General features: G+C 43.1%; 2 protein-coding genes across 5 annotated transcripts; one reads left to right on the top strand and one right to left on the bottom strand.

The window, feature by feature from the left end:
* Positions 1-8632: 8632 nt before the first annotated feature.
* On the top strand, positions 8633-29715 carry ATP6V1C2 (ATPase H+ transporting V1 subunit C2). 4 transcript variants are annotated; one of them, XM_068937180.1, is made up of 14 exons: positions 8651-8847; positions 9276-9415; positions 9878-10036; positions 11535-11602; positions 16907-16992; positions 21948-22042; positions 22777-22868; positions 24737-24835; positions 25953-26021; positions 26995-27087; positions 27521-27614; positions 27907-28004; positions 28432-28561; positions 29307-29715. In XM_068937180.1, exons 3-14 carry the CDS (start codon positions 9908-9910, stop codon positions 29400-29402), a joined length of 1149 nt encoding a protein of 382 aa, XP_068793281.1. In that variant the 5' UTR covers positions 8651-8847; positions 9276-9415; positions 9878-9907; the 3' UTR covers positions 29403-29715. The 4 variants fall into 4 exon arrangements, with proteins under 4 accessions (XP_068793280.1, XP_068793282.1, XP_068793281.1 ...); XM_068937179.1 differs by lacking the exon at positions 9276-9415 and having other exon boundaries at positions 8633-8847; XM_068937181.1 differs by lacking the exons at positions 9276-9415; positions 28432-28561 and having other exon boundaries at positions 8633-8847.
* Positions 29631-47169, bottom strand: PDIA6 (protein disulfide isomerase family A member 6). Its single transcript, XM_068937178.1, has 13 exons — positions 47022-47169; positions 43762-43903; positions 41962-42019; positions 41117-41243; positions 40505-40611; positions 38385-38518; positions 37826-37940; positions 36717-36857; positions 35669-35753; positions 35504-35576; positions 34139-34297; positions 31970-32066; positions 29631-31180 (listed from the first exon to the last, which is right to left on the bottom strand). Exons 1-13 carry the CDS (start codon positions 47053-47055, stop codon positions 31112-31114), a joined length of 1341 nt encoding a protein of 446 aa, XP_068793279.1. The 5' UTR covers positions 47056-47169; the 3' UTR covers positions 29631-31111.
* Between the last annotated feature and the right edge of the window lie 20785 nt (positions 47170-67954).

The following is a 67954-nucleotide window of genomic DNA, read 5'->3' as shown; positions in this document are numbered from 1 at the left end:
AAAGTTGAGTGGGGTGCAGCTCCACAGGAAACCAGGCTTTGTTAATTCCATGGGTTATAGACAAGCTGTTTGCTCTTAGCTACTGCCACTTTCCCGAAACATTAGTAAATCATTTCTAACATTCAAAAATACCTATGCAAGATGCTGCTGGGCAAAACAGCAGACACATGTTTCTGGTCAAGGCTGGCAAAAGGTGACTCTTTGTGTTGCACAGTCTGTGACTTTCTGCATTGTTAGGTAAAGTGCCAGTTTGTAACCTGAAAACATTGTCTGTCGACAAGGTATTGTGTTCTAAAGGCATTGTTCTAAAGAGTCTGAAATCACCAAGGCAGGTGTATTGTTCCTAATACAAACTTTGTTGAGGAGGTTAATTTTCTTGCCCTAAGAGCAAATCACATTACTTACCTTTGGAAAACAATGAATCCAGAGTTTGGTTCCTCAGAATCTTACCAGTAAACATAGCGAACAAGACATATTTTTACTGCTTTGCATCGCAGTTTAAACAAGATACAGAAATGCAAAAATCAGAACATTTGAATTTTAACTTATAAGACCTCTAACTTATAAGAGGGCAAGGACAAGGACAACAAAAATGTTTATCAGACTGTATACATCTTAGAAAAACAATGAGTATCACAATTGAATTTCTAATCACCACAATATGCAACTCTGGTACAAGATGCAAACTGAAGCTGTGTGAAATAAGTCTTATGTCAGTATGGTATTTCATAGATTATGTTTTTCAGCAATGATGATACCAATACTATGGCTAGAAAGCACTCTGTTTTCACAGAGACATATGAAAACTCTCTTTTTCACAGTACAAGAGAGACATGGCACTACTGGAAGGAGTCCAGCAGAGGGCTACAAAGATGATTAGGGGACTGGAGCACCTCTCCTCTGAAGAAAGGCTGCGAGAGCTGGGCCGTTTCAGCCTGGGGAAGAGAAGACTGAGGGGAGATCTCATCAATGTGTACAAGTATCTGAAGGGAGGGTATTAAAGAGGATGTGGCCAGACTCTTCTCCGTGGTGCCCAGTGACAGGACGAGGCAGTGGGCATATACTGAACCACAGGAAGTTCCCTCTGAACGTGAGGAAAAACTTCTTCACTGTGAGGGTGACAGAGCATTGGAACAGGTTGCCCAGAGAGGTAGTGGAGTCTCCTTCCCTGGAGATATTCAAAAGCTGTCTGGACACGATCCTGGGCAATGTGCTCTAGGTGAGCCTGCTTGAGCAGGGAGGGGTTGGACTAGATGACCTTGCAGAGGTCCCTTCTAACCTCAACCATTCTGTGTGATTCTGTGATCTTCGTAGCCCTCTGCTGGACTTCCTCCAGGAGCTCCATGTCTCTCTTGTAGTGGGGAGCCCAGAATTGCACACAGTACTCCAGGGGAGGCCTCCCCAGGGCTGAGGAAAGGGGCAGGATCACCTCCCTCCACCTGCTGGCAACACTCTGCCTAATGCACCCCAGGATCCCAGTGGCCTTGTTGGCCACAAGGGCACACTGCTGGCTCGTGGTTAACTTGTTGTCCACCGGGACTCCCAGGTCCTTCTCGGCAGAGCTGCTTTCCAGCAGGTCAGCCCCCAGCCTGTCCTGGTGCCTGGGGTTATTCCTCCCCAGGTGCAGGACCCTGCACTTGCCGTGGTTGAACTTCAGGAGGTTCCTCTCCGCCCAGCCTGTCCAGGTCCCTCTGAATGGCAGCACAGCCTTCTGCTGTCAGCCACTCCCCCCAGTTTAGTCTCATCAGCAGACTTGCTGAGGGGGCACTCTGTCCCTTCCTCCAGGTCATTGATGAATAAGTCGAATAAGTATTGATTCCTGGGGGACACTGCCGGCTACAGGAGTCCAGCTAGACTTTGAGCCACTGATCACAACCGTCTGAGCTCTGCCATCCAGCCAGTTCTCAATCCACCTCACCACCCACTCATCCAGCCCGCGCTTCCCGAGCTTGCCTATGAAGATGTTTTATTTCATATTAGAGGATTTTATAGCTGAGATTCAAGTAAGATCAACATACCTAACTGTGGGTGTCTAAATAGGTGCTAGATGTCTAAGCTGCCATTCAGAGATCAAAGGCTTAGTTCACCTAATTAAATATAGGTCGTCTAGTGGCATTTGAGATGCCTTAAAGTATCCAGGACACGTAGGTGGGGTTGACATCAGACCTATGGAAAACCCATTCCTTTCTGGAGCATGAGCTGGAGCCCAGGCAGGATATGCAAGGAGATCTCAAATGGCACTAGAAACTCAGGCAGCTGAATCTCATCCCTAGTAAATACAGTTAATGAAGCCTGAGCAATGTAGCTCATTAGCCACTAGATGTCTTCTTCAGGGAGAGCTGAATCTTTGTTTAGAGCCACTAGATGTCTACTTCAGGGAGAGCTGAATCTTTGTTTAGAGCCACTAGATGTCTACTTCAGGGAGAGATGAATCTTTGTTTAGGTTCCACTGTCTACTTACCTATGATATGTATGGTGCAGCCATCACTAGCTATTAATAAAATTTTACTGGCTATTAATACACATTTAAACCTGAATTTACTTGCCCACACATATGTCTCTTGTCCCATTTGCAATGCCCCAAGATATCCAAGACATCTATATGGGGTTGGTTGGTGTAGCACAAGATCTGTAAAACACTTAGCACCCCTCTGCAACTGCAGCTGAAGGCCAGGCAGGATGCTCCAGAACACCTCAAAAGGCATTACACAGGGCCAGGAGGCCTGAACCTACAAAGAATTCCTGAAATTCCCACAGGCAGAACCGCTAGAGATTCTGACGTATTAGAGCTATGTGACTTTCTTTGGATGAGACTGCCCGAAGACTCTGGCTCCTCTTGTCCATTCTCCAGATTCATTTCAATTACCACTGTGCAGAAGAAGAGGGGCAGAATCCAGAGGTTCTGGCTGGACAGCAGGAAGCAACATTTTATTTCAAGTTACTTGAAACCAAAATTTCTTTTTTTCTTTTATCAAATTCGGTTCTCATGCAAAATTGATAAATCCAAGCCTTGTCATTCACACATGCACGACTTCTTAGAAAATTGTAAGAGAAAAGATCAGCTAGGATGCAGAATGTTCAAGTTGCAGTCTAGATAACTTGAGATGCTAAATCTGCCTGTTAGACTTAACAGCAGATGAGTTCAAAAATCAGTATCTGAATGATGCACAAGCTTTCTGCTTCATGTATAATATGATTCTTAGTTGCAAGTAGTAACCATATACTTTTAGATTTTCCATTGGAATGAATATAGATAAGTTAGGTGTACTGATTATAAAAAGGTGTGATATAGAATGCTTTCAAGTAAGACCAAATTATTTTGCATACTTTTTCTGACTTTCACTAGTGTCAGAATCTGCTGTGTGCATTACCTTGTGACATACATAACTCAGTGTTGTGAAACAATGTAGTGACAAGCAAACTGAAAATAATCCTTACTGGCTTTGAAGACAACAGGTGTACAGAGTTCCCCTTCAGTATAGAGCAGTTTTGAATTTCCCAACTTTTCTACACAAATTTCTCCTGCTGCTGCTGTGACATTATCAAATCTGTAGAACTATAAATGCTGTGCAGCTGTTTATTTACTGTTTAAGATTATCTGATTGTTTCCCGCCAAAAGACAACAGGCCACCTACTTCTTAAAAAAGTAATTAAGAAATGTGACATACAACTGATGGTTCACAATGTTAAATGAACTTAGACACTATAAAATAGACATTTGGACTTTTCCTATTATTGATCTGATTGATTTATTCATGATATGTGTTACCTGTATTCCAAGTGGGACCTTTGCTTATGTAGGAAACATCTATTAGTATGGCATTATTACCACAGATGTAATCCATACATAGTTTGCTTTTTGATGACTATTTTCTATTGTACTTGGATATGCAATCACGAGTCTCTCTCTTTTGTTAAGAAAATGCCCAGTGATGTCACTGCATAAACAATAGATGCTTATTTTTCTTCATTTCTTTTTTATTGTTAGGTTGACAGTAAATGAAGTTGCAAGGCATGCAGCAGGTTTCCAGACACCAAGCATCAGTAGAATTTAAATATTTTGTAAATGGAAACCATTTACAAAACCCAAGAGCTAACTAATAAGTGCAGTAGTTCTAAAATTAAGTTATGTAAGAAATTATGGTTACGGCATTCCAGAAGTAGGAGGCCTGAGTTCCATAGCCACTTACCTTTCATACATCTCTGAGCAGAACCTCATAGTTAGGTCATGTTTCCTAGGAGTGGAAACTGTGAGTTTAAACTCCCCTCTATAGGGTTACGAGATTTCATATATAATCATACGCTTAGCATTTCCTCTTGGCCACCTCCAGGCAGGTTTCTGTCTCAGCATGAAGGATTTATAGATCCCATCCTGACGTGCATAGTTGTACTTCTTTTGTTGATATCATGGCTTCCAAGCCCTGGAGGGGTTTTCGCACCTGTTAGGAGAGGAAGGCTCTGACGTGTATAGTAAGACAGGGAATATATTACTAAGTGGCTTTGAATATATTCAAAGTAGCCCCTACCCACCTACAAACTCCTGCAAGCCCCTACCAACACACAACTGTTCTAAACTATTATTAATGCTTTCATTTCTTTCGGGTACAGTGACAATTATTTTGTCATATTTTGTCTTCACTTACAAACAAAATACATAACTTCAGTTTGTTCAATATACCTAAGCAAGGCATCTAACCCAAAGCGGGGCGCTAGTTTACCTTATTCTGTCTATGTAGTCAATGAAGAGAGGCGGGCTTCCTCAAAGGATATGCAGCTCATCTAACAGCTTCTGTCTTCTGAGGAGCCTCTCCCTAAAGGCAATTGCTGCGAATACCCTTCTCTTTCTTATACTGCGGTATGCTTCTGCTACAAAATTATGCTGGATTATGTGTCAGTGTCATATTTTGAAAGCCACCTGCATGTTACAATTTTGCCCTCAGAACCCCAAAATTATATATTTATTTCTCAAAACTGATCAGATACTTTGAAATCATTTGAATTTCAAATGTCAAATACCTACAGGAGTTAACACTCTTTTTATTTCTGTTAATTACTCAAAAAGAAAATTTGTAAGTCCAAAGATACAACCTATCAGTCTTGCAGCTCACGTCTGAACAGTGTGAGAATGCAGACCTGATGCCCTGAGGACTGTTGGCATAGTGTAACTTTCTATATTAGCAATTTCAAGCACTGATGAGGAAGATACAATTTTGCCAAGTATAAGTTGTCAGGTGTATTTGCATTGAGACTGTTTCACATTCAGTGTACAAAAGTAAACAGATGTAATTCACCAGGAAGCTCCTGCTTTATTTGCGCAGTATGAGAAAGTGAATAACCACTGTTTCCAAAACTGCTCCAAATATAGATTCCAAATCTATATTGAAGATATAGATATACGGCTAAGGAATTGTCATAATTGTAATAACACACTAATCTTATATCTTAATAGTATACAGAAAATATTTTCATTTAAGTAGTACAATATTTTATTTCCTTGGCATAGAGCAGACTCTATTTTTAAACATATTATTACCATAATAATAAAACACCTGCAGGACCATAAGATGGTATTTTTGAAAGATTCTTTTGAATCAGAGGAAAAAATATGCATTACTGGAAGACTAAACAGGTTCTGTTTTAGAATCAAATAATTAAAACATAAGCTTTCCCATTAATATCAATGTCATTAGTGTCTAGATAATCAACTCTGATCGTCTATTATGAGAAATTTGCCTCAGGAGGTATTTCAAATAGCATGTTACACTGCTCTTAGTGACTGTTTGGAGACCAAGTTTTGCACATTACTGTGACATGTGAAGAAGTACTTATACACAGAGAGAGTTATGAGGCAAAGCCTCAGTTAGAAAGGTTGGCTGCGCTGATGGATCAAAGTGAATAGAAGAACATATGACGATCATAAGGGAATTAGACAGCCTTGAGATCACAAGGCATAACACATAGTACCAGCTAGGGGAGCGGTGGGGGCACAGGAGCTGTCATAGCTGTATTACCAGCGGCATGTGCAGCATACTTTCCCTGTCCCATGACAGGAGCCGCGTTGCTGTACGATCCTTCCCCCCTCCATCTTCGTTGCTGCTTCATCCAGGCCTTAGAGAGTGTAAAATGGAGAGAAAAGATTTAAAAGTCACAATAAAAACAGGATATGTCATAACAGAAAACATTTTATAGGACATTGCTTAGGCAATAGTGTCAGTTAGGTGTTTCCTTGACAATTTACTGTTAAAACAATAAATTAAGTAGCAATGGTAACTTGCATTTTAATTAAGGTAACCAAAGCAAATGATTCCATATGAAAAAATAAGAATCATAAAAATGGCATTGCTATAATAAAAATATTTAGGAATGAAATAGCATATGTTGTGTGATCCAGAAATCTAAGAGCCCTTCAGCTTGGATATTACCTTATTCTTTCTGATACCCATGCATACAGAAGTATCTCCAGCAGCTAGCATCAGTGCAGCAAATAACATTTCTCGTCTGTTAACACCAGTGTCAACTGACACAATTTAAATTTAAGACGCTTATGAGAATGTCACATTTCTAAAATGATTCATACAAAAAAAAAAATTATTGCTTAAGACTGCATCAAGGATCCAATGAAACTCTGTACCTGGTTTAAACTGAGGAAGAATTGCTTTATCTAGATAATGAGGTTTTTGTACCTGTCAGACCACCAGCCTGTGAGTAGCAATATATGATGTGTATTCTTTAACATCAGGTAATTCTATTTCCATTACTATTAAAAAGTATAGTCTAGAGAAACAAAAAATGGAAGATTAGACAATAATCACCATTTCTGTGAGTGCCAGGTCAAGAGTTCAGTCCTGCCCTCCATCACACACACATATATCACTATGATAGGTTCTTTGCCTAACTTCTGCAAAGTCCTTGGCTGTGTCCTAGAGGACACCACGATTCAAAAGAACTAGATTAATCACAGTTATGAACTCTTACTGTTTAATTAGTCTAGAAAGGAAAAAGAATAAACCAAAACAAACAAACGAGCAAACAACCCCCCAACATTAGTTATTTCAGCTAAAACCATCTGTATCTTTTTCTGGAGAGCTTTCAGTTGAGATCGTCCTCCTCCACATAAGCATTACATTTTTATGTATCACTGAAAAGATTAAAGAGAAGAGGAAGGTGAGTCCTGTTTCTTATCTCACCTTTTCTAAAGACTACACATTTAGAATCTAAAACCTGAACTTGTGTGCTAACTGCCTAAAGTGTGACTGAGATGGAAGAGAGGTATCCCAGTCTAATACTATGATTCAGGAGGTCGCCCATCAGCCGCTTCTGCCTCATACTGGAGATACTTCAACTTGATAGGGATCTTCCTTTAAGGTTCTCAGAAGTGTGGAGGGTTCTGACTCTGCATGGCCAAACCTGCCTGATCCAAGCAGTTCAAGCCCCACCTCTGTTTAGGACAGATCATGAGGAAAAACAAAGGTGTCCTTCTTGTGGGGTTCAGTTACAATCGGACCCACAGAAACATGACTAAGTCCAGAGCAGAATGCACTGTCTTTTGAAGAAAAAACACCAATAATAGCAGAGCTGTCCAAATGTTACATGGTAGCACAGAGATTAGAGCACTCCAGGGAAAATGAGATCTGGATGTACCACCTGCTCTGTGAGAGGGGGTTTAAGTTCCCATTTGAAGAGACGCCACTCAAAGGCAGGCAGACTAAGTGTTTAGGGAATGAACAAAGGTTTCCTTTAAAGCATCTCCCAACTAGATGTCTGGTTTAAAAGGCTCTGCAGAACATTACCCCACACGAGCTACAAAACACTCTCAATATCCTAAGCAAACTCAGGACAACTTTAAACAGACTGAAGACTTTAGTAAGGACTAAAAGCTTCAACAATATTCTACCAAGGGAGAAGGATTACCAAAGGGAGGAAATGTCACTACGTTGCCGATTCCTGCACTGCATGAGTATTTGTCAAATAAAACAGCCAGGGGAGATTTCCTAAAAGGTTCTTTAATGATTCTCAGAATTTCAGAATTGATAAAAGCAGTCCGTTTTTCATGAAAATGAATTATCTCCGCATTATTTTTGTGAGTTTAAAGCTAAAAGAAAGCATGAAGATGAAACTGCGAAAGTTACAGCTTTTAGCAGCTTTTAAGGGGTTGTCTCATCGGGTGCAATAACCTCTCTGCTCTGAAAGTATAAAGAAAAACAGTATCTTTTCCTCCCTGACCAGGGCAAGGGAGAAGCACTTTGCCTTTTGCCACGAAGTTTGAGAACGGCAGTCCAGCTTGCTTCGGGCTCCACCACGAGCGCAGCCCCCGAGACGCCTTGCACATACACGAGAAGGGCCACGAAGAGACATCCGGGCGGCCCCAGCCCCGGGGGGAGCCTGCAGCGGAGCCCAGAGCACGGAGCTGCGGCTCCCACGGCCCGCGTGGGCCGACGGCCCTTCAGGGGAGCCTTCTCCCCGCTCGCTTCTAGCCGCACCTCGGCGCTTGGGTGCCGCGGCGCAGCCTCCCGCCCGGGCGGCTCCCCGCCTCCCGCGGCACCCGCCTGCCCCGCCGCTCCTCGCCTCCGCCCGCCTCCCGTCCCCCCGGCCCGGCTCCCGCACCAGCCCTGCCCCGGGCGCCTCACCGAGCATGTCCGAGCGGGCGCGTCCGCCCCGCCGGGAGCCGCCCGCCGCCGGCCCTGCGCTGCGCTGCGCTGCGCTGCGCTGCGCTGCGCGGAGGGAGGGCGGCCGGGCTGGCAGCCGCGGGTCGGTTCGGCGCGGCACTGTTCAGCACGGCGCCGCTCGGCGCCGCTCGGCTCGGCTCGGCTCGGCTCGGCACGGAGCGGGAAGCGGCACCTCGCAGAGGTAAGGCAGCGTGGAGGCTGCTGGCCGCGGCCTCCGCGCCGCGCCGCGCTGCGCTGCGCCGCGCCTCCGGCTGCCCTGCCCGCAGAGCTGGGGCCCGCAGCCCGGCGCGCAGCCGGCCCCTCTCGCCCCCTTGGCGATGCCCCGGCCCCGCGGGGTGGCGGCAGGGCCGGCTCCCGGCAGCGGCCGGCCTCCGAAGGCACCGCTGGGGCACGTCGCGGGTGCTGAGAGGCAAGTGTCAAATCTTCTCTACCCCGCTCGCCTGTGACCGAAGACCTACAGCGCGGGAGAGACACCCGGGAGAGTCTTTGGAAAGAAGAATGGGAGAGCTGGGTGTGCCAGTTCTGCTTTTTGCTGTCCTGCCCTGTTCTCTTCAGTTAACATCAGGATAGTTGTCCCCGTGGATTTTGACCGAAGTTCTTTACGTACAGTGTTTTGCTGATACTGTCTCTGTGCACCATGACTTGCCTTCCTCCAACTCCTTCCCATCAAACTTGGAAAGAAAAACGCAGAGGAAGATGATACTCCATCTTGCCAGTGGCATCTTTTGCCGTCTGAAAGATCAGATGAGGTCTTTTTACATTTTGTTTTCACTTTTTGCCTACAAGTGCCCAAAGCTTTGAAGAGATAATATTAATCAAGTAGAAATCCTTAATTACATTCGGATGATTTAGTGAAATCTCTAAACTCCACAATGGAGACTGGCATCGATATGAGTTCTATGGTACAGTGCAAATGAGGGTGGGAGGGAAAAGGGGAGGAGGAAGCTTCATTTCTTCATTCAGGAGAATGTCCGGCCCAGAAACTGGATGAAACAACCCTGAGAAAGAAGGAACTGCTACACTCTTTCTGTGACATTCAGGAGAAGGTCATGTTCCATTTTAGTCTGAGACAGAGGAATGACTCACTGTCCTTGTGTTTCCAAAAAAAAATTAGTAATCCAGGGGTTTCATTCTAACTTCTTCTGCTCTTAGGGAAAAACACATTTTATGCAGTACTCTTCTAGCTTCTTACTTGTTTTATGTTTCTACAGCGACCAGGAGTGAAGGGGAAAAAATAGATCATGTCGGAGTTCTGGCTAATTTCTGCCCCAGGAGATAAAACAAATCTGCAGGCCTGGGAGAGAATGAACACGGTGACATCTAAATCCAACCTGTCCAGCAACAGCAAATTCCCTATTCCAGACTTAAAGGTAAAAGAGGAAAGGGTTTGGGTATGGGTAAAACAGCAACCCCAGCCAGGGGTAAAGACTTTGGGGATTAATGTGGGATTTATCTTCTGGGATAATATGCATAGAGTGGAAGAAGACTGCAATCACAGAATGAATTATAGTCAGCTGAAAATTGATCAGAGAGAAGTCATTCTGCTTGAGGCTCTTGTTAATATTGGGAAGATATACGTATAAGAAGTGAAGATGACCAGTTAAGTTACTGATCTACTGCATTCAGTTTACTATTTACTCCCAATCGTGAAAGTCATACTACATTGTACATCTTAGATCACTAATACGAAGGGAGTAGTTAAGTACCTAGAACGATACCAGTAAGATTGCTGACAAGGAAGACATTAGTCCTTGGGAAGTAGAGGTGGATGTATATTCAGCTGCATTGCCTGTTGTCATATAAATAGGAATTATTTAATCCTTATTTGAAATGATATGCAACTTATTTTTATTTCCCTTATGGGTATGAAGAATCCAAACATGTTCCATTAAAGTCAGTAGAGCTATATCAGATGTAGAACTTGGTTCCATGGGGAGCTGGCATCACCTATCGCTTGCAGGCTATACTTAGTGCATCCAGGATCTGGCCTTAATCGGAAAAAATTATTGACAATTGTAACTCGAGTTATTCCACTTACATAAAGATGTAAGTGAAATGGGAGTGGGGCCTGTTCTCAAATGACAGTTTTCACATGAACGTTGCGGGGTGGAAATGTTGTATTTCACATGTGCGTCTGAGATAGCTATGATTTTACCATCTATGCACCTTACGCAGCTGCTGTTGGTGTCAATCCGTAAGCGCCAAAGAAAGTAAAGCATTTGCAACATCTGAAGATGCAGCCCTTCTTATTTTGCTAATTGTTGTCTGTAAAATTTGTTTCCTTTCCTGTTCTCCTTCAGCCTGGCCCTTCATATAGCCTGCCACACTGAGCTGGCAACATTATGAGAAAAGATTCAGTAATATATTGTGATACCATAAATGCAGGATAGAGAATCATACAAAAACAGACGTTGGGCTTGGAGAAAATGCTTTTTATGAAATACTTAGTCTTTGGTAATAGCAAAGAACACAGTCAAAGACCCTCTTTGGAATAAGTATTGCTTCCCCTGGTTCTCTCTGTACATAAGATTTTTTTAATATCTATATTGTGTGCATTTCTATTCAATATTTTATAAGGTAAAAGACCAGTCTATGCTACTTGATGATTCCGGAATGAAAAATAGGAAGGAAGACACTGACATGTGATCTCGAGACTATATGTACAGTTTTTCCTTTACTGGAAAAAAGCTTTTTATGCCCTAAGTCTTGGGAAAAGCAATTGCTACTATTTTCCATTAAATGAATAAAGGTCTGCCAAAGCTGTTGAATTCATAAGTGCTTAATCAAAGTCAGCGCACCTAAGACTCTGCCAACAAAGACTTTACACAGCCTTGTGCATTTTTTACCCGTTTCTCATCTTTTGCACAGGTCGGGACACTGGATGCTCTGGTTGGTCTCTCAGATGAGTTGGGAAAACTTGATAGCTTTGCTGAAAGGTAAAATAGATCTTGTTTGCTACAAACAAATGAGAAACGGTATTTTGTTTTTATGGGATGGTATGTCCTTGCCTTCACCTCGGTCTGACTCAGTTTAACCCAGACCGCAACTCAGCTCAAGTGGATAGGCTTTGTTTAACCCTTGTGTTGATTATCATAGAATCATCACAAATAAAGGACCATTCTTTAAAACCTGGCTGAGTGAAGTCAGTGACAGTTTTATCTGCACAATGAATCTGTTTGAGTGGCAGTGCTAGGGAAGCTGTTTCTCAGAGGGAAACTGCTAGAAAGTGTTCTCTTCTTAAGATCAGCATCCCCCTCCTCCCAGGAACTCAAATGAATAAAGCAGCATTTAGAGAATGTGATTTATTTTCTTTATCCTTTCATCCCTTATTTTCTTTTCTCAGAATATTCCTCGTGAGATTTGTGTCCTTTCTCAAACAGATACAGGAGTTCTAAGGAAGAAGTCCTTCTGAGAGATATCGGGAGCTATCCCACTCATATCTTTATACTCCCTGAAAGCCAGAATATTCACTCACGTTGTGTCAAACTAGCTCATGTACTGACTCACATGATTTCCTTGCTGATCATGGCCCACTTTGCCTTTTGGGCCAATCTGATCTGGGTGTACAAAGGACAATATAGCGCAGAAAGCTGAGAAAATACCTAATTATAAGATTTCATGGCACAAAGTAGACTTCACTTGTTGAGGAAATAAAAGAGTTATGGTCTTCGTCACAGAGGCAGATGTTAGCGCTAGGGCTAACTTTTTCCCTTTCTCCCCTAGCCAGGAATGCTTAAAGATTTGCTTGCCTAAATATGCTTGATACTTGCATGGATTTTGTCTGTCAGTCGCAAATGGATACGGAGCTAGTGATACAAGCTGTTTTTGACTTAGTGGTACTACAGCAGGGCCAGGGCTGAATTGGCATGTGATCACTCTGGGCTGGACACAATACTGACCTTTTTAGAGTTGCTTTTTCAGACTTTTTAGCAGAATACTTAGTTCATCCATAATATTTCCCTTGTTGTGACCTTCTCCATCTGGCGGGGGAAACCCTGCCTCAAATTCTTTGCAAAGGTGTTCAGGCCTCTGGTTGTTACAGCAGAGATTGTTGGTGCTGGAATATGGGTAAGAATAAACAGTGCCAATACTAGTTATCTCTCCTAGCAGAAGGTGCATCTACCCACAGTAGCAAACAGCCAAGCAACTATGGGATTTGGGTTTGAGGGTTGCAAAAATCATGCAGAACTGGTTTTCAGGAGGGCACAACTAATTCCCAACTTTGTGAGGAATTAGGACATCTAAAAAATCTGCTGTAACTTATGTGCTCAGGTCATTGAGGGTAAATCTAAATGAAATATCAGTAGTACCTCCCTAGGCTCACTGTCTCCTTCTGTTACCTTTGTTGTAACTTAACAACATGGTACAATTCCTTGTTCAAGTCGAATACCACTTTACTCCACTAATTATCTATCTCTTTAATACCAGTAATGCCACTCATCATATAACATGCCATGGGCATTGAGCAGAGGGCTGAGTCGGGCCCTGACAGAGTGCGTTGCTGAGAAAAGGACTCTTCCTATTTGTCTTGTTTATCTATAGAGCTAAATAATCAAGAAGGAGCAAAGAGTTTTAATAGCAAGGAAAATGTGTTTAAGAAAAATGCATCAGGGTAGAGAAAGAGCAGAGAATAATCAACACAAATATATCAGCAGATAAAGTCCAACAAAGAAGTACAAAATCATTTTATACATTAAATAAATGTCTCAGGTTTTGATTATAAATTGTTATTCAAGGGTTAAAGTGCCAAGCACTTACACTTAGTTGAAGTAAATGACATACAGAGGGTTACAAGCCTGTTCAAATGACCTGAGCATTTACATTCCTGCTCCTCTGAAACAGCTACCTGCTGAACTGTTGCTAGATAAACAAAACTGCCAGTAAGGCCAGGCAGCACAAACCTGTCAGCACTGCCTCCTGCCAGGACAGCAGAGAAGAGGCAAGAGTTTGCAGGGTCTATTGTTTCCACATACTTTTATTATTTATTTACATGGGGAAACAGAGTGTTTTTCCATGTCACCATATGGTAGCATGGTGCTCTCTGAAGCCCACAATGCCCTGAGTGACTCTTACCCAGGGATTCTCCCAGCCCCTAGGTCTGTAGAGCATTCTGTGGTGTCCTGAGATTGCGCGGTGGCTGCCCCCAGCAGTATTATGGGGGCTAGCTGGTAGAGCTATTTCATACACAGTATCATTTAAAGAACGTGAGACTTTTTTTTTTCCCGGTAATGACATTGTAGTGCTTTCACAAGCAAAATGTGTGATTCTTTCCAGACACTATAACAGGCTACAAGGATTTATTTTTACACATGTTCTGTTTATAAGTTTTTATTTCTATTACTCAGCTGCAGTTCAGTAGAAACACTCTCATTTTTCATCACAGCATTTGAGAATAATATTTGCTTAGAGTGGGATTCATCTCATCTAAATTTAGAGGTTTAAGGGTTGGTAGCTGCTACAGTCAATGAGGCTCTTCCGGGGGGTGATCCTCTCACCTGCCTCAGACATCAGTGGTATTCAGGGTGGATGTTCTGCCTCTCCCTGTATAGATGGTAGACAATAGTCTAGCTAGTCAGACTTAGATGAGTGACCCCCACTTGCATTTCACAGGAAGAAATGTGAGGCACAGCAACTAAATTGGTCCTGGAGAGCACTTCTCTGGCACCATGTGAAGCTACACGCAGACCATCTCCTGTCTGCAGGGCTGCTGGGGCATGTGGGCTGGAAAGGGGCTGAGTCTTGATTGGGCAACCAGAACTGTAGGGTGCCTACAGTTCTGCAACCAGAACCAGGGCCCGTACCTGTCCTGCAGTCCACACCTAGGCAGAGAGACCAAAGCTAGCTGTCTCCCAACTATCAGGTTAGCATCTGACTGCACTAAACAGGAGTGAAAGCAGTTCAGACCCATCAGAAAAAATGCTGGTTTGCATTTTGGTTGCAAAAAGCCAACACTTTCCTGTTGGCTGCTTTCTCCATTGCACCTTCAGCTTTCTGCTACTGTTCTTACCCCAGCAACTGCACCAAGCGGGCTGGAGTCTTGTTTTGTTCCAAGTTCCTTTGGGGCCTCTAGGCATCATGAGGGAGCTGAAAACCAGCCAGGTCTGCAAGCTGAAAATTATAGAAGTGTTTGTTTGGCAAGATCTCAGCTGACACAGAGCTGCTGTAGTTGCCTCCTGAGCTCTCTCCTCGGCCTGAGTGTAGGCAAAATGCAAAGTTATCCAGGAAAACTCAGCTGGTACAGGATCCCTAAGTCGCTGCAGCCAGTCAGTGAAAAACTAGAGCAGCCCTTAGATGGCAGTAAGCAAGAGTGAAATGGTGCAGATTCCTCCCAGGGAACGAGGGAGCTGTATCTCGGGCATCAGTCACTTGCCTAGATTCTGAACTGCATCTGTCTGGTGTCTTGACAATAGCAGCAATTCTAACTACTACATTTGTGGGAGCATCAACAATCACTGGTCTTTTCTTCCTCATCACAAGACCAGAAAACCTTTCCAAAGACTGATAGTTTCTTCACAGGAATCGAGATGGGGAGAAATCTCAACCCCTGTGAACCCCTATTGCTTATAAATGGCCTATAAATCTCCTTTGCAGCACATCAGTGAAACTGTTTTTCTGTAATGCTTTCATGGCATCTGTACCTGGCCTGAAATGTCTTTCCTGATTCCATGATTGTCATACCCTGAATGCCACAGGATGTCACAAGACACATGACCCAAACACTGCAGATGTCCTTTCATTGTCTAGCACATCTTCAACCACAGTAGTCTCCCCACTCTAAGCAAAGAAAAGAGAAAGAAGTCTGCCGTTATGCTCCACCTCATGTCACCACCTGAAGATTGTGTCCACTTCATGTCTTTGCAAATTTTATGATCAGGCAGTTTATTTTCATCTGTTGCTTTATTTACCAAGTGTAGTCAACCTGGAACTGTTAGGGGATTGAAGCCAAATACTTCCGCAAATCCTTCTGAGTACAGAAAGATCCTGGAACAATGAGAACGGTTCTTCAGCCTTTATGAAACAGGTACTACGACTAGGGTCATAGGGGTGTGCTCCTGGAGGGACTTATCAATTCCTTTTTTTTGCTTATTTTTTAAAATAACCATAGAATAGGTAACCCAGTGGAGAGAATGTTCTCCACTTGAAGCTCTATTCAAATCCCTGCTCTGAATCAGGAAGAAGGAGGATTTGAATCTAGTTTTCCCACGTCTTAAAGAAGTGTCTTGTCCACCGAACTAAAAAGCGTAATGAAAGGCACAATTGCCTCTTCCTACTTGTAAAGAGATCTTGCTATTAGTAAAAAAGCAAAAGACATTCCAAAGGAATTCTCTAGGAAGTCTCTGTGACAAAAATGGTAACTGATGAATAGGACTGGTTTTATTTTTGCTTGGGTTGCTTGGTTTAGCCACTGAATTGAAGGGAAAAGTATTCTCCTATCCTTAGGAGGAGTGTCAAATCCATTGCTCTGAGGCAGAGGCTGGGAAAACCCTGGAAAGAAGTTTGTGGGTCCAGCCTCTTTGTAACACTGGGCTGGGAGTGACTGGACCTGTGCCATGAGGGAGCCAGGCAGGCTGAGAATGTCGGGGCTTCAGAGCACTAGCACAGGCTCTCAGTGCAGGTCTCCCTTGTAGCCACCCTATGCTCAGATCTACTGAATACCTTGTGAAATCCAAGCTTGCGGCTCTTCCTGAAAAAAGAGAGGGATGAATGAGACGAGAGAAAGCGAATCCCCTAAAGAAGTGGAGTAAGAAGGAAATTCTCACTGTTAAATGAGAGAACACTCGTATGTTCCACTAAGTACTTTGTGAGAACCTTATCTTAGTCAGCCATAAAAATTTATGTAGCATCCCATGGAAGAGATCTTTTTCAGCTATTGTTAGTTTGGAATATTCTGTGAGGCCTCTAAACCCTTCGTCTTCTCTAGAGTTTTTAACATATGTTTCTTTTCTTCTGGTTTCTTCTATGAGTCTCATGAAATATAGTGTACAGAAGGCTGAATCTTAATCTTTTGAAAGTCAAGAGCACCATTTTCCTTGGGAAAATGATATTGCCTAGAATATGTTTACAGAGATGAGTGTATATAGAAATAAGGCATTTAGTTCTGCAATATGCCAGAGGTCATTTATCATCATTCCAGTTACAAATTATACTTTGGGTATCTCCATGTTAATCAGCTAATCGTGGCAACTGTTTTATATTCATTTACTTTCTTCACTAACAAAGCTTCTCTTGTTACACCTAAGCGTAATAAAGAAAATAGCCCAGTACATTGGAGAAGTTATGGAGGACTCAAAAGATAAAGTCCAGGAAAATCTTTTGGCCAATGGAGGTAGGTACTATGAATGTGGATATCTTGATGCTTGGTTACTGCCTGTGTTTGCTTCAGAATATGAACATATAGAATCGAAACGCAAACACATTAGGAAGGACAAACATCAGCAAGACTCTTTAGAAACACATCTAAAGCCTGATTCCATTCTTTCCAGTTATTGGAAGTTTTATCCAATTCCAGTTTTGCTTCCAGGATGATGTTCAATGTCTAGTACTCCTTTATGGAAGGAATTCTTCCAGCACCAGACCTGAAGAGTGAAGAAGAAAGCAGGAGACATTCTCCTTCATTCCTGAAATAATTCAACACCTTTTTGTGGCCTGTATGGGCTTGGTCACTTACAGGCAGCTAAAGTTTATTTCGTACGGTTGCATGACATCTGTCAGTGATATATGAGCAATTTCCTTTCCCTCCTACAGTGCTGGGGGGTAGAGCGTGTGCTCAGGTAGCTACGGGTCTATCTGACATCACAGGTGGATATGTGAGGCAACAGCTCTGAAACATGGAAAACTTCCTCTAAAGGGGAGTTGAGTTGGTTGTGAGCAGCAAGATCAGCAAGACTGTGTTAAAAGTGTTGCCGTATCAAGACTGGCATGAGCAGCTTTCTACGCAAATAACTCAGCATATGTAATTTCTCTACTAGTAGAACTACGCTGCTGTTCAGCAGCAGGCAGGTGAATGAAATGCTCTTTGCAGGCCTGTACAAGCAGCAGGACATAATTTCTCTGTGGTCTTTGCAATAAGAGGAAGGCTCTGCCAGTGCGCTGTCTGTACACCATTTCATCAGGGGAGCCTGGGCTGCCCTCACAAGGTTGTGCCAGAGGCTGACAGGACATCACATGCTACCTGCTACCCTGCCATGAGTGAATTCACTTTAGTTTCCCTTATGACGTCCTGCCCTGGCTGGCAGCAGTTGCATAGCAGAGGACAAGAGCAGGCACTGACAGCAGAGGCACTTCTGACACGACAAAGGGCCTTGGGAGCAGAACTACTCTGCTGTATCCACACTTGCATCATCACCAAGTAGTCAACTTAGTGTTGACTAACTGTGTTTTTATAATCTCCATGAACTTATTTTCTCCCTTCATCATTTAGTATGATCCTCAAGGCCCTAAAGGGAGTCTTTGTCAAGGGCGAAACTAATATATAGGAACTGATGGCTCCCTGTGTGTGATCTCTGCACGTTTCTTTAGATGCTGAGCGTGTGTCAGAGCTGCTGAAGAGTGTGTTTTTTCACGGCTATCCTGGAAACGTAGAGTGAACCTGGGTGCATTACACATGCTACTGCAGGGCTGTAGAGTGATACCTTTGACAGGCAGAGGAAAAGCTAAAAGCGCATACTCCATCAGACCCTTTAACTGTCTGTAATATTGTATTTCGCATGAATATGAATATCTGAGGGAGAGAGGAAGTTCTTTCAGAAATGTCCTTCTTGCATTAAATAAGACTGGCATTTGATCAATGCAACTGCTTGATAAGTACAATAATCCCACTTATTATGTTTCAGGGCTAAAGGATAAAATGAAATGTCTAAAAAGTATGTTGAGAATTGGTGATTGCAGTGTTGTTACAAGCATGCATTTGTGTGTATTAGTGCTAGAGACAAGTCTTGGTCTGGTTGTAGAGATACAGTGATCAGGTTACGATGGATTTCTCAAGTAACAACCTCGTAGCTTGATCACGATATCCCTATGACTTGAGAAACAACAGGTTTAACTTATTTCCTTTATTTCCTCTTTTTACATCATTTTACTTTCCTGTCAGCTTTGCATGTGTTGTAATAGAAGGATGTGGAAATTACTTGACTGTACATGTTACTAATTTCTGTCCTCTGATCATTTGAATGATTCGTAAGACTTCAACCTCTCAACTGTTTTTGATTGCATGTTAAAAAAATTGAGTCAGTTTTAGTACATAAGGATTCTCCTAATACATTTCAATGTCATTCTTCATAAACAGCAACAACATTGTTGTAGGGGTTCTTCCTCTTTCCCCTTTGCAGTTAGGAAAGGAGGACCCTAAAACTGAAGACTTCTTCAAGGTCATAAAGTGAGAAACAAAATTATAACACATGACCTCTTGCTGCCTGGTCCCATTTCAGACTATTAAACCATCCCAACTCAAAGTTTAAGTTACACTATGCAAGTTCTCTCATTGTAGCTCATTTTGTATATATTCCCAACAACAGTTCAGCCCACATGCTGACAAATGGTGGCTGACAGTCTAACAACTGTTTTGCTGGATCTGTGTGAAGGAACGTGCAAAGTAGCAGAAAATACAGCCCTTTCAGTTAAGTGAACCCACATACTACATCTCAGTGGGCAAGAGCTGGAAGCAATCATATGCAGATGTCTCTCTTATAGAATGTGTATTTGTGTATTACTGGAATTTCAGAATATCACAGCAGCAGGAAATGCTTTCTTGCTTCTGATGGAATCAAAACCATGAAATGTAAGTAAAGCTTTTCTTCAAGGGTTCAGACCAAATTCTGTTTCGTTTACAGTGATGTTAACCCAAAATGAATTTAAAAATTTGATAATCAATAGAATAACTCCATTCTTTATAATCAGCTCAAAACTGGAATGAACAACAAATCAAAATGAGAGGCATGACCATTTTGAAGAATAAAGGGTTTTGTACGGGGAACATTTAAACATTTAAAATAGCCTCCTACAGTGAGGTAAGTAAACCAGAGTGTGCCCGTAGGCACAGTAGGGTAAGAAAGTATCTCTTTTGGATGGGCAGCTATGAAATGTAATTTTGAAGTGACTTGACAAGGTCCATTAATGAAGGGATACTATTCCAGGAGTGTCAGGGCTCTTTGATATTGGTACTGCTTGGTATTTTAAGCTCTGTTCGGTTAATGTGTTCACACAAGCGAAGTTTGTGCCATCCCCAAGATCAGGCTGTTTAACTTCCCTGCACCACTACCAGATCACTAGTGTCATGCTGTGCACAGGTGCCTGACGTTTGTATTCTGTTGAGATTCAAGGAATGCAAGGGCAGAAAGGGCATGTGTATGTCTTGAGGGAACTTTCAGATCTCCTCAGCTATAGATAGGTCGATGCCTGCCTTTAAAGAGTGTATGTGTGAATGCACTGTTCCTCCACACAGCCATGTAATACCATGCAGGTTTCATTCATACCATGCTCTTTGCAGGTTTCATTCCTGTTGAATTTAGCAAGAAAGCTTAGCAGAGAGGCAGCAGGGTGAAATCCTTTAGGCATGTCCACATCGTGTCCCTCTCCCCGTGAAACAGGGCCCCAGCAGAACTGTTGCAGGAAGACTACTGAAACCGTAGTCTGAAAATGCTACCACGGTCTTTGTCCTTCAGGTTCTTCTGACCTCCCCCCTTTCTCTCCAGAGACTGTGAGCAAAGGCTGCCCCAGAACTGTGCATGTAGTGGCTGTGGGAGAGCTCTCTCTGGCTTCTGAAACTTTGCCCCCGTCCCACACGTTCCCTGTGCAGGAGAATCTTCCCTCTTCAGACCTTAGGAGGAAGGGCTGCATCTTTGCCCTGTGAGTCCTGTGCATTGGATGTGTGGGAAGTTTACATGGCTGTTTGCATTTTTGGAAGAAAGAGGGAGAGAACTCAGTCACACCAGTGCTCTCTGCCTTCTGGACAGTGGTATTCTTTGATGAGAAGCCTGCGTCCTTCTAACATAAGACTTTCCATGCTTTGGAAATCTAATAAGGTAAACTGACTCTTGTAGGGTGAGAGAAGCCCATGGAAAGGATAGAGCTCTCCTGCCAAGGGTATTCAATGTCACACCACACAGTGTAGTACCCTCAGCCTGGTAGTCTGGCAATTAAACAACTTATCACGTTCCTTTTCACCTAACTCACTTCATAAAATTTTTGCCATGCCCTGGAAGAACAGATACAAGAAATCATGCTCAGTCCTAGCTGCCTGCATGAACCAACTCTTTGGACAAGGTAGCAAAGAGCTCTTAGTAGCCCCAGCATGCCTCTCTGTTTACTTAGCACTGTTTACTTGAACTTGGTTTGCTCCCCGTTTCCCCAGGGCAATTTCCCAGATACTCTCCATGTGCACCGCCCTGGGCTGGAAGCAAGCCCATCCTGTTAGTGTGAGTTGGTGCCTCCAGCTTATTTGTCCAGACACTAGAGTAGCATCTGCTCCTTTGCCTAGCCTTCCTAACCTGCAGGGTGACAGACCCAGCCCCTCTGCTTGTTGTGGCAGGATGTTTGAGTTTACCTCATCCCATAAAGTGCCTGGAAACACTGTGTAGGAGTGTGTTTGGTATCCTAAGGGTCTCAGGCCTCAGCCTAATCAAAGAGCTGTCTGTTTGCTTACATGAGCTGTTAGGGGAGAATTTTTGCTGGGTACCATAATGTTCCCAAGCCTTAATATTTTCCGAAGTTAAGGAGCCTTGGTCTTCAAATGAAGTGTAACAGCAAGAGCCTGTTCTAGGAGCTGGATGTCCTATGCGTCATTTTCCCTTGATTCTGGGAAGAAGCCAGGATTGTTCGTGGTCCAAGACTGACTTGTTTTGGGGGGCTGTGCTATTAATATCTTGGATCGAGCTCTAAACAACCCTGAGTATTACTGCAGGACCTGGACCCGAATAATTTTTCTAATAGCTCTTGCTGGGAGTAAATTCAGGCATACTGAATCCCTCATCAAGACTGAGGTGTCTATTTCTACAGTGGAGACTACATGCACATTGCTTTGTCCTGCAGTTTTGCATTATCGGTGTTAACAGTGTAGCGCAAAAAAGCTAGATTTCTGGTTCAGGTTTTTACAGGTTTGAAATATGATTTGTGCATATTTGATCAGGATCAAATTTCTATGAGGATTCAGAGACAGATTTCTGGTCCGAATACACCTCTAATGTTAATGAATGTTATATCTAGGCTATAGCTGGGACTGCTGCGCCAAAATAACTTGCTTGCTTTAATACATTTCTTTGTTGACCTAATTGTTGTACGTTTCAGTTGACCTAATCAGCTATCTGACCCGGTTTGAGTGGGACATGGCCAAATATCCCATAAAGCAGCCACTGAGGAATATATCAGAAGCATTAGCAAAGGTAAATTGTACCCTAAATCGTACTCTAAATTTTAAAAAGGCAAAAGGCACCAGAATGGGGAATCGTGTCTCTTAGAATTTTTTGTTCTCCTCCTCTCATGACAGTCAATGAGAGTTTTGCCTTTGGTTTGGGCAGGAACAGGCTCAGAAACACACATCATGTACTGAAGCAGCTGGTATTATTTTTTTAATTTCTACTGTAATAATACTGATCTACTGAAACCTATCCATTCCATAAATATATGGCACTTCATCAGATTTGGACATGATTTGGACTTTCTGCATTTTAATCCCCTTGATTGTAATATTTTATTGTTTTTAGATACTGCAGTATTATTTTCCATGTTGGAGTTCTCTTGCAAAATTATTGGCCTTATGTTAAATCAAACACATTGCAGGTCGGATGAGTTATTTACACTCTCAATGCACTGGGGAAGGAATGATCTGCTGTTCAATATAGGCAATATATGAAACAATGAACTTGCTCCTTTAGGTACAACTGTGATACATGTAGTAACAGCTAACTGAATACTACTTTCTGAAGAGGTCTTTGCCACAGGGGAACGCGGTGGTGTCTAGATCTGGCCTCCCTCTTGGCCATAACCACGTTGTTCTACAAGGGACTTCTGACAGCTGTCAGGTCCTTTCTTTACAGCTCAGAGGTAGAGAGGCAGGAAGGTGAGAGCAATGCACCTCAAGCACCTGGATGAATGGCTTTTTTTACTTTGTTTCTAGCAAATCACTCAGATAGAAACAGACCTGAAGACCCGAGCAGCTGCATACAACAACATTAAAGGAAATTTGCAAAGCCTGGAAAAAAAAACTGTGTATGTACAACAGGCGACTGTCTCCATCTCTGCTGGCTGAACTGAGTACAATGCATGCCCACATTCATTTGTTTGAGGTGGACCACATGTATTCCGATGGGAACAAATTTAGTGTCTGGCTTTGGGGCATGCTAAGCCTTCCCAGACCCTGTGGAAATTGGTGGAAGCTGGTGAAATTGGTGGAAGCTGGTGTGATCAGCATGTTGTAAAATCAGCTCGAGGGAGACTGCAGTTCCTAATATGATATTAGTGGCAGTGTGAGCAGACAGTCTTGGGAATGAGTCATAACCAAATGCCCCTGCATTGCTCTGGTAAGGTTTCAGGGGGTCAGCAATTAGATCAACTGAGTCAACTGGTGAATTCCTTTGCAACTCAGAGCTGTTCCCTACAGGAGTCTGCAAATGCTGTTCAGATAGGTTAGCTTTACAATATTCCAGGAAAAGGCATTTATTCTCTGTCCTTGCTGTGGCTACTTCAGCAGCATCCCGCTTAGTTTTTCTTTTCTTTATTTCATTCTGTTAGTGGGAGCAATGCTCACTCAGGCCTTCCCAAAGGTTTTCCCTCCTCTCTCAACTGCTGGTGCTCTTTACCTATGTCTATGCTGTTATCTGGATTTTCTCCAGGGTATCACTGAGGGGAATAGTAAGTTCCTGTACTGTTCCTGTAAGTAGTTCATGCAGAGCAACTTAAAAGATGCTGTGCAAGCCCTCATCCAATGCATGCTCGTGTATGTCATTCTTTCCTACGCTGGCCTGTGCTCTAGGCAGTGTGTTGGTTCCTGCCTCCCTCGCCCTGCAGGCAGCCTGGCTGGCGGCCTGCCTAGAAACCAGCCCTTATGTTCCTGGCCCACTCCTGCAGCTTCTCCCCAGCTCCACAACTCCCATGTCAGCTTTAGGCACCTGGAGAGAGGTCTGTGTAGGAATGTGACCAGCACCAGGGCTCTGGGAGGGTAGCAAGGGAAAAGAGCAAAGACCCTGTAGTCCAGGGCTATATCCCTCTGACAATCCTTATTTCCCTCTCACAATGCCATCTGCCTTTAAATGCTGGCATCTCTGGTGTGAACTTGTGCCAGCTGGCTTAGATTTAACAAACAGCTAATGAGATGTTACTGGCCAGTTAATTATTGTTCAGACTGGCACAGCTAACCAAAAGCTGGTCCTTCCTCACTCCTGCCCCACTGGGCAATGACAGGGAGGGCAGCTGCTCTCTTCCCATATACCCCCAGTCCTTGCTAGGTATGCCCAACTAGCCCCACTCATCTGTGCTTACCAGGTGTGCAGCTCTAGTGGGACTTAATATGATTAAATGGGCTTAGGCTGCAAACAGACATCCTCCCCAGATCACACAGTTCCCATATGTGAGGCTGCTGCTCCCCCTGTCCTGAGCTGGATGGAAGTCGTCTCTGCATGCTGATATGAGTGACAGCTCATCTACTGCAGTCAAGATATGCCAGCTTTGCTATGGTGGCTTAGGTCTTTACTAGCATTGGTTACTGTGACTGAAGTGTGGTTACATTAGCAGCTTCAGACATGCACTTTTCCAGCATCTATACCCTTATTGTAAAAGCAATAGCAGCAGAATAGTACAATTTCACATAGAGGAAGGGCATAAACTAGCCTAGTGCAAGTTGCCAATATTCTTGCATTAGGGTTAGTTGCTTTTTTTTTTCTTTTTAATCACAGTAAAAATAAATCAATGGCCACTCTAGATGTGTAGACACGTCCTTTAGCTACCTCCTTCCTCATGTTCTCCTTCCCCAGTATATACTGCTACATACCTAGCAACAGTACCTACAGTGCAGTGCCTCCAGTGTGCTGCTGTTTGGGTTCCTGCTAATTGTTATTTTTTCTTTGTCTTGTTCACTGTAGGGGAAATTTGCTGACCCGGACCCTAGCAGACATTGTGCATAAAGAAGACTTTGTTCTGAATTCTGAGTATCTTATCACACTCCTAGTCGTAGTGCCAAAGTAAGGCTATAGTGTGTGCACATGTGCTCAAGTGTGGTATTCAGTTTCAGGCCTTAACACTTCAGGCCAAGCAATATTGGATCAGGTTGGAGCAGCTGATCTGCAATGTGTCTGGGGAATGAATGGATCTGTTAGCAGACAAAAAAGAACCTTTTTTGCCAACAATGGTGCTGGCACAAAAGAAAGAGACAAAGACTGCTTTAAACTGAGAGTAGACCAGAAATGGGAAGTAGGTTTCTAACTGTTATAGAGTGGGTTCTCAAACAGCCTCCTGGTAGGAATAGTAGGGGTTAAAAGAAAAAATTAAAAAAGCAGTTCTTTACTGGAACTTAGCCAGTGCATAAAAAGGATTAGACCTGCCATGCTCACAGAGCCTCTGCCAGTCTTGTATTCCTAAATGCCTGCATGTGGGATGACTGCCTTCACTGTCAGTGGCAAAGTTACAAGGTGTCCTTTTTTAGAAGCCTCCACAAAGCTTTGTCCTCTCAGTAGAGCGCTTTCTCAGCACAGATACATACATACAATAACATCACTCTTCTGTTTGTGAAAAATATTTTCAAAAAGCTGAGGTAAGTTTTTGAGTTTATTATCTATAAATGTCACCTCAGATTTATTTTCCCATAAACAGACTCCTCACTTTGCAAACCCTTACCTTTCCCTCGACCCCCTTTCTCCCATTGCCAGCACTTCCTATGTTTTCAGTATAGCCTGAGATCAGCCCTGGGACTGTGCATACCGAGGTAGCACAGCCAACCTGCAGACTAGCTGCATCTTATGCAGGGGTCCTGGAGCATGGGACACTGTGTAGCAGCCTGGACATGTGTGCAGAAGCCAGCCACTTCCCATCTTCAGATTCCTGCTTTAGACTCTTTCTTGTGCCAAGACTGAAGCTGAGGTGGGTAAGGGTGTGACACTGAGGGAAACTTTTCTGTCTTCAGAGCAGCTGGTGTCTAGAACAGGAGAGGACAGGAGAGGCAGTACCTTTATCACATAACCCAACCTGAAAAGCTCCAAGCTCCTACCCCAAGCCATTAGCTTAATTAACTACATCTATCGACACGTTTGCTTCCTAGTATACTGTATTTATCGACTGTGCTTTTTTCTGTGTTGCCCAAAGGTCAAGCTATGTGCAGTGGCAGAAGACCTACGAGTCCCTCTCCGATATGGTAGTGCCTCGCTCCACAAAGTAAGTTAAATTCCAAATTAAGCTCCCAGATTGCTCCAGAGATCCCTGCCATATTTCAGTCCTTCAAATTACGGGATCCTGGAGGGAATATTTGTCTAACACCTGGGTTCCATGTTAACATACAGATTTGCCTAATCTCATTTCTGCTGCAACCTTGACTGAAATTGGAAATTGCTCAGTTGAAGGAAAGTATAGATGAATGGAAAAAAAAAAGATTGTTTTTTTTTTTTTCCAATTAGCTTGTTGTTCCTTTTTCCAGTAATCTAGTTCTGTCTGCTTTCAATATTCACCAAAAAAACAGGGTGAACCATTTGCCTTCTGTGAAAAGCAGACAAACAACGTTACAGTAATCCAGGCCAAATTCAGACTTACGTAAACACATGTAACTTGACAGAAACCACTTTGACAGAGACCAAACACTATTCTTGCATCTTTAATTGCTTCCTGCTGTAGAAAGCTTAATTTAATTTCCAAACTGTTATTTATATCGGCAAATGCTCCATTAACACTTATCCTTTCACCTGGACTAAAACCTCCTTACTAGAAATTAGATATTCCACTGCTCAGATCAAAGTATATAATGAGATCAAATCCAGGGCACAAGAGTTGTCAGCGATATCATCTGAAATGGAGGAAGAAGAAAACATGGAGGGAGAATGGGAAGAAGACAGCTGTGTGCCACTGTCTCAAAGACGCAAGTACACAGAAAGTGCAGGAAGATTATCAGGAGACACAGAAAAAGCAGACAAGCAGAGCATGTGTGTACACTACGATGGGTACATCGACATCTAGATTTGAAATACCGTAGCTGATGCTACTAAAGTCTTTGTTCCCTATTTCAGTCACAGCAGATCTTGAAAAGCAGGGTATCATTCAGTATCATGAATGAAAAAAAGAACTGCAAAAGGGGAACATGAACAAGACGTGAGGGATTTGTCATGCCACATCACAGCAGTGAATTTCCCTCCTGCAGAATGATTGCTGAAGATGCAGAGGGAGGACTCTTCACAGTAACCCTATTTAGAAAAGTGATGGATGACTTCAAGGCTAAAGCCAGAGAGAACAGGTAACAATCACTGATTGCTTAGCAGGCCAGGCTAGCAGATGATGAGGATAAGCTGAGGCCTGGTCTTTGTGCAGAACAGTCAAATGCATCACTGCTTTTAAAGTTGCTTTGCTGTTGGGGCTGCTGCTGACCCTAAAGCCACTGAGAAAATAGGGTGGGAAAGCACTGTGACAGTGGATACAGTAAATTCATTCTTCAAGTCCCAAACTACAGATCCTGGAATTGGTCTTCTTTCTCTCCTGCTACACAGCAGCTGGAAGATTCATTCTTGCTTTCTAGGGGTAACTTTAGCTCCCATCTTCCACATACTTTAATGTGGTTAAATGACTAGCAACTTCAAAACATCCCATGCATGCTTCTCCAGAGGCAAAAGAAATGGGTGTGCATATCACATAGAATATAGATTGTGAGAACAAATGTCCTTCAATTATAGGTTCATGGTTCGAGAATTTTATTTTGATGAGAAAGAACTGAAATGTGAAAAAGAAGAGCTGATGAAATTAGCTTCCGATAAGAAGCAACAGTATGTAAGTAGTGCATGCAGTTGATAGCCTGTCTATTAACAGCCTTTGTTACCAGTGCACCTAAGCAGCCCTCACTCCCCACAGATTCCTGTGAACTCCATTTCGCACAGAAAGCTGAGGCACAGGGTAGATAACACAACCCTCCCAAGGTCACTCAAGTTTCTGATAAGCTGAGAACCAATGCCAGGCTGCCTCAGAAGTAACTTCAGCAGCCCATCATAGTTTTAATGGTGTGAGCTGTGGAGCCACTTCACACAGCAAAGGGATCACAGCATTGTTATGTCTGCTTTCATAGGGTCCACTGCTGCGCTGGCTGAAAGTGAACTTCAGTGAAGCATTCGTGGCTTGGATTCATGTGAAAGCCTTGAGAGTTTTTGTTGAATCTGTCCTGAGGTAAGTGGGTAAACATGCAAGGCTGGCAGAGAGAGATTCCTATAGAAGTCAAAATGCACAGCTCACTTCCTGGGGCTGTTCATCCATGGGTTGAGGACATCCCTTTTACACACACGGTACCAGGAGCCGAGAGGAGACAATACAGGTGGCCATCAAGAAAGAAGGTGACGTATGAAGTTGACAACAAATAGAGTTCTTTAGGAGTGCTTCCAGTGAAGGGGGAAACTCAAAGATACCGTTTAGTTCCCTTATGGCTTCAGAAAGAAAACGTGTTTAGGAAAGGAGGCATCACAACACAACTGAGATTCTGTCATGGTGATGCAGAAACAATCAGCTAGAATGCCAGGAGACTGAGGAGGGAGAATGGCAGGAGTGGAAAGGTGTGCCTCCTCCCAGGAAATGATTGTGCACATCGATGTGTTTTAAGGTATGGCCTCCCAGTAAATTTCCAGGCAATGTTGCTGCAGCCAAACAGGAAGTCCATAAAACGCCTGAGAGATGTCCTAAATGTGGTCTTCAAACACCTGGATGAAGTCGCAGCAGCAAGTATCATGGATGTATGTATTTGGACTACAACTGCATTTGTTATAGATTGTCACAGTTTAGCCAAAAGAACACTTCATAACTCAGGGGTTAGAGCAAGCAACCCCTCACACCTTGCAGTGCTAGCATCCCTGGATGCAGCTGCAACAACCACTGGTGGTTATAGATTTATTAGGATGACAGGTAGAGGCAGATGATCACACAGATTATTTACACTTTCTTTTGAAGTATCTGATGTTTACATCTGGGTCTGTTCCATTATGGCAGCTTGTCTAGGTAGAAATATTATCTATAAACTTTCAGACAAATGCAAGCAACACAAATGAATCCAGACCAAATGCTGAGACTATGAGAGCTCCCTCTTCTGTAGAGGGCTGTCACTGACCAGACAGACTTCTCAACTAGGACTTCAGCAGGGATACTTGCTTTCTCCCTCCCCATCTCTCAAGTGCACAAAAGATTATCCTCGTAAGGATAAACCACCACAGTTAAAACAGCTTAAGAACAGGCAAGCGTTAAGACTGACAATGCATGAAGGGAGGACAACGCAACCAAAGGTGAACTCTCAATGCTGACCGCATTAGAAGAAAGTGTTAGGCAGCCTAAAAACACCAAGCACGCACTAGATTCACATGGTGAACGCCAGGTGCTAAGCAAATACAAGAATCCATTCCACCTACCAACAGGGGTGTGCAAAAGCAACTGACTGCCCTGGAAGTTTACTTTCTGGTACTAAAGTAATATTGTCTCCTTTTACAGCCTGGCGTGGACATCCCTGGTTTACAACTGAATAACCAAGAATACTATCCATATGTCTATTTCAAGATTGACCTCAGTCTTCTTGATTGCAGCTAAGAAAGAAAAAAAAATTTGCTCAAACATAAATCTATTCATTTCCAAGCTTCTAATGTTACAGTAAAATGAAGCTTCTGCTGCTGAAAAAAAAAATGAAATTAGAATGCAGGTATCTCAGTAGCAGGATAACGGTGTAAAGACTTTCCTAACAATTCCAATAATTTAAAATGACTTCAGTATAAGTGGCTCTGGTTCACGGTTTTCAGAAAACATTTCAGAGGCAAAAGGTACTATGGTAGCATTTATTGTTTTTTGGTAAGTTACAAAGATGGAATCTTTAGTGGACTTGAAATAAAATGAATTTTAAAAAAGAGCATGGTGGCTAATGGATTTACTAGGTGTGTACAGTCATGGTTTTATAAACAAAGCAGACTTAAAAACAGAAGTAGAGAGCATCAGAGCAAAACCCCAAGCTTTAATCTTAAAAAGGTTAAGAAGTCAGATCTTCAAAGACTGCTGTATAACTTATTGTAACGTTACTTACAGTCCCCAGTACTCGCAAGTTTAGTTTCAACTGAAGTGTCTTGGCAAAAACATGTTCATTAGAGCTTGTCTGCTGGGAGAGCTTAGAGGCAGAGCATGTATTTCCTGTCCCAAATCAGTGGTCAAATTTTCATTTGCTACCAGCAGCCATTACATACGTTGCCCTTAGCTCATCCCTATAAAAGGCACTCTCTTACAGAGAACACTGGGTTACAAATATCCATATGAAATTATTTCCATGAAAGCATGTGAACATCCAGTTTTTTCATTCTTCTTATAAATTAGGCTGATCATACAAGGGTCACTTCACTAGACAGTGATACGCAAAGCAGCAGTAATACCACAGTATTTTTTTATTAAATACTGATGGGAAGTGAAGAAATATCAAATTTACAGGAGACAGCAATTCAACTCTTTTCTGACAGCAACTTCTCTAGCCATTTCATAAAATGGGATTAGCTTCACTGCTAACCCTCGGGAAAGACCGACAGCACCCAGTTCAGCACCAGTTTCTACTAGATGCATCTCCCATTTGAGCAGCAACCCAACTTTTGTTGTATTAACGATCATATCAATTCTGACACAAAGAAAGAGAAAGCCCCTGAGAAGGAGGAGGTAAAGGAAGACTAAAGAGCATTTAAACTAAGATTGTCTAATCAGGCTTTAGGCCAAACCACTGAAGATCTTTCACAGCAGGGGGGTGGTTTAGGACTCCACTCTCCACCAGCCTCTCTGTACTACAATTCATTTTTCAAGAGTCACCCAAACCTGGATAGTTTTTATCATGTGCACCCTTGTTACTCTGTACAAGACTAACACTGTGTCAAAAATATTTTGTTTTATTCTTTAATTGAAACAGAAGCTGACCAGGTTCCACCTCAATGAAAAAAAAAATCACATTTAAAATCAGCTACATTAACCTTCAATAACATTCAAATAGCACATACTGTCTCAAAAAAAAAAAACACCCAAGATGTTTCAAAGATCCATGTTGTCCTCAAAATATTTGTTACACAGAATACAATCAAGTTTACTGGTTACAACAATTCATAGAATTTTTGCAATGTTTTCTTGAGATGCGTACAGTTCACTGCTGCAGTGGATCAAATAGCACAGTGTCATGTGCTACTTCTCCATAGAAAGGCCACTGGAAAATCCATCTGATTGTGAACCAGGTTGCAAACCACTGCACAAACTCTCCCAAGAAAAGAAGTTTCCTGAAGATCTCACAGCTCATCTTTATCCCAGTCATCAAGATCCACATCACTGAGATCAATATCATCTTCCACGGGAAGCTGTGAAAAAGGTGAGGGTTTTGAGTAAGCGTCTCAGAAGCACCTAGTAACACTGCGACACCACTGACTTTGAAGGATACCTCTCATTTTAGAGGCAAAGCTCCCTCCATGGGCTTAATCACTCCTGTCCTATCTTCCATTCATAAAAGCTCAAAGGGTACTAAATACAGGCCAAGTTCTCAGAGTTAAGACTGGAAAAAGGGTATTTTCTACTAATACAAGTATTCCAGATATAAAAAAGCAATTACAAATAGAATACGTAACAGCATTATCACCATCTTCTGTATTTTAATTCCATCAAAGGAGATCAAGAGATTGTAGTGACTTTTTTCATGCTGGCGTCAAGCCTTAAACAAGAACTTACTCAAGCATTGTGTTATTATGCAGGCTTTACCTATGCACTTTCCAACAGCAAAACTTTGGTGGCAAGGTCAGTGGTTTGGTACTGCAGAATCAGTTTCTGCAGGCTTCAGGTCTTGCATGCATACACTGCAGCCTCCCCATTACCCAGCACAGGCTAATAACTCAAGTTTCCCTCAAGGGTTTCAATTTTCAGATCATATCTTAAGTGCTAGATAGGAGTAACTGTCTATCATAGTGTCAGACAACCAAAGTGGTGTTCTGTTTCTTCTTGGTGTTCTGGTAAGACTTAGGTAGTGAGATTTGCTACAATCTTACCCTGAAGAAAAAAAAGATTTTTTTGGTAGTACCTGTTCTTAATAACACTCTGTCCAGTTACCTCCCAACCTAGCAAAGCAACAGTACTTCTGAAGATGGAGAATCTCTTACCTCACCATCTTTGCCATCCCAGGGTTCAACTGCATTAATTTTAGGGAAAGCTCCACCACCCACTGGTGCGGTAGAGCCACGGCCAACAGAGAGTTCCCTAAAAAGAAATAAGTAAAAATTAGGTTTAAAGAATTCCTTTGATCACCAACCACCTAGAACAGGGCCTGCTTTGGATAAAAGGAAGTCAATTGATTAGCTTGCAGATCTTCAATCTAAACTGTCTAAAAGCAGTAGCTTTTCAAATTGAGAAGCAGAGAATGATTAAAAAAAGAATCCTGAAAGCAGTATTGATAGCTTTCAATTAGATCTAAAGATTTAAAAAGACAACTTTATTTGTGAGCTAAATGGTTTTGTATTTCAGCAGCTTCCCTAGTAATACTCATGGAAAAATGCAGCCTCTTTATGTGATATACACCATATGGTTAAATTATAGACTGTTCTTGGAGCTGGCTTAGTTTTGGGAGTTACTGGTTTTATACAGCTGTTACTGAAAAATACCCAGTCACTAAGTTTCTCTTTTTGGTCTGACTCTAAACATATGCTGGTTACAAAGGAACTCAAAGTAACCAGCTTCTCCTTTCAGGCATCCCACTTGCACTTGCTACTTAGGCTTAAGCAACCCAACATTTTAACACACTGAAGAGCTATTCCCTTTGTATTCTTTCAGTGGCAAATCGAACTGAATAAGTATTCCTGTCTAGATGGAGTCTATCATTTTTTTGTGCTTTTCTCAGTGCTGATGTTCTTGATTTCGGTCAACACTGGATACCACCTATTAGATTATAAATCCTAACTGCATTCAGTTTACAGAGTTAAGTGCCACCTATACTAACTGTGACTGCACTGCTTTTCCTATAAGGCAGTACTGCTGAGCTCAAGTGTAAAAGAAGAAATTATTCCACAAAGTATTGCTCTGTAGTAAGAGAATGTCAATGCAATCGTCTAATTTAATAAACTGTTAAATTGGTTGCTCTGCCCTGGAAGCACTAACCATGCTGGCCAGGAGAAGTTTCACTAAGACAGATTTTACAACCGAAGAGAATTTGCTATGTCTGAAAACAGACATTTCTCTGACATGCATTAGTACAGACTGTCTGGTATGCTCTTCTTGCCTCTGAATCCTAAGTTTCACTTAACCCTCTCAATCTTTCCTTTTTGGCATTGTCTTAAGAAAAACCTGATGTCTTGCACATATATTTATGTATGTATAAAATAAATAAAACAATATAACACCCTTTGCATGAATCCAGCAGGAACAGGGATCAATTAATGTGCTTCCTATGCTAAGGCGATACATTCAGTTACATTTGCTTTTGCAATTATGACTGTCTTCTGCCGTTCTCCAAGCAGGAACTTGGAGCTTATCACTGCTAACATGGATTCTCAAAGCCTTTAACAAACCTTTTGGCAGCTGGGGTTTTATCCAGAAGCAGGGAGCTGCAGTAACCAAACGCCTCACTTTGTGTTCCAGTAACATTAACTGCTCTGATTCAGCAATGCTGCTGCCTTGCCCTCCCATTTTCTTTCCCATTCAATTCTGCTCAACACTGGCTCTCCCCTGATTATGCAAGAGGCTGGTTCAGGGAACTCACTGAGGAGAAAACCATTCAAACTTTGGCTGGATTGGTTCAGCTCTCCAGAGCAGTTCACCAGAAGTCTAACGTCAGAAGGACAGGGGGGAGAGGGAAGGCTGCAGAAAGATGGCTAGCAACAAACAAAACCTAAACAACACTGATTCAGGCTCACTTATATCATTGCGAAGTGACATGGTTTACAATTCTCAATTCAGGATCTACCCATTTACTAATATTAACCAGAATGCACCATTTGAATGAAATACTATTATTACCAAATGCTATGGATTCCTTTGTTACCAGAGAAGCAGAATTCCTCAAGACCAAAGAAAACTTTTCTATTTTTGAATGGTCATTAAAACCCCTTCGGGGTTAGACTGCAAATGGCCAGCTTCTTGACTACTCCTGTCCACCATAAAAAAAATGGAAGACTGCTTTACTAGGTCCAATCCCACTTAAGTCAGTCCCTTAATCCAATGGATACCTATCATCTGAATACTTTTAAATATGCAAGCCTTATCTCATCCAGGACAGCCTGTTCTTGCGCTAAAGCCACAGCCCCAGTTACTGAAAGATTTAAAGAAACATTTAATACCTGAGAAACTCATTAATCCCCTGCTCACTGAAAGATCCTTTCAGAAGGGCAAATTTCATCTTCCGTGCATTAACAGCTGCCATTGCCGGATACCCAAAGCCTCCAATCCCCAAAGAGCTCTCCAGATCCGACTGAGCACCGGCTTCTGTCCACAACCATCTCGGGGAAAAAAACGAAACAGAAGTTAGTTAGCAAAGTCAGTACAGCTGTTCCAGAATCACATATATCCTGAAGCCCTGCAGAGTTTGTGCTGGTGTATGAACTGCCTCACAGCATTACCCCCCCTCTCACTTTCTTGTTATTCAAGTCAACAGGGGATAGCAGGGTCCTGATTTTGACCCATGCAGAAGAAAGCCCTTCATGAACAGCACCTGTAGAGGCCAGCTCCATGCTCATGACTACTGAAAGCCAGATCAGAAGAACAAGTATGAAAGACATTCCAAGTCAAGAACCGTATTACCAACTTCACAAATTGCCATACTCCAACCTACACTAAGTAAGGCTAGGGCCCAAAGAACAGATCTAAACCTGACTAAGCACTGCCCAATTCCCACTGCAGAGGATTTTCGGCCAAAGACCGGAAAACCAACATTTTCACCCAGTGTCACTTCCTCATTGGTGAAGCCTCAGTTCCTCGAATCTCAGCACTTCTCTCCAAAGCATGAATGCCATTTTGTCCCATTTTCAGAGCAGTCATTGTGTCAGAACAGCTCTTACTTTCTAAAGAACCCTATCTAACATTCCCTCTTCAGCAAAACTGTTGACTTCTGGAAAAGAGAAGAGTCTCACAGATCCTAACCTGCACTCTGAAAGAAGAGGCAAAGTCTTATGGCCTGCTCCTTTAGGAATGTGAAATATGTTGTTAACAGACCGCCATTTACATTTGTACTTCATAAACCAACAGTAACAGAGGGACACTTGCCAGCAAAAGGTGCCAAAGAAATTAAATATTCACTGAAATATTTTAGTGTTCGGGACAACAATAAAATATGCTTCATCTGATCTCATTAATGTTTAGATATCACCTTCTACTTATAAATGATGTGAAAAGGAAGGCAAAGAAGCAAGAAAAAAAAAACCTAGCCATTTTAGAGCCATTAATGCCCCCTGCCCTGACAGTCTTGAGAGTTATCCAGGGACTCACTAAGCAGACTAGGTTTCATTCTGCCATGACTTCACAGAACAAGATGTGTTCATCCCTACAACAACACTAGGTACAGTTGGAAAAATATCACTGTGTGAGAACCTGAAAAAGGAACAACTATTTGCAGATGAATCCCTATCACGCAATGTTCTCTTCCATTGCCTCTTTCAAAATCTCCCATCTCTACCAAGAGGACCAGCCCAACCTACGACGACACTTACCCCCACATTTTCTTTTTGTATTTTTCAGCCATTTTTAACATGACATCCAAGTAAGAATTCCTCCCTGAGGCTCCTGTTTGCCAGACAGAATTGCACAAATTAAAATACAAAACCACATGCCTTAGGTGACAAGTTCATATAGAAGACTGCTTCCTTGAATTCTACCTGTGTCAAGAATGTGAGGCAGGACAGAAATGATGCAGAGCTGATGAGCATCACAGGTACTCTTCAGTACATCTTCACTAATGATCTAGAACAAAGCAGAAAGTCAGTGACAGTAAGACTTTGGAGTACCCAGCTGTAACTGCACTTCCCTTCCACCAGCCCACAAACTCCACCCTACTTGATAAAAAGCTTCTGGAATAACTTGACATAACAGCTTATAAGCCTCTCCTACATCACCGGTTCCCCAAAGCAGACTCAAACGTTCACAAAGCCTTCTGTTAAAACTTGTAGCAACAGGAAAGCAGTAGCAGTACACAGTACTGAACGTTGCTTATAAGGAACCCAGTAAAATGTCACTTCTTGCTCAGAATCACTGTCCCTGGGACAGTGACGGTATAAAACAAACTACTGCTCTAATAAATTGCAAATTACTCTGCAAATAGCACACCCAAACCTATGCATGTGCCTTGTCACTATCATTCATGCTGTTGTTGGCATAAGGAGAGTCAGCAGGGTGCAGTACTGAAGGCAGGCAGACTTAATTGTCACTGACAGAGCAACACCAGCGTTATGTGCTTGTTCTACTATCTTAAAAAGGAATCAATCCTTTTATCTAGATTACCGTTTCACATCTACCTCCATCAAGCTGGAACTGAGAACCACCACATGACAGTGGGGCCTTTTAGATAACAAGCAAGATCACAGGCTTTGTCCAACTCCTAATAGATGGCACTGTAGATGACAAAACCCTGCCCTCAGTTCTTAAGAGGGACCATGGGCGCTTAAGAGTAACCGTGGAGTAACGCAACCTTTTCACCCGTTCCCTCTGGGAGAGGATTTGGACACAGTGGTAATCCACCCTGGTACCAGCACCGTCAGTGCCGTCACTGTATCAGTTCTGACAGCCTATCAGTGAAAGATATATTCACAGTAAAAAAAAAAAAAAAAAAGGAAAACTATGTAATCAGGCTTGTGATCTTTGGATATTTCTGCCCCAAAATTGGGCACAAGCAGAACATTTTCGCTGTTTTATTTACAGTCAATATACCTCCAGGAGCTCAGGTGGTGGTGCGTTATCAGAAAACAGATCCAGAGCACGAGCAATGATATCGGACCTAGTTCTTCCACCATCATAATCAACAGGGTCTTCTCCTTTTTGGAAGATTTTGATTGTGGGAAATCCACGAATCTGCAAGGGAAGTTAAAAGTCATCATCTCAAACAAAACTGAACATTTACGGTGGAAGCTACCTGCTACTCTAATGTGCTCTAGATTAAGATGAGGGGAATAGAGATTTATCATTTAAATGAAACAAGTCTCAACACGTTATGACTAAACGTTTTAACAGTTTTGTAGCTCTCTGTCAATAATTTAAAATAGCGTCAACACAACTGAAACACCATTTCAAGTTTTATGACTGATGAAGCAGCAATGGTCTCATCAGTTTAGAGGCAGTAAGCACTACATGTTTCAACATCGGCGGGACCATCCTAACCCTTCACATTTTTAAGATATTCAGGTCTTAAGATCTTAATCTCACTTTGGCCCTGGGAAGACAGCAATGCGCCTTCATGGCAACAAATGGATCCTCAGGTCCCTCTGCTACACTTCCAATAAAATTTGGCCAGTGTCCTTGTGACTGCCAGCCACATGCACTTAGAGGGATACTTTAAGTAGCACACTATTAAGCTTCCCTGTAGTGTATCACTGAAAATTAAAGACTACCACTAACTGATCCAAGCAGCTAACGTTTCTGGAGTGATTCCTGGTAACTGTCTCCAAGGAACCAGTACAGTTCCTGTACAGGAACACATCTGTGTTCTGGAGACAATCTGGCCAGCATACACCACAGTCTGAAAGGAGAGGCTTCTTACTTAAGCCTTCTTGTAAGCTGTGCAAGATCTCATGGAAACAAGCAGTCTTCTTCATTAGCAACATCCATATCTGCTCTACTTTCCTCTCATTCCATTTTTTCATATTGTTACCCCACATTCAGGAAAGAATTTTGTGGAAAAATGGTATATGCCACTCTTAACAATATTTTTAGTATACAACACTAAGAAGCACCAGGTTAAGAAATAGTTCTTTAAGCATTAAAGGGAAATTTGACTTACTAGAGATGGAAAAGGAATTGTAACCACTGCAGAGCACACTCACCCCATACCGGCCTGCCAGCATCTGATTGACTGTTGCATCTACTGCGGCCAGCTTTACTTTTCCCTTGGTTTGCTCCTTCACTTCAGTGGCAGCAGCCGCCCATTCTGGCTCCAAACTGAAAAACAGAGATCATCAGTGCTCTAAGCATTCCCAAAGCTAGCAAAAGAGCACAGCATGCCAATACTAAGCAACGTGCTCCACTTGGAGGGGAAATACAGTCTTTGCAACTAAGTCTTTGCAATGAATGACAGCTAGCCTGACTACTCCAAACAGTCCTAAGTCCTGCATCAGAAAGAATGAAACAATAATACAACTTCTTGATCTTATTTCCAGTGGTGGGTGGGAGTTTTACTACTGAGCAGGAGCGCAACGAGAAAATACTCTTACACACTGAGCAGCAAGTAGGTCTTCTCAGCAGGAGAAGCCCACATATATTCAGTGAAACACCGTGTGATAAACCCACTTCTGATGTGGCAAGAGGTGCAAGATCCCAAGGGATCATGGCTATTCCACACAAACAACCACTAACTGGAACCGAGTTGTCAAAAAGCTCAGTTACTTTTTGCAGTGCCCACACCACGGGGCGTAGAACTCCACCATCCACACATCATCACTATTCATGACGTTCTTATCAAAGCTGTCATCAGTCAGCTCAATCACATCCTTCTTATCTCCACCTCCGCTCTCTCGGCTCTGTAAGAGACAAACACAGACCCTCAAATAAGAAATAACCAAACCTGGTCTCCCACACAAGCCATCTCCTGTGTTAGGTTGTACCAAATGGTCTGTATTTGAGGTAGACACAAGACAGGCAGCATTGTATCAGGCAATTTTCTCATTGTAGAGCTGGAGGCAACAACATCCACAGCCTATTCCCATAGCACTTCCAAGAAAAAGCAATTGAATCTTCACCCTAAAAAACCGAATTCAGGTCAAACTGTACCTCACTGGAAACATTCCCACATTATCTCAGCTATTCTTCCTCAGGCCAGTGAGAGAACAAAGCGCTCACCATCCTCGCCCCACAGTGCCCTGGCTTCCAGGCTAAAGAAAACATGGGTTAATGGGGTACACTCTACCAGGTACAGTCCACCACCCAGGTCTTCTGCTGGGTCAACCTAGAGGTCAGAGTGTACTTGCTGCATGAGCTAGAAGCAGCACTATGAGTCAGAAGCTTTACAACTCACCTTTAGGGAGAAATCTGGCATGGAAAACTGCAGGAAGAACATTACCATATTAAAAAACCGCATCCACCCAGGTTAGACTAGGACTGTGGAAATGGTGACCCTAATACCAAGCAGAAACACCACCACGATCCTTGGGAAGGTGACAGACCAAGTTCTCCTAGAAGCCATCTCCAAGCATATTTAAGACACAAAGGGAGCAGTCAGCACAGATTTACAGAGAGGAACTCAGGCCTGAAGACTGGCTTGGTGGATGAGGGGAGAGCAGTGGATGCTATTTACCTTGACTTTAGTAAGCCTTTTGACACTGTCTCCTAGGACAACCTCACAGACCAACTGATAAACTACAGGCTAGATAAACGGACAGTGAGGTGGACTGAGAACTGGCTGAACTGCTCAAAGGGTTGTGATCAGTGACACAACGTCCAGCTGTAGGCCAATCAATAGTAACACCCCAGGGGTTGTTACCAGGGCCAAAAATGTTAGCACCTTCATCAATGATCTGGAAGACGGGGCAGCGTGCACACCTTCAGCAAGTTTCCAGATGATACAAAACTGGGAGGAGTGATTGACAAATCAGGTGGGCGTGCTGCCATTCAGAGGCATCTCAACACACTGGAGAGACGGGCCAACGGGTTAACTCATGACATTCAAAGGGAAATGCAAAGTCCTGCACTTCGGGAAGAATAACCCCATGCTGGGGGCCAACAAACTGGCAAACAGCTTGGCAGAAAATGACCTGGGGCCCTGGTGGACACCAAGTTGATCACAAGCTAGCAACGTGCCCTTGCAGCAAAGGCCGACAGCCTCCTTGGCTGCATTAGGAAGAACGTCACCAGCAGGTCAAGGTGGGGTGATCCTTCCCCTCTACTCAGCACTAGTGAGGTCATACCTGGAGTGCTGGGTTCCCCAGCACAAAAAAGGCTAGATTTGCTCTAATACTTCCACATCAAGGGCCATGATTTTTATGATTAAGGCTTGGAGCATCTACCATATGAGGAGAGGCTGAGGGCGCTGGGTTTAACCTCAAGAAGAGAGGGCTCCATGCAGATCTTATCAATGTGTATAATTACCTGATGGGAGGGAATAGAGACAAAGCCAGACTCTTCTCTGGTGCCCAGTGACAAGACAGGAAGCAATAACATTGCTTCTTAATACATAAAAACACACAAACATTTTTTTACTCGAAGGCAGTTGAACACTGGAACGGGCTCCCAGAAAAGTAGTGGGGTGTCCATCCCTGGAGATGCTCAAAATCTGACTGGACGTGGTCCTGAGCAACCTTCTCTACCTGACCAACCTTCTCTACCTGACCCTGCTTTGAGCAACGGTGTTGGACTAGATAGTTTCTGCAGTGGAGAGACAGCAGAGGTCTCTTCCAACCTCTACTGCTCTGCGACACTGCTAATAGACAGAGCTGAGAGCACAAGCCCCTGATCTCCTGCACAGGAGAGCCTCCAGTTACAAATAAAATTGCATATTTCTTGATAAATACCTGTTTCCCAGAACTATATCCTCCACTTCTGCCACTAAGACGGTCTTTTACCAGGGACCGAAGCGCACTTAGAGCGGCATCGACAATGGCTTCACTTGTCCTGCCACCTGCAATGCAGCAAAATGAAAAATTTAACACCAAAAAGCAAGTTTAAGGCAGATTACTGGCTGAATTCTAAATTCAAGGACCAAATCATCTTCTGCTGGATTCAGGCAGGGTAGGACTGTGCTGTGAGTGATGCGACACTAGTGGTGGGACATGACTGATGAAAACATACAGCAGGACTCACTTAACTTCCAAACACTTCCAAACACCCACCTTATCTGAAAGGCTGATGACTAGGGTGGCAAGCTCCTAACAAACAGGAAGAAACAATTCCCTGGAACTGCTTATTTACCTCCACCAACTACAAACTTGGGATTAGACTAGACTAGCTCAGACGGAGACAGGCACAATCTGGTCAAACAAATCCCACTTGTCTGTCTCTCAAATAGCTATTACAAGCATTAAACAGGAAGAAAACACCACATAAGGCAGCATTAACAGCTAACACATTTACTGTCTTCAAGGATGTTTTCAGGCATGCAACACACAAAAGAGAGTGACATTTACCCTGATAATCTTCTGCTTTGTTTTTGTTGGCTCCAAAAATCTTGATAGTTGGAAATCCTCTGACACCATACTGCCCACCCAAGGACTGATGCTTATCAGCATCTACTGCACCTACTTTCACTACACCCTATTGAAATAAGAAAAGAAACCGAGTAAGACTAATCTTCTACTATGATTCAATGCATTTTATACTCTGCGCATGCTGAACAGATAGTTATTAGAAAGGTAAGAGAACAGTCACCACAAGAAAGTCTGTTCCCCCAGAAAGCATTACATCATGCAAAACTATATGTGCCTAATTCTTTCCTCACCCTGAAGAAGTTCCAAGTTTTAAATAGTTGACTTTTCCTAAGGGAATTTAATTTATGCAGGAAAAGTTCAGCAAGTCACTGCATGACCAAGTCTTTTGCAACGAAACAAACGTTCATAACCAACATCATCATCAACCAAGTGTTTGTCATGCTGCTTCTGAACCTCAAAGGCAGCTGACAGAACACCAAGGAAGGAAAGAAGAAAAACATAGTATTTCAGAGGATGGCAGGATTCTAGTATCTTGATGGTGTTAAAAGCAGCCTTGGAAAACAGTAATAGAAATTCACTAGCACAGAATTGTCTTGCTACCTCTACAATGGCTTCCTTTTATAAAGCAAACGAAATTCTCATATATTTTAATTGCTTGTGAGAGGCCAATCCTCAGGCTGGAGAAGTACGATTTTTGCAAGCACGACAAAGTGGTACGCTTTAGGGGATTTCCCCTCCCCATTCATCTTTCTAAGCCAGGTGACAAAGGGTCAAATTGTCCTCAATCAACAACCACAAGCACATTTGGAAAAGGTTAAACTTACTTTTAATGCTGTTGCTGCTTTCTTCCACTCAGGGGTTAGTCTTTGACAATGACCACACCTTTTAGGAAAAAAAAACAGAAGTTTTCATTCAAGTCTGCATGATTATGTCCAAGTATGAGAGTAGCCTTGTTGGGTTTGGAATTACAAAAGGGTCACACAATCTGCAACCTGCAGGAGACTTTAGTTCTATTCACAGCGAGGGGAAGAGGCTGTGCTACCACATCACATCACAGCATCACTCAGACATTTGAGGAAAAACCTCAAGAGGCATGTTTTGCAAACATACCCTGCAAGCAGCATCTAAAAATAAGCAACAGGGTAATTTCTAGCTCAGCAGCTGTAAAGGCAGAATTGACTGAAAGAACCTGGATCACCTAACACTGTTAAACCATGGAAAAAGGAAAAGTGGAAGATGGAATTCCATCAGTCTTTCCGCTGTGAAGAGAATTCCTACAGAACAGAACAGTTCAAACTGGATCAGTGGTGATGTTAAAGTGACTTCAGACACCTTCAGCAGTAACAGAAGACTCATACATATGCACACACACTACACTTCCACCCGAGTTTCCTTTAAACACTGACCAGAGAAAACATGTAACCCAACACACCCAATTAAAAAGCAAATCCTATTAATCCTAGATATAAGTTAAGCTGGATGGGCTCAGCCTGGAAGTGATCTTATCTGTACACTGCTGGGTAACATTTCACAAGGGATATCACAAGACATTGCTTTATTTCAAGTAATTATATAGAATGGTGGGGAGTCATCTAACACTTCACAGGAGAAAAATCCAACCCCTTGTTAAAATCACAAGCCAGTTATAAAACGTTTTGAGATGGATGTGAATAAAGAAGTATAAGTTACCCAACTTTTCTAATACACAGGCAAATGTGGGCACCAAAATCCAGGTTTGCACGCTGTGTTTGCTGCAAGCTAAAACAGACCTGAGATGATGACAGAAAAATTATTTCTAGAAATAACTCCTTAATGAGACACGCCACAAACTCTTGCTCATCTGCTGCAGGTCTCCATGGCAGGAGACCAAGAGCTGACTAGCAACCAGTGTGCTATCATCGCATCACAGGTCTGTGGGAAAAGTGAGCTGGCCATTTAGTGACACCTATTCTATACCTCATTCCCACTATCCAACCTGTAAAAGCTGTAGCAACACTAAAACAAGAGGCAGCTAGCTTTTCTTAAACCTCTCAGTGCAGGTGCAGTCAGGCTGCGGCAGTGAGAGGCCCTTTCTTCCAAACGCGGAGGTTTGGATAGCAGCAGTGCAGGGGATGCCTATGAAGGTGCAGTGCGCACCACCAGATTTTAAACAGAGGATGAAGCAGGTTGTCAGAGACTCTGGAGACAAGCAGGATGGGAGAAGGAGGTGGTAAATTAAGATTGCATTGGAAACAGTAACTCTGAATGGAAATTCTAAGTGTAAATTCAGGTATGTGCTTTCATTTCATCGTCCGTTCAGGAAAGAAAAGTGAGGGACTTCCTCTCTCATCTATTGCATTTCAATCAGTCATTTTTAATACTAATCTCCACAGAAAAACTGAAGTAGTAAAATGGCATATAAGAATTTGTTGTTACATCCTCTCTGCCAACTCAAAACTAATTGCTCCCTTTTTCCCAGGTGAGAATGTCGAATATAGGAACCCCAACCACCGCTAATTTTGCTAGTCACATGGCCATGAAACCGTGTTGCCAACAACAGAACAAAACCCTTGACTGGTCAACAGCAACTTCCTGTGATGCTTCTGCAAGGTAAGAGTAAGCAAATGCGCAGCTGCAATACTTACCACGGGGCATAGAACTCAACCAGCCATAAGCTCTCACTCTGAAGAACCTCCTTGTTGAAGTTTGTTGGTGTTAGCTCTATCACATCATCACTGGCCGAATATAAACCATTAACAGCCAGGAACAACGTGCAGCTCACCGTGCCTAGAACAAAAGCAAAGCAGTCAGGGCTCCTGCAAGACCATTTATGGCTCTCCTGCTTCCACCATCAAATCATCTCCCCTCCCCCCTGCTATCCTATAAATTAGAAGGAAAACAGAAAGGGGATTCCAAATTCACCAGAGAAAAGGAAATTAATGTAACATGTCTTTCCTCCTGACTTAGTCATGGCTCCACAGAATCACATAACAGATTCTCTGTAGCTAAAAATAGCTGAAATTGTGCCACCCCTGTTAAGGCTTTCCACAGAACTTCGCTTTGTCCAAGGTGCAGCCCTAACTACTGCTACAAGACAGAGCTTCCACATGGATCTCCCCCAAGATCAGCTAAATTTTTTCTCAGTTTTCTTACAGAAACTCCTAAACCAACTGCCTATTTCTCCTACGCAATAAGGCATTTTCAGAACTGTGTTGTCAAACACATCCTCCATAGGCTCATATTATGCAGGACCTTCCCAGCTTGTCTTAGTATAGTCAGTTGGACTGATTTAGGACCAGCATTCGATGCACTGACAGCGTAAGTAGCTTCTTCATTCTTGTTCATGGGGATCCGAACCTAGCATTGGTTCGTCCCTCCAGTGATCTGCTGTTCTTCAGCCTAATAGCTAGAACTCCCTGGCTAATGAGCCAAGCACCTGTTGAACACACACACAAAAAAAAAAACCACCACCACCACACCACCACATGCATACAAGGATATGAAGTGTTTCTTAACAGAAAGTTAATTGTTTTGGTCATTTCTAGACCTTGTTATTGCTTCAGCTATTCAGGACAAGACCTCGCAACCCCTCCTTCTACCTTGTCAAAGAGATTAAGAGATGACCTCATGAAAGAGGATAAGCATCTTTGTAACAAACCTATACAGCAGCAGACTCTTAATTCACCAGAGAAAAGCAATAAAAGCTCAGATAGGGAAGATAAAACTAGATTAGAATGGTTAGCTTTGTTCCAAGTGGTTAACAACTTGAAGCGAAGAGTGAGAATCTGCCACCCCTTATTCAAGACCGGATATGAGAGAAAGATACAGTTCAGTGATGCAGAAACTCTACAGTCTGTAGCACACACACAGACTGCACAGCATCACCGGCCTTTTATCAGTTCAGCTGAAATAAGGTCAGTTTCATTATACCTGCTCTGCACCTGAGGGAAGCTGAAAGAAATGACATCCTTCACATTGCTTAGAGGCTGTGCCAGAGATCAAGACTGAATAGCCCACTGCAACCCAGTGCTCCATCCATTGCACCATACTCCCTCCTAATAGCTTATTCTAGCCATAGAACTCAAACCCTTTCTTTCGCAGGGGTCCTACTTGGTTTCCACTAGATTTGCATTTCTCCCTTCAGCATATCCACACACAAGCAGCACTTCATCAGCACAGACCAATGGACTTTCAGGGTGATACGCGGCTGTCACAGCATGTCACAGTGACCTACAGTAACAGCTGCCACCAGGCTAGAGCAAGAAAATAAGGATGCAAAAAGCTACGTGAATGCTATAGTCGCTCAAGAGAGACAAAAACTCCTCCTTAGATGAAAGGGGGCCATTAAGCTGAATCCAGCACGTTTCACCTTCACCTAAGAATATATTCAGAAACTGAACAGAACTCACTCAACCATTTCTGTCACTTCCCAGATATTTCAACACAAGAACATCTAATTTGTAGAAGAACATTTGCCAAAGAGAGTTCACAGAAAAAAGTATATCGAGAAATTCACCTGATCATATGGCCCTGCATTTTTTTTAGTATGGCTCTCATACTAGCGTAATTTTCATTTCTGTAGTTAAATATCCAAGGTTAAATTCCTCTTTAGCAAAGTAAGGAACAGATCACTTTCCTGCAAGAACTTAAGTCAGGAGAACACAAGTCTTTCCTTGATACGAAGGCCAAAAAAAAGGAAAAAAAAAAAGTAACATAGTTTCAAAGTTTGTTGTTTTCCAGTGTAAATGAACCACTTGCATAGCAGTGCGGTTAAACTAAATAAGGAGGCTTCATGTTGGCATTCCTACTTCGCATCGAAAACCCAAAATGGAACTTAGAGCTGGGAAGAAAAGCCTTCCCTACGAGATGATGATTCTATAAGCTTCTTTAAAAAAAAAAAAGAAAAGAAGAAAAAAGAGAAAAGCAACACCCTGCATCTTCTGCAGAACATTTTGGTGTGGTGAAGTTCACATAGCACTGCTGGTGGGTGCTCAGTGAGCAAGATCTCTTTGGTTCTGTACGGTGTTATCTGCATCTTCAGTAGTTTTATAAAGGGGACTAACTAGGAACACTTAATAGATCGCTTACTGGTTTATTCATCACAGAAGACCGGGCAACAGGGGGCAGAAGAAGGAAATACAGTTCTCCACGAACACCTCCCTTTGTTTTCCCATAAGAAATCTCCTACTATCTTGTATAGCACTAGATCCCAGTTCACAGCAGTCAAGTAAATACAGTGTCACCACTTACAGGAACTGAAAGTGTTTTTTTATTAGAATGAAAAATAAATACTGATTTTTGAGGTGTTTTCTTTGTTTGATCGCTGGGATCTTTAAACCTTCTACCTTCCTTTTTGTAGGATGGTAACCCATCAACTGGGGCATGTTAAGGCAACACATCGGCTGGTGCTGGTAACATATGAAAAAGCAGCAATCTTGGCACTTACTTCCTCTTCAGAAATAAACTCAAATCACCTCTATGACTTCAGACACTTCCTCCCGTTTAACTTACCCCCTTCCTACCTTTTACCTCAGGAAGTCAGCGCGGGCGGCCCGGTTCTCCCCGCACGCCGCACAGGTGGCGCTTCTCCCCGCGGGGAGGGGCAGGCACGCCTCAGGGCCCACCCCGGACCCAGCCACCTGCTTGGCCCCAGGACCCCACCGTCCCCCCCTCCGCCACCACGGCGGGGAGACCTCCCCCCACCCCGGCAGGGCCAGAAACGCCCCTGACGGGAAGCCGCGGCCCCCCCCCCCCAAGGGGGGCACGCCGCGCACCGCGCTCCCGGCGGGGCAGCCCCAGCCCCCTCCCACTCCCGCTAACAGCCGCCGCCCCCAACGGCCGTCCCACCGCGCGACGCCCCCCCCCTCCCGGGGCACGAGCCCACCCGCGCGCGCGCGGCTCCTACCCCACCAGAGGCGTCTCGCGCCCCGCGCCTCCATGGCCGCCGCAACACGCCGCCGCCGCCGCCGCCGCCGCTACTAGAGCCTTCCCCGCCCCTCCCCCTCCGCTCCCACGCGCCGCCGCGTTCCCCGCCGTGGCCGCTGCCCATTGGCGGCGCCGGCGCTGGCGTATTTGCATAACCAATGGGCGGCGGCCGCGTCAACCGCCGCGGGGTTGTGAGGGGCGGGGCCGGGTGGGTGGAACGGTCGGTCGGAGGGGCGGTCGGAGGGGGGCCGCGCCGCGCCGCGCCGCGCCGGCTGAGGGGCGGGAGCTGCCGAGGGCCGAGGGCGTGCCCCGGCGAGTGGCTCCAGCGGGCTGCTCTGGGGAAACGCTCTCTTTGTCCGCTTTAAGCAGCTTCCCAGAGCGCCGTCCTAGCTGGAGTGCCAGCGCGTCGTCCTGCGCCTGCCAGCTCCCAGCGGAGAGCTCTGGCGGGAGGTGGGCCTGGGCGGAACCCGGCGCACGGCTCTGAGGGCCTGAGTCCTGGCCTGCGGGGCGCCAAAGCCTCCTTTGTGCTGCTTTTAAAAGCAGGCTAAGCCTCCAGGCCTTGAGAATTTAACTAGCGTCACTCTGAAAACCAGGACCAACACCTAGATTAGCAAAAATTGTATTGGCAAGCCAAAAGCTTGCATGCACAAATAGAAATTAATCTAGCCATATCTGTTGGAGGCTGAAGGAAAAAAAAAAGGCGGGGGGGGGGGGAGGGCTGATGCATGCCAACACAGGCACTATGAAAACTTGGATAGCCTCCCTGCGTCCAACAGAGACTTGGAAAGTTTGCGTCCAGTGGCACAACGTGTATATGGCTACTATGGATGAAAAGTCTTCATCCCAGTTGAAAAGATCTGGCAACACCGGTGATTCAAAATCCCAATTTTTTTTTTCCTCAAATATTTGCACACTGTAGGAAGTATTAAAGCCTGGAGCTGTGCTGCTGTGGAGCATGGATCCAGACTGAGGGTAAGTTAAGATTCAAAGGTTCACTGAGCTGTCGATTTTCTAGTGCAGTAATAGTAGCTGGATTAATTACCATCAAAATAGAAAATTTCAGAAATTAGATAGGAAATGGCCTAATTCTTACACCCTCCCCAAACACACTCATGGCTTCATGCTCACAAATAGCACTTTTGGTGCTACTCAGATCTCCCTCTCAAAGTATGAAATTGTTAGCACAATAGTGAGAAGAATGGCTAGCCATTATCGAACTCCCATTGTTTCAGATAGGGAAGAACACAGACGCATAAAGTTAAGCAGTCTTGATCAGAGTGGCTGCATAGTATTGACATCTCAGCATTTTTATTCTTGAAAAAGGCAGCGTACAGAACAGACAGATTTAAGTTTGTGATGATTCCTAGTACTTAAGATAAAACATAACCTACCCAAGATGTTATTTTTACTGACTTCAAATCTGTATGTACAAGTCTTCTATTTTAGGGAAGTTTTGTGATATGGCACCAGAAAGTCTTTTCCTTAGATGAGGTGCTATCTAGTGGCTGTGGGTACCAGCCCTTCTGAAGCGAGTTCGTTAGTCCATAAAACAAACAGGACCTGCTGTGGAGAACATGATGGATGCATCCTTCCCAGCAGGGAAGGAATATCAGTATTTCTCTTCTATTGCACCAGTATGATGAAAAAAGTGAACATGACACTTCGGGCCAGTGTAAAGCAGTTAGCATGACATTAGCTCTAGGCAAAACCCTTAAAAACAGATACAGGATAGTTTTGTAGCAAGTAGGAGAAAACTGATAAATGTGGGGATTTGCTCCTAATAAAAGCAACTGCACAGAGGTGGAATATTTTATTTTTCGTCAGTGCCATGCAATAATAAGTTGAATGCCTGTGTTTAACATCTATATACCAAGAAGGTATATGTTAAATTAATTTTTGCCAAATGAGAAGTTTTTAACACAAATATTTACTGAATTGGGGAATTCCTTGTGAGTTTCTACAGGAAACAGTTCTATGCCAGCAGTTATTCCACATTTTTATCTGTGTTCTAGAAATACACATAAGTTAGTGCTGATAAAACCGGCGCTAACACAAACATTAGTAGAATGATAAATAACGATGAAAGCAAGGCAGTGATACAGATCCTTTGATAAATGAAGTGCTTTCAGACAAAATGGAGAGAGGATTTAAAGGGTTTTTGTGGAGCTTTACTGTCTCAGTGGACACAGAACATAGGCCAATACCAGGTTTAGATACTGTTTCTTCCCTGCAATGTGAACTTCTAGTGTGATATGACTGGCAAAAAACTTATGTCATTCGTGGCTCCATAAAAAGGGTAATAATAGAAAGATGTTTTGTCTGCAGAGATTCATAAGACCAGTTATTGGGTCTACATTTAAAAACATAAACATATGTGTAGGTACTGGATTAGAAGGGACTTTGCAGGCTGTCTTGTTCAGCCCCCTGATATCACAGACACCGGTCTGTGTATAAGCCTGTGAGACCAGACAGATGCATCCAAGGCTGCTGAGGGAGTTGGCTGATACAAAACTGGAAATCCGTCACCAGTGAAATGAAATGAAGTATTTGAAAATATACACACGGCTGATGTCTGAAAGATCTGGCCCATGTTCTCTCTCGGTACATATACAGACTGCAGTCATGTACTAAGATCCATGATCTGAGTATCACCCAAATAAACGCACCTACTTCCTCAAAAAAGACTTAGAGAATGCTTCATGTCCAAAATGATGAGAAGATGACTTACTAGCTCATTTCCATGCACATCTCTGCTCTAAAAAGTATTTGAAGTTTGTAGCCCCTTCAGTCCGTGCCTCTATGACCTTAACTTAAGCTGATTTCGGACTCCCTCAGGAATCAATATGGTGCAAGTGGGATGAAATGAAAAGTCTTATGATTTTGAGTAGTGAGGAGCAGATTATGGGTTCCTGTGGAAAATAATAAGTTTTTTCCAGTCTCAGCTTGTAAAAATGCTTCTAAACCTAGATCTCTTCATTAGGGTTATTCTGTTGCAGTCTAACCATTCTCAATTACAGGAGAGTCTGAACATTATTGTTGCAAACAGGCAGATTTTACTAACAGCACTACCTTTTTATCTTAGTTTTGATTAATACACAATTCCCTCTAGAGATCAATCAAAAATAGTCTTGCATAATGCAAGCCTGTGTATTACATATCAGTGAATCCTGTTCATTGCCATTTCTATGTTTTGCCTAACTGTGTTGTAGCTGAGCCCATACCGAAGACATTGCTTAAAATATATTATTTTTACAGAACTCTTTACAAGCTAACGCCACTTACGATGCATGGACATTTTGCCTCTCCTCCTTGCAATGTCTCTGTAACACTTCTACCAAACAGCTAGCAAGAGAATTACAGAATCACAGAATCACACAGAATCGTTTAGGTTAGAAGAGACCTCTGGAGATCATCTAGTCCAACCTCCCTGCTCAAGCAGGGACCTCTAGAGCACATTGCCCAGGATCACATCCAGACGGGTTTTGAATATCTCCAGCGAAGGAGACTCCACTACCTCTCTGGGCAACCTGTTCCAATGCTGTGCCACCCTCACAGTAAAGAAGTTTTTCCTCAGGTTGAGGTGGAACTTCCTGTGCTTCAGTTTCTGCTCGTTGCCTCTTGTCCTGTCGCTGGGCACCACGGAGAAGAGATTGGCCTCATCCTCTTGACACTCCCCCTTCAGATACTTGTACACGTTGATGAGATCGCCTCTCGGTCTTCTCTTCTCCAGGCTGAACAGGCCCAGCTCTCTCAGCCTTTCTTCAGAGGAGAGGTGCTCCAGCCCTCTAATCATCTTGGTAGCCCTCCGCTGGACTCTCTCTAGGAGTGCCATGTCTCTCTTGTAGTGGGGAGCCCAGAATTGGACACAGTACTCCAGGGGAGGCCTCCCCAGGGCTGAGGAAAGAGGCAGGATCACCTCCCTCCACCTGCTGGCAACACTCTGCCTAATGCACCCCAGGATCCCAGTGGCCTTGTTGGCCACAAGGGCACATGGCTGCCTCATGGTCAACTTGTTGTCCACCGGGACTCCCAGGTCCTTCTTGGCAGAGCTTCTTTCCAGCAGGTCAGCCCCCAGCCTGTCCTGGTGCCTGGGGTTATTCCTCCGCAGGTGCAGGACCCTGCACTTGCCGTGGTTGAACTTCAAGAGGTTCCTCTCTGCTCAGCTCTCCAGCCTGTCCAGGTCCCTCTGAATGGCAGCACAGTCTTCTGGTGATTTGTCAAAACCAGGCAGGTATAATAGGTACCTAATGTTATGGAAGCCCCTTGCCATTTTTCAGTTTAATGGCTGAGTTGTTTTATTTTACCATTATGGCAAGGAGAAAAATCTGTTTTAATAAAGCAAGCATAGCTGTCTTTTTTTTTTAAAGAAAAGTATATTGGATTTGAGTACATATAGATTGATGAGCTGTATAGAGCAGCACAGTCTTGGAGCTTTCTGTGAATTTCCATGTGAATGGCTTGTTCCTCTTGACTGAAAGTCAGTCTCACTGTTGAATTCTCACTGTTCCTGTCCTGAGGAAACCCAAAGGAAGTGCTGCAATCAAGAGAAATTGCAACTAGAGAAATTCTGATTAGATGTTGGGAAAACATTATTACTTAGAGAGTGACTTAACATTGGAACACAGAGATTGTGCAATCTCCATCCTTGGAAGCATTCAAAACTTGGCTAAAAACTTGCCCCTAAGCAACTGGATCTAACTTTGTTCCTGAGGATGACTTCCAGAGGTCCAGCCAAGCCTAAATTATTCTATATCAAAAGCCCTATTTAGCTAGAATGGACGATGAAAGAGATGATAGATGAGAAAAAAAGATCAGACACTTCTGTTTTGGTTAGTGTCAGTAAAATCTGAAAAGCTGAGGCAGAAGCAGGACTCGAGGACACTGGATATTATACAAACACAGGAAAAGAGGTCCCATTCCTAACTTACTCTCAGAAGGGTCCAGCCTGTCATCTGCGCTGTGTAGACAGCATTACCCATATAGCTAAAGCTTTTGTTTGCAGGTAAGCTTTATCCACACAAAGGATTTTGTTTCATACCTGTGTGTATTTCTACATATCTAATCACGATAACTCTGCTAGACAAGCACTGCATATGGATGCAGACAGCATATGCATGGCGACTTAACATCTTTCATCAAGGGCAAAGCATCAGCCTATTGAAAGGATTGAAAGGCTAGGAGCCAACAACTAACAGCGCATAGTGGACTTAAAGCTCATATCAGATTGTATTGGAGGGAAAGCAAATAAGTTAAAAAAATCAAGTGATTACTCATTAAGTAATGGAAGAATTGAAGTCACATAAAACTCACTTGAAGAGGACCTGTTACAAACATGGTTTTCTGCAGAAATCTGCATTCTGGGGCATCTAGTAAACAGCACATCAGTCATTGCCTCCCTCTCTTGCTCTTTCGTTTAATAAGCCATTGAAATGGATGCATGGATTCAACAAAGGGAAATCATGCTTAACCAACCTGATAGCCTTCTATGATCGAGTGACTGGCTGGGTAGATGAGGGGAGAGTAGTGGATGTTGTGTCCCTGGACTTCAGCCAGGCTTTTGGCACTGTCTCCCGCAACATCCTCGTAGGCAAACTCAGGAAGTGCAGACTAGATACGTGGGCAGAGAAGTGGATTGAGAACTGGCTGGATGGCAGAGCTCAGAGGGTTGTGGTCAGTGGCGAGGAGTCTAGTTGGAAGCTAGTGGTGTGCCCCAGGGGTCAGTCCTGGGTCCAGTCTTGTTCAACACATTCATCAATGACCTTGAGGAAGGGACAGAGTGCACCCTCAGCAAGTCTGCTGATGAGACTAAACTGGGGGGAGTGGCTGACACACCAGAAGGCTGTGCTGCCCTTCAGAGGGACCTGGACAGGCTGGAGAGCTGGGCGGAGAGGAACCTCCTGAAGTTCAACACAGGCAAGTGCAAGGTCCTGCACCTGGGGAGGAATAATCCCCTGCACCAGTACAGGCTGGGGACTGACCTGTTGGAAAGTAGCTCTGCAGAGAAGGACCTGGGAGTCCCGGTGGACAACAAGTTGACCATGAGGCAGCAGTGTGCCCTTGTGGCCAACAAGGCCACTGGGATCCTGGGGTGCATTAGGCAGAGTGTTGCCAGCAGGTGGAGGGAGGTGATCCTGCCCCTTTCCTCAGCCCTGGGGAGGCCTCCCCTGGAGTACTGTGTCCAATTCTGGGCTCCCCAGTACAAGAGAGACATGGCGCTCCTGGACTGTGTCCAGGAGAAGGCTCAAAGATGACGTAGGCACTGGAGTATCTCTCATCTGAGGAAAGGCTGAGGGAGCTGAAAATATTTAGCCTGGAGAAGAGAAGACTGAGGGGGGATCTGGTCAATACATATAAATGTCTAAAGGGAGGGTGTCAAGAGGATGTCGCCAGACTCTTCTCCGTGGTGCCCGGTGACAGGACAAGAGGCAACAGGCACAAACTGAAACACGGGCAGTTCCATCTGAGCATGAGGGAAAACTTTCCTGTGAGGGTGACTGGGCACTGGCACAGGTTGCCCAGAGAGCCTCCTTCCCTGGAGATATTCAAAACCCGCCTGGAGGTGATCCTGGGCAATATGCTCTAGATGACCCTGCATGAGCAGGGAGGTTGGACTAGATGATCCCCAGAGGTCCCTTTCAACCTCAACCATTCTGTGATTCTGTGAAATATAGAAATCCTGTTCCTTTAGATCTTCCAGGTTTATACTGTTCTCTTCTACCACTTAGCGGGACGGTTCTCCTTAAACTCTGATAAATACGTCTCATAAGGACAGCCTTACCTCACCTGTATTATAGCAGAGCTGTCTTACCTCTCCAAGTGCTTCAAATCTGAGAACTTCCTCTCAGTCCACCTGCCCAGCACTATGTGGGGGCCCATGGCAAGGTCCCTCCCCAAGCCTTAGCAGAAGGGTCCACCAGCCTGGGTGCATGGGAAGGGCACAGCACTCTGCTCTGTAGCCTAGATACATTGCATAGATGGACTAGCCCGAGATCCAGAGGTGCCAGCATGAGCACTCTTCTCGTTCGCTACAAAAGCTGTTATAAGCCTGGTGAGAAGAGCAAAAGATGTGCCCTCTAGGCTTAAACTACTCAGGTAGTTTAACTGCTCATACTTCTCCGGATTCTCACTATTTTCAGCTATGCCCTTCTCTCCCAACAACACTACCCTCCTGTAAAGGCCTAGCAGTGGTCATGCAGCTTCCTTTCACTTATGGCTGTATCTAGGGCTCCTTTCAGAAAATACTGGTCCCAGAACATCTGTGGAGCACCAGTTTGAAACCTTTTTCTTCTAGGTATCAGAGGAACTTCCCACCCTATTAGATTATGTACTTTTCCCCAGTTTATGAGACTCTGGAGATTTGGACTTGCTACTGATCGTGCTTGAAAAATATTGAGGTACTGTAGTGATTAGTGGTGATATTAAAAGGTCTAACTGAGTAGAAAGCTGGACATCAAGGTTCAATCTTCATGTTAACTCTGGATCTTGTCAAAAACAAGAAAGGAAGAGAAAGAGAACTATGAAGAGGAAAACGATCAGACAAGATAGAAATAGTAAGGGTCAAGAGTATTGGAAGAGAAAAGGAGTTTTATGATTAAAGAACTGATTTTAAAAGTTAATTGAAAAGAGTAAAGCATTGGGTGGAATACAACTAAGAGAAAACAGATATTGAGCAAGATGAAAAATACATCAGGGTATGTTCACCAAGGGGAGAGTGTAATGGTAAAGAAGGGAAAAATACTAAACATGACAGGGAAGGGAATATTTTCAGAAATTTTATACATGTAGAACTCTATTAGCTTGCTTGTATCAGGGGCAGGCAGACCCATGGTCTGACTGGAAGCAGGAGCCTGCATTTACCAGCCAGCTGTGACTGCATCTGTGGCCCTGGAGGTGTTGGATGAGGGTGGAGGGTGCTGGAACTCCACTGTCCTGCTTTTCTTACACCTACATAAATCCAGGCCTGAGTGTACACTCAGAGCGATTGCGCACAATGGCAAGTTGTACTTTCAGCTGTCCAGCAGACTGTGTTTCCTGGGATTTACTGCCCTGTCTTTTCTTGTCCTGAAGGCACAGTCTTTTCCACATGGCTCGTCTCCTTCACTGGCAGAAACGAATGTAGGACACCAGAAAATGCTAAAAGCCATGGGCAGTGCAGGGAATCTCTGGCTCGGAAAAACAATATGAGAACTGAACTGTGCAAGAAATTGTTCTGAAAGAATAGCATGAATGTCGGCCATCACGCTGTAAACCATGCAGGCAAGGTAACAATAAGACAACAGCACATCTAGCTAGGTCAGGATCATGGATATCAAAAGAAAAGGTGCATTAATGAGATCCACAGGCAGTATTATGGTGGAAGATGCTACTAAGTGCAAAGAAACAGATCAAAGACTAAGATGAATGGTCAGAGAGATCAATGAGATCGAGTTTGGGGAATGCAGGTCCATCTGTCGGGGAGAGCAACTTGAAACTTTGGCACTCTGAGTCATCAAAGCCTAGAAAAACCTGGAGGCATAATTCTGACTCCACTACAAACCGTGGCAGGTTTCTTCTGGCGTCAGTATAGCAAGAATTGTGCGTAGCGTGTTCTAGAAAGCAGCAAATACAAAGCAGGGGTAATCACATTGTATGGCATGGAAAAGATAAGCTTATCTGTGCTATATAGGTGGACTTTTTCCGTATGGTTCTAGGAGGAGACGTAACTCAGATGAGAGTAAGTAATGAAAAATTATAACTTACTGCCTCACTAGTGAACATGTGGATACAATACACGTTATCATGGTAGTAACAAGCTGTTCTGCATAACCTTCTTGTGAAGATTTTTTTTTTAATATATACCTGCAGTAAATGTGAAGAACTTAATTTGTGAGTGGCATGGAGAAAGCAGATGAGGAAGAAGTGCTTATTTTATGTTATAAGTACTAGTTTTAAACACCAAGAAACAACAAATGAAAATAGTGTTTGGTTTGAAACCAAAACTGGACATACTTTTTCTATGTTATTAGGAAATTGTTTCCTTAAGTTATTACCTTGCTGCAGGATGTTGTGGATGCTAAAAATTCAAATGGATACAAAAAGTGATTGGACAAAGTCATGAAAAAAAACCCCACCCATGGCTAAGAACATGACCTCTGGCTTGGAAAGTCCTTTAACCATAAAATTTTGGGGGCTGAGAAAGTATGCTGGGAAAGCGTATCTATATTTTTGTTGTTATTAACTCCTTCCTAGAGGATAGGATACAGAGTTGGATGGCTTGCCTTTATATTGCTGTTTTTATGTACTCAAATGCTATCTGTCTTTCACTAAGAAGATGTAAAAGCTTCTGCAGAGTAGTCACTACAATGCCTGTTAGCTCTTCTGTAATTTCTTAGCCTGAGGTGCTAATGGGTGATAGACATTGCTTCAGTAGCTGAATGATATGTAGGCCTGCATTTATTCCTGCTATGACAAATATATTGAAAACTACTTTGCAAGAAGAAAATACCAATACGTTGAAACTGTTTTAGAGAAGATCTTCAGGATGACAGAGGTTTAGAAAGATGAATTGAGATGACCTGTTTCTTAAAAATGAGTAAACAACAAGTATGTAGATGAACATTGATGATAAATATCTGTATAGCATAAATGGGCAGGTGATCGAGGATTTTTTTGCTATCGTGTATGGAAATAGAAGAATAAGAAGTGAATAATAAGATATTTGTTGGGAGAGCAATTGAGAATAAGGACGCACAGCCCATGGGATGGCCCCTAAAGCAAGGGGTTCTCCCTACGGTATAAAGGGAGACAGAAGGGCAGACTTCTGGATCCCCCTGGCATTTTCCTGGTTTTCTATTCATCTCTCCGCATTGGTGCAAGGTATGGCCCCAATTAAGAAAGAATTGTTGCACGGTATCAGGTAATACCACGAATATCCACTAGATGCCGCTGTGCCATTTCTTAACCTGTACGGGGCTACAGACTCTTCACAGGATATGTTATGCTCAGTGGCAGCTCAGTTCCTTTTAACTGATGGGGAGCTCGTCCGAAAATTTTCAGTAGGGGGTGTGTGTGCGCTCATACAACCCAACAGCGACTTACAAAAATGCTATCAAAGAAAGTAGTGACAATATAGGTTATTCACTATCAACATAATGCTAATAAGACTATTTATTTGTTATATAATGGAAAACAGAAGAAATGGCTGCTACCTTGTTAAGAACCTTGTAAAGCTCTCCTACAAGGTCCTTTTTGCACTCAGCCTGAGTTGTCACATGCCCATGTCTGTGAGCTTAGGGTCAGACAGTAAAATCCCCACAGAGGGCAACTGAATAGGGGCACAAATGCACAAAAGCTCTGTAATGTGCTTAAGCACTAGTAAAAGAAAACATAAAAAGAAACCTCTTCCATGTTGCAACAGGTTGTTGCCTATTTACAGTTGTTATGTTTCCTCTATTGTTGCATTTTACCTCCTTGTAACATATTACCCATGTAGTGTTTGCAACCTGTTTAATCACTAATAAGACAGAATGATAAAGATTTTAGTGAAATTAAAAAGTTCTGGAGGGGTTAAGCCACACTAACCCCAGGATAAGAGCTTCTTCTGAACTAAATGTTCCTCAGAGAAGATTCAGAACGTTAGCCCTTAGTTTACTTCAGAATATACTTTCTAGTCCCCCCTGTAGTTTTGTGCTGTCTCTCAACCCTAAGCCTAATCTCATAATGTCCCTTGGACAAGGCACCCCAAACCTTCTCCCAGTTAAAAGCTCTTCAAGGGAAGATACTTTTTGCAGCCCTCTCTTTCTTTTGGCAGCCCTCTTTTGGTCCCGCTCCAAGTACAGCTGTGGTCTTTTGCTCTCAGACCTAACTCTGACTCTAACAGTAGGCTAAGCCATGGGCTGGAGACCCTGCTCAATCCAGGGACTAATTATTCCTCAGAGAAGAAGGCTAGCATCAGCCCACACTTTAGTGTTAGGCTGAGAGAAAGAGAAAGCCCAGAGGTATAGCAGGAGTGGGGCTGAAAGGAATCTTCTTGCCCTTTGCTTAGAAAGATACTTGCCAGCTTTCTAGTAGCTGTCGCTTTGCGGTTTTTCTCTCAGCTCTGAGCTGAACTCTAACCCTAGGTTGAACCTTAGAGAAGGCACCCAAGTCTTTCTTCTAACTAAACATTCCTCGTGGGATTTCCTCTTTTGAAGCCCTGAGTTTTCTTTGGCAGCCGCTATCAATGCCACTCCAGCTGCAGCTCTGGACTTTCTCTCAACAGCCAACATTAGGCTGAGTCATGGGCCAGAGACCACATAGACTGGAGGACCAAATCAACGCCTCTTTTTTTTTTTAGCTACCGCGTCTCCAACATGAAAACTTTGTAGTGTACTTAAGTGGGTGCATGCACTTTGTGGGCAGATGTATCAAACAACAGAATTTTAAGAGAACAGTAACTTACATAAAAAAAACAGTACAGGTTGTTCATTATCAAGATAATGCTAATAAGATGGGAGTATTTGATGTTATGTATTGGAAAACAGAAAAAAAAGGCTATTGCCTTGTAAAGGATCTTATGTCTTAGTCCTAGCACTCCTATTTACTCTCAGCCTGATTTGCCACATGCCCGTCTTTGTGAGCTTATGGATAGCCAGTGAAACGCCCACTGAGGACTACAGTGCAAGGGCATGACTGTATCAGAGCTCTGTAATGCATTTAAACATAAGTTAAAAAAGATACAAATATACTTACATGTATGCATACACTCACACACATACGTGTGTGTGTGTGTGTGTGTGTGTGTGTGTGTGTGTGTGTGTGTGTGTATGTATGTGTTTATTCCCCCTGGGTAGGAGTACTCCTCAGCACCAGTGCACACTGGTGGCAAACTGGCTGGAAAACAATTTTGCAGCGAAGTTGACCATGAGCAAGCAACGTGCCTTTGCAGCGAAGACGACCAACAGCCTCCTGGGCTGCATTAGGCGGAGAGCTGCCAGCAGGCTGAGGGAGGGGATCCTTCCTCTCTACTCAGAACTGGTGAGGCCACATCTGGAGTGCTGTGTCCAGCGCTGGGCTCCCCAGTATTCGAGAGACATGGACATACAGGACTGGGTCCCCAAAAGAGCCACAAAGATGATGAGGGGACTGGAGCGTCTGTCATACAAGGAGAGGCTGAGAGAGCTGGGAGTGTTCAACCTGGAGAGGAGAAGACTCATGGGGATTTGATCAGTGTGTGTAAATACCCAATGGAAGGGAATGAAGACAACAGATCTAGACTTTTCTCAGTGGTGCCCAGGACAGGACAAGAGACAACGGGCACAAACTGGAACACGGGAGATTCCACTTAAACATAAGAAAACACTTTGTTACTGGGAGGGTAGTGGAACAGGTTTGTCCAGAGAGGTTGTGGGGTCCCTAGAGATATTCAAAATCTGGCTGGATATGGTCCTGGGCAACTTGCTCTAGATAACCTTACTTGAGCAGTGGAGTTGGACCAGATGATGTCCAGAGGTCCTGCCAGGCTCAGCTGTTCTGGGATGAAAATTTCATACGTACTGTAAGAAGCTGTCATGTGTTTTAGCTTGTTACTTGTTGCTTCCATTATATGGTGCTTCCTTGTTATGTTACCTCTGCTGTGTTATGGAACCTCTGAATATCGTTATTAAGAGAGATTGACAAAAAAAGAGTTTAGTAATATTTTAAAAGTTCTGGTGGGGATCCACCCCACTGGCACTAAGTATTCCCTTGGTTACATCCCATAAAAAGGGAATGGTCAGATGAAGAACAAAATATACTTTGTTAGATTACAAAAATAAAGAGAGTTTTTTTCAGTAAAATCAATGTGTGAATGAGCATGGGAAATTGAGAGATATTCAAACCACAAACATACAGTCAGTTTTGGCTATTTATTCTGCATTGTCTAATGCTCCTACTGCTCTCCCAGTGGAATGCATTTAATGTCCTAGGCAGTGAGATTCAGTATTGGCTGCTGGGGCAGAGACCCCACTAAATTAATTTGGTGCATGAAAGCACCCTGCTCCACTCCTGAGGCATTGTGTGCACCTGAGCAGTAGGTTCATCTCTCGCCAAACATATCCAGAGGAAGAAACTTGTATATGTTCTACAGGTGGTGTAGGCACAAATTAGCCCCCCCTGCTCCCATTCTACCCTTGCAGAGAAAGAGCTGAGTGAATTTTGACCCAAGGCAGCTCAGGCCCTGCCTGAGGGGTGCGGTACTAATCAAGGAGTTGCTGCGGTGGCAGAACCATGTTCCTGCTTGCTGTTTTTCCTGCAGCCCTGTAGCTCTATCCTGTTAAATTGCTGTTGTGCACCTGAACCTTGGGAGCCACTGGGAAGAGGGCATAGCTTGTTTGAATCGTCGTGGCAGATCACAGACGGTGAGCGAGCTTTGGACGCAGACATGTATCTACATTTATTATAGTTTATTTACTTGACAAGCAGGAGACGCTACCAATGCTGTTCCACAGTCTCTTTTCAAGAGCCAAGACAAACGATACTCCCAGAAGCACTGACAGCTCTAAATGCTTCTTCCAGGAGTATGTCAGCTTTAATTTGAAAAACTGTGAAACTAAGTATTGTCTTCTTGCATGTATTAAAAACTTTGGAAATCAAGAGTACTCTGTTGATGCTGGATTAAAATTCTGCACTTGATTTTGACTGCAAAAAGCACATATGCCTCTCTGGCTTTAACATGTAATTTCATGTGGATTGGAGATCACGTTTTCCCTCTTTTCAGGCACAAATTTAGAAAGTGTGCTATCGCCTTCCAGTAATACAGAAAATGTTTCCTCTGTTGCAAGGAACACCACAAAGTAAATCGGTTTGTCCATTGGGACGGGCCAGGACACCTCCAATCATTTCCTGTACAGATCAAGACATCAGCGGTATTCTCTTAAAAGGTAGTTTTCTTCCTGTTGCTCTTTCTGAACCGTGTCCACTTCTCAGCCTGGTATGACAGTGACGCTGTAATAATGGTTTGGTTTGTACCTCTTCTGGCAGTGAAAAAGAGCAAGGATTTATTGCCCATCAGATGTGATTGACAGTGTTGTTTATGAAATACGACATGTCGCTTACATACCCAGAACTACTTAGCAGTGATTCAGGTTTTCCTTTCAGAGAGGTCCTGTATGTTCACTTTTCTGTTTCCACACCTTTCTCATGAGAAACTCAGCTTTGTATACCCTTCCTGGTGTCTATATGGCATCATTTGGCAGGTCACTATGTTCATTTTCTTTTCTATGTGCTATCATTGCTCATTCTTGAAACAGTATTTCACTCAACTTAATGCCTTTTCCTAGTGTCTGGAAGGCGCTGGACAATGCATGGGAATCAGTGATCTGAGTTTCTTTCTGAAACAATCAAAGTGGGGTTAGCAGGTAGGAGGGGCCCAGGAAAAGACAAGGTGAGAGGCAAATCTGCCTTTTGTTGAAAGGCAGTGTATTTATTACTTTTCAGTGGTTGAGACAATTCGGGCGTCTTTGCTTCACATTCAGTTGCTCTTAAACAGAGATGCAGAAGCAGTGATCAGTACTAAGAATACCAGACCATTTGGGACCTTAAAAAGCAGGAGACTTTTAAAAGAAAGGAGCATTTAACTTCCTTTGACTTGGATGGGTGTTGGCTATCAAACATGTTCTCAATGCCACACCAGCAGCCAGTCTGCATCTGAAACAGCTTTACAAATCTGTTCAAGGATCAGACAATAAATGACTATCTTGATCTGTGCATGGGGAAACAGCGATTTATTTGGCCCTGAAAACAGATAAAGTAATAACGCTTTGTGCATGGAGATGCTGTTTTACTTAAATGAGGAGGTAACATGTCACAATGTCTGTTTTTATTACATCTCCCATATCAATATAAAGAGATGTAAATTCAGACCCTTGATTAAGCAAATGGAGTAGTACAAACAAATAGTTGTGACATGATGTAAAACAATGGTGTTTGTGATACTGTGACAGAGACGGGGTGTTTTAGAGACAGTATTTCTGAGGAAAAAAGTTTCAAAAAAGCAGAGACTTTCACTTGGATTCTTCCAATATAAAACCATTCAAGTGTAGTCAATTGGATGTTAATAATATAGCAGTTTGAAAAAAGCTCGTGAAAAGAGGGGCTGAGCACGAGCAAGGTGGGAAAAGAGCACAGAACCATCACGCAAGTTCCAGGATCCCTTTTATCTTGCAACTGGCCTGTTTGGCCAAGCCAGTGGTGTAATAAACTCACATTAATCGTCTCATATGCAATGTGTATTGTTTTGTGACTCTGTTTTATTTAATATGGTAATAAATTGATGTATTCTGTATGACCAGAATCATCTGGAGTCTTAACTTACTCTATCTCTCTGCTTATAACTGTTGGTTTAACAGGTGGTATCCAGGCTTTCGCTGGGATGACGCAGTTCATTTTTCATATGTTAGTTTAGCTGTCTTGTAAGTTCATTGGTTTTTCATCTGAGTGACAAATGAGTGACAAGCAAGAAGTCAAAGCATCTTATCTCCAGACACCAGCTAGTACTCTGTCTGGACTAAACTGATGGCATTTAAAAACATGGGTAAGAAGCATGTGAAATCTGTATTAAGCATATTAAGAAGGAATGTGTTTTCCTTGAGTTAATGGCTGGATCCTGCAAGCCAGGCCTGCTGGATTCTAGTTCTTACTCTGCCACATGTTTTCTGTGCCAGAGTTGTCAAGTCTGCTTGTGTACTACCAGAAGATGCAACTTTCCAAAAGTTTAAAAAAAAAAAAAGGAGAATTGGAAACTCTCTAGCCAGCTCCATCTATGCAGAGAGACAGGTGCTTTCAAATAGATACAGAGCTGAAAGGTGATGTGTATGGGCAGATGGAGGGAGGAAAGGAATAGAAATGGTTTTCTGGTGTTGGCTTTTCTCCGTGGCATTAGGATGGGCTAGCGAACCTCTGTCCTGTTTTCTTCAGAGATTCTCTGGGAGAGAAGGTCATTTGGGACAAGAGAATATTGGTTATCTTTCCAAGTTGTGTTCTGATTGGTTTATGTGCAAAATTTGTTGTGTATGTGACTTACAGAGGAAAGCTATGCTGAAATAATGAATTTTATCACTGGTTCTGAAAGCAGCAAGTCCCATGGTTGAATGGGACAGTGTTTCCAGTCATGGGTAGAGCTCTTCTGAGCATGTCTTCTGCATGTAAAGCCTCTCAGCTGCCGGATGGAATTTTGTTTGGGACCCACAAAGCTGCAGATGGAGTTAGGACTGGTTCCACAGAAAGCTTTGAATACCATGAGAAGATTTTGACCTTAACTTTTTCTAATCTGCAGACAACCTAAAAAGGGATGGCAATTTCTTTAGTAGATAGAGACTTCCCACAGTATACAGCTTCATCAGGAGATAAAAGCTTTCTGATGAACTCAGATCTATGAATGCCAGTGGTCAGATGGGGCAGGGTCTTTCTCACTAGGAATTCATCTTGGACCTGATGAAACCTTTCCCCAGTAGTGCTTTAATTAAGCTAGCATGTTACTTTGAATACTTTTTCATTGCAACACATCAAAATGTTCTGAGAAATATTTTGTAGTTTGATGCATTTCTTCCAAAAAGTTTGTTATTAGTTTGAGCTGTGAACTGAATCAATAGTACATAAGCAGATGTCTTAAATATAGGACGCTGTAGGGGAGTGGAGGGTGTGTGGAGAAAATGTTTGTTCCTTTTCTTACCCACTACTACCTCAGAATTGCCTAGGTTCAGTTTTAGCCAGTGACTCCTTGCAAGACACTGGAATAGCTGGCAGATGGTGCTGTTTACCTTTGTGTACAGCATACTTTGTCCCTGTACAGTTGGCACTCTATCCAAATAGGCTTGGCTTTTTATACAGATGCTGTTTGTTGGAGAAAGGAGATCAAGGTAGGAGGAGAAGAGTAAAAGCGATGAGCAGGAGTGAATCTTAACACCCTTATTATCTTGATCAAAAAGAGCTTAAGTAAAATTAGTTGAGCTACTGCACTAGCATGACAAGTTGCAGTGTTGACTAACTTTAAAATGGAAACTCATATGTGCAAAATTAGATATACTGAGTCATTTTTTTACTGTGTACACAGAAGTAGAGGTATCCATCAACTTTAGACCGAGGGTTCTTTCTGCTCGTCTAGACTGACCTAGCTTACAGCAAAAGTCCTAGGGTTTCCCCGGATTAATTCCTGTCTGAACTAGGCCATATCTTTTAGAAAAACAGAGAACCATGGTTTAAAAATGAGCAAAGTTCAAGAGTTAATATTAATTTATGCCAGCTGAGGAACTCATACGTTGCATATTGTGCACTAAATTTTATAGTGCTTTTACAGAAGGAAAAGCTCACACTGCCTGGTATTGCATCACACCATTGTAGCGAACAATGCTGCAACATTGTAGTAATGATATTGTAAAGCTAAATTCTAGATGTTATTGGGAGAAAAGGTGATCTAATTTTATAAAAAAGCCTATTTCTCCCAACCTCATACCCACATGCCCATGAGTAGCAAGACATAGTGTCCAAGTAGCCTGTGCAGCATTCAGGCACCTAAAAGGTGGTCTGGTAGACCAGATGGACTGGGCAGTCTAGTCCAGGTTCCATGTGGTGAAACAAAGCCTGAAGGACACTGGTTATTGAGTACTCATCATGTCTCCCAAGTTCTCCTTAGGTTGATGACTATTTGCTAATTCTAGATAAGCCTTTTCGCACCCTTAGGAGCTGACAGTGATTTTGATCCTTCCCTCACCACCATGTCCTGTCTGCGTCAGTCATTAGATTACAGTCATTGTCGTTTGCCTCCTTATGTGGAGATTTTAAGGATCGAACCCCATTAGAATCACAGAATCACTGATGTTGGAAGGGACCCCTGGTGACTGTGTAGTCCAGCACCCATGCTCCAAGCAGGGTTAACCAAGCAGGTTGCTTAGGACCTTGTCGAGTTGGGTTTTGAATATTTCCAAAGATGGAGACCCTATAACCTCTCTGTTTGGCCTGTTTGACCACCTCCACAGTTTAAAAAATTGCATTATCTTCAAAGAGAATTTTCTTTTGCATGTTCTCATTATCATTTCTTAACAGTTAGAGTCTTTGTTTTAGTCTTGCTGTAGGTCGGCCTTTGTTTCGGCTCTTTTTTTCCCCAACCTGGATGTAAAGCATGCAGAAGTTGATGGTAGGTATGCTGTGATCTTGATGATGTGACATGTCCTGAAGTTTATATTACAAAACTCAATGTCATCAGCGTGATGTAGGGACACTCCATTTAAATCAGGTAAGTACGGATGAAGAGTCATCAGGTATAAGGGAAAATGAGGAGTAGAGTAGTGAATGATGACAGTTTTCTTCCCACCCAACTCAGAGAAATAAACTTAATTGCAGAGAACATGGCAATGTTTCAAACTAAAAACCACGAATTCTCCTGTCAGCTAAGTCTAGGACTGAGAAATAGAACAGCTTGAATGTTAATTTAGGAGTTTGACAAAGTGGCAGTGAAGGGGAGTGTAAGGGCAAGTCCTTGCAATGTTGCTAAAAGTTGAAGCAAGTGGTTTCTTGAATGTGTAAGAGCATTTAAAGAGCGAGGTCCTGTAGGGATGTTAGGAGACTCAAAAGGAAGACTCGTGAAACTTTCTAGAAAGTATTTGCTCAGTGACAGCTTCAGAGCATCACTGCTTTATTGAAAAGTTCATGTACACATTACCATGAGAATTTACCTCTATTCGCATTGCGAAATGTGAAGTTTTAGGAACAGAGCATTCCACACGTGGGCTACCTGGGTCACGTGTGAATACCATTTTTATGTACTTAGCTGGAAATTCCCTGATGCTAGTTAAAGCATGATCTTGAAGAAAACTTGCAAGACATTTCACTACTTGAGTCCTAAGTGCCACAGCTGATCACAAAAGGATGATGTGGTGTTTATTAGCATATACAGACCTTAAGGGATTGGCAGAGCTTCACAGTCACTATATCCAGTTCTGATAAGCAGCCACCTTCAACGGGAGAGGAGAAAAAGCTGAGTAATTACAGCTGAGCAGCCCCTCATTTTAAAAAGTTCTGTGATCTTTAATAGTCAGTAGAGTAAGAAAACCCCAGTTTTTAGAGGACTCATCAGACCTCTACACAGAGCTTCTTTCCTGTAAAGCTGTCTGCCAGGAAACTGCTGGTCTGCAAATGGGCTTGTGTACTGGAAGTTAGGTTTGATTTCTGAATTTGCCACTGGTATGATTTGAGGTGAGCTAATGCGTTCAGAGTTTAGTGGCTCTGTTGCCAAGGCTTCAATACATAACGAGGCCTGTTTTTCACAGCTCTTGTATAGCTAAAGCTTCTTCTGAAATTGGAATGACAGGACATTAATACAGCAGACAAATGATGGATTTAAATGTCTGCCTTTTATCATTTAAGTTCAAAATGTATGGTCTTAACCTCTGGTAGTGCATTATAAGAAATTACCAATCTGAGCATGTCAGTTATTCACACATGTCCGTGTGATTAATGCAAGGTAAATATGTAAGTATGCATTATTAGGAGGCAATGTATAATTTATACAAATGTCACTATTGTTAGACAATTACAAATGTATTTGAACCTCTGATTTCATGCAGCTCTGGTGTTTCAAGCTTGCTTCAAGCTCACTTCGTAACTAGCCTATGATACTTCTGTTAAACCCCTCCAATACCCAGTTGCTTTCCTCACGCTACTGTATATAAGAATAGTAACACCAGCAGTGAACTCCAAATCCAGAGCTTAGATTTCACACAGCAGATAAAGAAGGAACAATTTATGGTTAGTTTCATGTTATATTTTTAGTCTTAAACTAATGGCGCATATTTTTCTCTTTTTACCACTAGCACAAATTGAGCAAGTTCAATGTGGTCATAGCAGAACAGCCAAGGGTGGAATACAACTAATTTCGTTTCATTGCTTTGGGCTGTTAATACACTACAGTTATGCTCCTACTGGCAAACTAAGCAATGTCTGGCTCTTTGCCTTGAGGCCAATTGGCATGGTCTGGCCATTAAAATACTATCGAGTTCTTTAGCTTCTGAAACATGGTTTTTGCATCCAGATTGATCTCTGTCCTCCAGAGAGGACTCCAAAGCTGTATCCAGGAATTATTTAGGAAAGAGCTGGTTGGCCTGGGACAAAATTGTGCCTGGGACAAAATCAAGTGTCCTGTTTAACTTATTAGTATAAATACAGCCTTATAGGTTTCAGCATAGATTGCTTTTTTACTTCAGTTACAGTTCCTACATGACTTCCAGAAACAGGAAACAAGATGCAAACCAAAATCCAGTACATTTTCACGTGACAGTTTTCCTTCCACAAAAACCAGTAACTCCTGTTGGCTTTTTAAAGACATTTCTTTAAATGAGTTTCTTTCTGATGAGAAAAGAGCAGAGAACGATTGCAGAGACAATAGACATCTAGCACAGGAGTCACCTGCCTGACTTCCATGTCTAAGAGTTACACACATGATGCAGGTGCTTAGGCTGCCTTTGTAGTTAGAGGGAGAAGACTACTGCTTTCATCCTGACAGGCTTCTTTGATAGGTCAAGTGAGGTGCATATTTCTTTGCAGTGACCAAACGAAGAACCTGGGTGAATGCAATATCTAACCTTCACAGAGAGGAAGCTGAGCGAGTAGATTCCTGCCCATCATGGCCAATATTAGCTCCTCCAGATACTTCACCCACATATGGCAAACTCTTCAGTTGTTTTGGAAACCTTCTGTTGCAGAGAACTCACGTGATTTTGGTGGCTGTGTGTCACAATCTAAATCAATCACAACCTAAAGGAGAAGAAGAGTTAATTCTCTGTGTAATAGGCAGATTAGGAAGTCTAGCAAATGTGAAAGAAATAAACTACTATGTGATGGACATGGGCAGGTCTGTGGGATTTAAGGGGCCCAACCTTTAATTGAGGACTAATTCATTCTTCAGAGTTTTTAAAGCTTCAATAT

The sequence above is a fragment of the Struthio camelus genome, chromosome 3 (genome assembly GCF_040807025.1).
Source record: "Struthio camelus isolate bStrCam1 chromosome 3, bStrCam1.hap1, whole genome shotgun sequence".
Classification (NCBI taxonomy): domain Eukaryota; kingdom Metazoa; phylum Chordata; class Aves; order Struthioniformes; family Struthionidae; genus Struthio; species Struthio camelus.
This window is presented reverse-complemented; position numbering and strand designations above follow the sequence as displayed.

Bases quoted from the DNA above. Each gene is read 5' to 3' on its own strand.
- ATP6V1C2 (XM_068937179.1), top strand. From the start codon at position 9,908: ATGTCGGAGTTCTGGCTAATTTCTGCCCCAGGAGATAAAACAAATCTG. The intron at 27,088-27,520 runs GTAACAATCACT...CTTCAATTATAG, and splicing joins GCTAAAGCCAGAGAGAACAG to GTTCATGGTTCGAGAATTTT. The intron at 28,562-29,306 runs GTATGTATTTGG...CTCCTTTTACAG, and splicing joins CAGCAGCAAGTATCATGGAT to CCTGGCGTGGACATCCCTGG.
- PDIA6 (XM_068937178.1), bottom strand. From the start codon at position 47,055: ATGGAGGCGCGGGGCGCGAGACGCCTCTGGTGGG. The intron at 43,904-47,021 runs GTAGGAGCCGCG...CTTTTGTTCTAG, and splicing joins CGCGAGACGCCTCTGGTGGG to GCACGGTGAGCTGCACGTTG. The intron at 35,754-36,716 runs GTATATTGACTG...GCTTTGTTCTAG, and splicing joins CACCACCTGAGCTCCTGGAG to ATCATTAGTGAAGATGTACT.